Raw genomic sequence first — 64,554 nt, forward strand, 5'->3', positions numbered from 1 at the left:
AATGGATCCCCCAATTTTATTTCTTGGTTCAAACAGAAGGTACGGTCCAATCTGGCCCGTACTTAGCTTTTCACTCTAAGTTGTTTTTACTTAGTTTGTCCAATCGTACTTGAACTTGCAGGGCGTTAGCGATGCGACCTTGAGTGCCGAGTTGAGACAGGTGGCCGGTGGCTTTGGATATAAGGTCAAGTCATATTCTGGTTATGACGTGAATGGATATCGTTTTTGTACAAGCAGTCATGAGGATTGTCGACCCAATCGAAAGACCACAAATTCTGGGGTGTTTACTCCCGGCCTTGATGGGATTGAGTATTATGGAAGAATTGAAGAAATATACGAACTCAGCTACTATGGTTCGAAACCACTTAATCCCGTGATATTCAAATGTCATTGGTTTGACCCTCAAGCAATGAGACGGACGCATTCTAATGTTGGGCTAGTCGAAATTCGACAGGATTCAGTCATGACCATAGACGATGTCTATGTTGTTGCTCAACAGGCTATACAAGTTTATTATCTCCCATATGCGTGTGAAAGCAAAGAGCATCTTAAGGGTTGGTATATTGTGTACAAGACATCACCGCACGGTAGAGTACCTGTCCCTAACGATGATGATTACAACTTAGATCCAAACATATATGACGGAGAGTTCTTTCAAGAAGAGGGGCTACAAGGGCGATTCGAGATAGAATTAACCGAGGCAAACGAAATGGAAGTTGAAGCGGTTGATGATGCGGGGGAGGAGGAAGAGGTGCAGAGCGTTAAGGATTTACACATGCTAGAACGACTACAAGTAGACAATGCAAATGAAGACACCGAGTCTTCTGATCTTATTGGTTACGACATGATTGATAGTGATGATGAGGACTATGATCCAGCTAATCCCGACTACGATGAATATTTTTAGTCAATGTAAGACTATATTATTACGTATTGATGTTCTATTTTCTTCATGTATTTATCTAAGTATGTATTATATATTTATCTGTACTTATTACGTAATTATGGTTGTTGATCTAAAGTGGTAAACTTTTTTTTATGTCTTGAAAACTGTGTTTTATTTGTCTTCTACTTTGTCTCATATACATCCAATCATCCCTCTAAGATATCTTAAAGTTTGGATCAATCCCTTGGAATTAAAGAAGGTTTTTTGGCTGGCTGAGAGGTCCTGGCGGACTGTCCGCCAGGATGGCGGACAGTCCGCCAGGACAGCTCGGGATCAGCCAGCAGAACTGATCATTTTTCTTTCATCCAAAGTATCTCTTCGTGGGCCCATCGTCTTATGTCCGTGGGAGGCTGTCCAAAACCCCCTATACCTCTTGAATGAAGCTCCTCTATCTCTATTCATCCACATAACACAACTCGGTTTTCTTTATGTATTTATCTTGGATGAAGCTCCTCTATCTCTCTTCATCCACATAATTATTATATAATTATGTTCTATTTTCTTTATGTATTTATCTAAGTATGTGTTATATATTTATCTGTACTAATTAATTTTCTTTTAATTGCAGGGGATTCACCAGAGATGGTGGGCCGCGGGATGAAGAAGAGTGTAGCGGCCCTTCACAAGAGGTTTTCGGGGGGGAGCAGTGAGCCGACGTCCGGGGCGGCTGAGGGACCGTCTTACAGGAGGAGGAGGGGGAGTGGCAGGAGGGCGATGACACAGGCGCCGCCGGAGGAGGAGCATGCGCTCCCGGAGGAGGAGGTGCCGCCGGAGGAGGAGGAGCAGGCGCTCCCGGAGGAGGAGGAGCAGGCGCTCCCGGAGGGGAGGACGAGCAGGCGGACCAGGTGGTCCACCAGGAGGGGCCAGGGGACGACGAGCAGGCGGACGAGGAGAGCACGGAGGCCTCTGCTTCGTCAACCGTCTACCAGCGAGGTCCGGCGAGTCTCCCCCAGCGACCGATTCCTGAAGCAAAACGCCCGATCATAGCTCCCCAAGGGGATAAGTAAGTAAATTTACATGTTTTCAGTACATGCTTACGTTATAATTTCAATTTTGTGGTAGAAATTAAAATTTTTTATCAATCACCTGTGCAGGAACTGGATAGTTGTGGAGAGGCCCGTTGGTGCTCACAGACGCCATGTGAATGGCATCTTGGGTCTTCTGGTTAGGGATCACTTCCCTGGCCTGGTCACGTTGGCTGGAGAGCCGTGTCCGGCCTATACGTGGGAGCACTACCGGGCCGTCCCCGACATGCGGGATGTTGCCGGCAGACAGTGGCCTAACTTGGCTGAGCGAGTGAAGGGCGAGCTTTGGGTAAGTGATCAATATATCGCATTCGTTGCACATCCTTGATAATATGATTGAAATAATGATATCGTGTTTATTGCAGGATTTCTACAGACTACAGGCCGGGATGGACACGCAGGCGGATGTGGTTGCCGAGTATCGCTGCAAAAAGCTCGTTACCGACATGTTCTACGAGCAGCGCCTCCAGTCAATCATCAACTACCACGCCGTCGTCCTTGGACAGAAGGTAACCAAGGCGCAAGCAAGAACTATGACGTTGACTGAGGAGCAGTACTTGCAGGTAAATACCAAAATTTGATTTATTTGAACATTAAGTTGGCTTAATGTCCTCTACTAATATGTCTTCTACTTGATGTCATGTAGATGGTTCCTCATTGGTGTGCCCACTTTCCTGAGTGCTGGCAGCAGATAGTTGCTAAGTGGTTATCCGACGACTGGAACGCTGTGCACCAGGAGCGTCGTGAGCACCATCTGACTATGGCCGGTGTGCCACACCACCAAGGCAACCGTAACCTGACCGAGTACGCCCAAGCATGGGTACGCGACTTTACTTGTTTTGTGGTTATTCATCTATGCATGATTTCTCATCATCTTGTTTCTCGCAGTCGGCGGCACATGGAGGGCAGCAGTGCAACAAATTCATGGCGTATGCTCTATCCCACAAGGGTAAAGCGACATCCAGCGTCAGCTACAACGCGGAGGACGGGCCCGAGGCGTACAGCAACCCGAGCATCTATACTCGCCTCAATGAGTACACATCGATGGCGAGGGAGGTGCACGGGCCAGAGTACGATCCGACCCAGGAGGATCTTGACGCTGAAATTGTCATGAAGGTCGGAGGAGGAAAGAAGCATGGACGGTACTGGATTTGCGACGGCGCGATCGACTCCTCTTCTACTCCGACTCTATCTCAGATAAAAGCACGGCAAACGAGCTCGAGCGCAGGCATCCGACCTCGTCCGGACAGTTCGACGAGCCAAGTCCAGGCACTCCAGGTTGTTGCTTGTTCATACGTTTTTTTCTATTATATTACATAACTTCGCTTTTGTATTATTGTAATATTGGGGTAAAAATTTTGCAAGCTCAGCTGCAAGAAGAGAGGAGAGAACGTATGGAGTTGGAGGCAAGGATGAGGGCGGAGATGGAGGCCGAGCGGGAGGCTGACCGACAGAGGATGGCGAGCATGTTCGCGTACATTCAGAGTCTTGGCGCCGCGACGGGTCTACCTCCGCCACCTCCCTTCGTCACCCCACCTAGACCACCCACCGATCCGTTTTCTACTTCAGTGAGTATGCAATGTTCAATATGTCGTTTATTTTGTCGTTTCACTCATACATTTCATCTATATGTTGCAGAATCAGTCGGCGGCCTCCAATGATCCGTATATTTCTCCAAATCAGACCAACCAGAACAACTAGCCACCTTCGGCATAGATGATGGAGTTATTTGCATTTGAGACTTAGCTAGACTGAATGTACTTTGATTGTTCATTGTGTACTTTGTGATATACTTGGCTACAGTGAATGTGCCTACAAAGTTTGAGCCCCAGTGGATTAATTCTTGACGTCACTAGTTTTCGCGGTAACAATCAGGCCTGAGAGTGCCTGGCGGACAGTCCGCCAGGCCTGGCGGACTGTCCGCCAGGCACTCTCAGGCCTGATTGTTACTGCATAATTCTGTGTTTGTCTCCATCCGTTCTTTCGTTACTTCTCCTTCTAATCAAGCAAAGAGAAAATAGTGAGGTCATAAAAAAAAATATTTGCCGAGTGCTGCCTCCAGTGGCTCTCGGCAAAGAGGCAGGACGGCGCAGCTCTGGATGCCCTCTTTGCCGAGTGCTATTGACCGGGCTCTCGGCAAAGAAGGCGTCCAGGGTGGGCGTTGACGCGGTCCTTTGCCGAGAGTCTGACGGCGACACTCGGCAAAGGATCCGTCCACGGTGGCGCGCCGTGACGGCTACTTTTCTTTGCCGAGGGCCGCTTTTGGCTCTCGGTAAACATTTTGCCGAGAGCCCGAGGAGAAGCTCTCGGCAAAGTATCCTTTGCCGACCCCGGCTTCCCCGAGAGCCCTTTGCCGAGTGGGGCTCTCGGCAAAATGTTTGCCGAGTGCCTTTACGTCTTTGCCGAGTGCTCGGGGCACTCGGCAAATCAGCCGCGTCCGGTAGTGACAAGTGCCTAATTATGGTGGGCTAACAATGTAGTTAACCAATTTGAGCGCCAATTTGCATTGTAGGAAGCAAACTATTATAGTGATGCTTACCCATGCAAGATTCTTTCTCCCTGCATTGTACATGCCCTAATGGCGTCTCCAACAGGAGAACCATGTCATTGTTTTGTCCCAGGCACAACTAGCTAGCTAGTAGCTACCTAGTGTATAGCACATGTGTATATTTGATTCTCTCTTTTACAAGTGGATTGACTTTACGAACACGATAGATAAACAAAGTGCCTTGTCAATTGTCATCCACAAGTAGTTGTCTAAATCTTAGCTTATTTATGATGTTGCTTGTTCGTTGGTTCACGCAGTTTGGCTCGAATTGTGCTTTTGTAATCCTCGAGGTTTTGCACACAACGTGATCCATCAAGAACCTTGTCAAGGAGTCTTGGTAGATCTTTGTGGTACTCGAACGAAGTTCTGTTACTGTTCTTGCTCTGCTGATCACACTGCACAAGCCTGTCCGGCCGGTAGCCACAGGAATATGGTTCTACTTTTTTTTTACTATGTTTGAGTTTGGATTTGGTTTTAATATCTCACAATCATCATTCACCCCCTTTATTGCCGTTGTTATTCCATCTACTATCCTACATTTTCTTTTGTTAATTATTACTTAGTCTAAGGTCTCCTCATACAAATCATGGATATCTTGGTCATTTCCTCTATCAGCTTTTATAAAAATAAGGAGGAAATAACAGGTGTACCGAAGAGAAAAAACATCAGCGCTCAACGAGAGTAAATGTGGAGGAAGAGGGCCCCCAGCCAAAGACGACAGTAAGGACACTCAACCGGTAATGCACATATCCGTAATAGTTACAATCGTTTTCATACAAGGGTTCTCAAGGAATCTTCTGCGACATGATGTTTCACATACTGCTTTCTGTTCAAATTATTCAAACATTGAAGTGTTTGATTGGTGTGCCAACCACACTAGTTTTATGCTTTTAAAGAAAATGACAATGAATCATATTAGACAAGAATTTCCAAAACCACAAAGAAAATTGCAGTACCACCAAAAGTGTCCCAATGACCTCCGAAGAGTAGAAATGACATAATATATTTTGAGAAAAATAAAGGTTGTCCACATCCAAGCATCACATGCATGCCGCAATTATTCTCTCCACGCTTATGTATTCTGAGACAAGAACTTACTATCAATAAAGGAAATAATGTATTGGAAATGATGGACAAAAGACATCTTGTTTGATGGACAAAAAAAATGCGGAATGTAAGTGTATAGGAAACGAAACAAGCAAAACATATAAAGGATGTGATTGAAATGCATCATGTACTGATCATATATTTCCTAAAATGGTTTACAACCTAAGCAAATGCAAAATTAGCAACATTCATTTCTTATAAGTAGTCTCACTAGACAAAAACAACGTAAGATTAGCACAAAGTGTCCATCCGAACCAAATCTATTGAGATTCCTTCAGACTACTCTGTACACAGCGTATATAAGAAAACAATGGCAAAAAAAAAACCTTGACCAGGATGCAAGACGTTCACCACACAAGGCTTTATCAAGTAGCTGAACAGGAGTTCCAAAAAAAGAATTGGAGGCTTAATTTGCTAGTTGCACTTCTTTCGTCTTTGATATTTATCGCGGATGATATCGGGCCCGGGACTAATGTAGGCATTAGTCCCGGTTCCAACGGCTAGAGGGCGAGAGGGATCTTTAGTCCCGGTTGGAGCCTCAAACAGGCTTAAGTCCCATTTGGTGACACCAACGGGGACTACAAGGTGACCCTTTAGTCCCGGTTGGAGGCTCCACCCGGAACTATTTAGTCCTGATTGGTGTTACCATCCGAGACTAAAAAGCCCTTCGCGGTCTAATTTAAAAGAAAGACATCTCACCTAGAGTCACATGTGCTTGGGTGGCAAGGAAGTTTTACGCAAAGCGAGAGATCTTGGGTTTAGAGTCTCGCGGACCACCAGAATTGGTGGGGCTCACGAATTAATTTTTTAACATTGCAGACCATTTAGTTCCGGTTGCTACAATCGGGACTAAAAATCCAGGACCTTTTAGTTCCAATTGGGAAACCAACCGCCCAACCGGAACTACATCCCTATTCCGTACTAGTGTTGGTTTCAGAATATTAACTACAGGCAACCTCTTTTTTTTGGCACAAATGCTACAGGCAAGTAGTTATTACTAAATTGCTTCAACAGATTTGTAAGGCTTTTTAAATTAAACGATGAACAATTGATTCTAAATTCTGCCCCAGAATCAAAAGAAAAAACAAACAGCTTCATTCTTGAAGCGGATTGTCAGAATCTGAAGTTGTTTAACAACTAGTATTTAAAACTCAGTATATATGCAGTGTGAGAAGTACTACTCCCAAAATCCAATGTTATACTACTCGAATCCCCTTTGTGGTTTTGGAGAAATGATGTTGTATACCTGCCATTTGGAGTATTACATAAACTATTCTCTTTATTCATATTAAAAGTCAAATTCATAATCAGTTTTGAAGTATCTAACCTTTCCAAAACACGACCTCAAAAGCAGGATTGTGAAAAATTAAAAGCAAAAAATATAGAATTATGTTTCAAACAAACTCCCTAAGGGACCTTAATATACATCAGAAGAAAAAGTTTTCGGTCATAAATTCCATTTATTAAATAAGTAGTACACCATTGTTGCACAATTATGGTGCACTGTCAGGAAATGAATTGTCTCCATGATGTATAATGACAAGCATCAGGGACTATGATTTAGAACAGATTATCTAATCTGGAAAACATGCTGCAGTAGATTTGACAAATTAAAGCCATACTTACAGATAGTCTCCGTAGTGGTTTGCCAACAAAATTATCAGTTTGAGATGAAGCCAGATGGAAGTTGAGAGCATCCTTGGATATTGATCATCAATTGATCAGAAGATGGCATACCCTCCAACTCCAAGGAAGCGAGTGCTCCACAGTTTGTAATGCTCAACTTTGTCAATGCTCCACAGTCTTTAATGCTCAACTTAGTCAGTGCCTTGCAGGAATGAAGTCTTATCGATGTTAGAGCTGAGCACTTCAATATCTGAATTTCATTTAACTCGAGCTCTTCCTCCTCACAGGATTGGAAGTCAATCTGGCAATCATTTAGAGAGGACAAACCAACCAAGGACAAAGTCCTGAGGAATGGCATAATCTGAAATGGTGGAAGGATTTTCACTGCTGGACAGTCTTGGAGATGGAGGCTTTCTAAATTGGTGAGTGAAAGATTTTTAGCCAACCATAATGGAGTAGCACCTGCATAATTGACAACAGTAAGATGGGCAAGATTTTCATGCGGTTTAAGACCCTCCATTACTTTATCCTGGATAGTTGCTGGACTTGCGCTTGCACTCCCCCATGAGAGTGAAAGTGACCTCAAATGTTTCTTCTGTTTAATCCCTGCACGAGTCGCCTCCTCCTTGTTCGTGACATTCTCAAGATCAAGGATACTAAGTGACCCTTTGATCTCTTTTAAGTTCCCCAGCTGTGAAATATCAAAGCCATCTTTTTTTTGAACACGGAATTCTTTCAGTTCTTGTAGAAATTCAAGATCTCCAACTCTTGATATCTTTGAGTGCAATGATCCTGACCCGGGAACAAGCAGATAACGTAGGTTCACAAGATTATTCATACCCTCTGGTAAATCATCTAGACCATTCCAATGTCTGACGTCTAATGTTTGTAGGTGGTAAAGCTTACATATATGCTTAGGCAAAGGTTTGTGCTTGTCAGAAGTATATCTTAGTTCCAAATACCGCAGATGGATGAACTTTTTTATACTGGACAACAACATAACATCATTGAACTGCAACCGGAGAACCCGGACATAGTGTAGTTGCTCAAAAATAGTCACCAACTTGGCAGAGAAATTCTCATCATATAGCCCTACAAGAATTAAACTCTCCAAGCGTTTCAGGATATCCTTATCCTGGATGGAATCTAATTTCTCTTCGAAGTCCTCATTCCGTTCAATGCTTTGTTCGTTGTATGCCAGCTCAGTCCAGATTCCAAGATGGCAAGTGGAGGGGAAAACTTTTCTAAGATCTAAGCAATCAATAATTAGGCATTTCTTCACCATGACTTCTTGTGCAACATCATGCATTAAATCATGCACAACGAAGTACTGTTCATGTTTATGAAAGAAGCTCCAGTCTACCAGATCATCAAAACAATCACTTCCTTGATCCTCCAATTTCTTTCTCTCGTGCACAACAAAGCCCAAAGCAATCCATGTACGTATCAATTCCTCTTTGTCAAACTTGTACCCCTTTGGAAATATAGCACAGTAAGAGAAGAGCAGCTGAAGGTGGTAGGGAAGGTGATTGTAACTGAGCTTTAGTGCAGGTATAATGGCATCTTTCCTTTCATTAAACCTCCATTCATCGCTGTCTCGGATTCTTATCCAGTCCTCCACATTGACATTTCTTCTCAAAAGTGAGCCAACACTTTTTGCAGCTAATGGATTTCTGTTCAGTTTACTGGCTATATCTTCTGCAATCTTTAGTAGCTTTCTTTGGCCTTGAAAATTCTCATCGCCAAATATGCATCTTTTGAAGAAGGGGAAAAAGTCCTGTTCATCCAATCCATCCAAATTGATGTGATCGGCCTCTGTTCTGGTAGTTATCCTGGCAACCGATAAGCTCCGAGTGGTCACCAAAATCACGTTACCCTTGACTTGTGTAGCTCTGATAGGAGCCAACAGCTTGTCCCAACGACCCTCACTCTCTTCCCACATGTCATCCAACACAAGTAGAAACCTTTTGCTCAAAAATTTGTTCATATCATGTTGAAGCCCAGCAAGACTCTTGGTATTTTTGTGCCCACATTCAGGTATTTGTTCCAGAATCTTTTGTGTAAGCTTGACTTCATCAAAGTTAGCAGATACGTATATCCAGATCATGATGTCAAATTTAGCTTGTACTTCTGGGTCATTGTACACAAGTTGAGCAAGTGTTGTCTTTCCAACACCTCCGTCACCAACAATTGGAATAACAGATACTTGATCGCTTGATGCCCGGGTACTGATAACTTCTAAAATCTTGTTCTTCACGTTATCCCTGGAGAATACCTTAGTTTGAGTGGAGTATTGTGCATTTTCCCGCATGTCTGTGCTTGTTATTTTAATTGCTTGGATAACTGCAGCAAGTTTATCTGCATAGAGAGCCTCATAAACATTCCCACAAATGTTATGCAGTTTTTCCACTATAGCCCTTATACGTGCTATGTAAACCTTGTCATTCTTTGGATTCGAATGTCCGACGGCATGAGTAATAGTTTTCATCCAGCTTTTCTTCGGAATATTCTGTTTCACCTGTTCAATGCAAATGGAAGCACAAGAATTAAATCTCATGTCTTCCTAGCAAATGTTATTACAAACAGATGAGATTATTACACTATAACATGGTTACAGTTCTCCACTATTTGATATCCTTTAGAGATTATAACATGGTTACTCTTCCTAGCAAGAGTATCCTTTACAGTTCTCCACTATACCCAGGACCTCCTCCGTGATGATATATCATGGCCAGCAGTCATCCTTTCTCATCCCCACGACATGCATCCCCTCCATGAGGGCATCGTGTCGCCACCACCGTCCTGCACCACCCTCGTCCTCTCCTCTACTGAGCTAGCGCCATTATTGGTCCTCCTCATCCATGAAACATTGCTTCCGACTTGTCCATAAAAACTTCGGTGTCAGCTTCTTCGGCTTTTAACGGTTTATTAAGTTCAGCTTCTTCGGCTTTTAGAAACTTTGGTCTCCGTAAAACCAAAACCGATCGGTTCATGCCACAAGAAAAAACCAACACCATGTTTTGTTTCGGTTCAGTATTCGGCTTCCAACAAAGTTTTGGTGGGGAAAAAACTGGTTCCTTGTATAAGCACCACGGATTATCCAATTGTACGTGCTCTAATAAGTCTTCGTGTGCTGGTGCATGTAGGATTTCACATGTACCACACTAAAATGCAGTGAGGATATTGTGTTCTTTCTCACTCAAGGGCCCTCACCTTCAACCGGCCTTGGAGTATGGCGTGCAAAGCTTTGGGACCCTCACAAATTAGGTAGATGATTATTGTTTGAATCTCACAAATTAAAAGTCAATATCAGAAAACAAGTTTTCGTGGGGTTTCTTTAAAAAAATAATCGAGTCACCGTAGGTTTACATATACTTTTTTGTGTGTGTTTAACAGATTAAAAACTCACAAAACAATTAACTAGTTAAAATCAAGATGAATTTCTATCCTGCAATCCATAGCAGCCTTGGGGCCTCGAGCAGCACTTTACCATTGCCATTCCTCTTGCGTGCTGCAGCTCATCCATAGAAATTAGAAACCATATGCACCGGGAACCGAAGAAAATCCCAATACTGCTCGGTAACTCCTTCAAAGAGCTCAAGAATTAATGGCATGCAGTGCCAAGAATTTGCCATCATTATTGTGCTGCTTTCTTAGCAGTACAGAAGCACAAACAATTATATTGGAAAATCCCATCGATGCATGAGTCCACCCACAATATACTTTAGTTTTCTTAGAAAAAAGTTACCCTCCAAAAGTTGTGCAAGTTACCTTGTCCTTGATGTCGTAGTACTCCAGCTCGTCGAGGTACTTGGTGAGTTCGGTGGCCAGCTGCTGCACCTCTTGGATCGGCTCCTCCAAATTCGTGTTCTCAATTTTGACCCCAGCGGCGACTCCAACGGGCACGGCGCCGAGGACGAGATTTGTGCGCTGCAGCGCGTTCTTGAGTTTCTCGACCTCCTGATCGAGATCTTCCTTCTTCAGCAGCGCTTTGATGGCAGCTTTGGTGAGGCTGTCCAGCAGTTTGTTGATCACCCATGTCGCCGTAGAAGAAGCAAGAACGATAGGGTCGAACATCGTCGCGGTGGATCCGATGGATTATGGAGAGACGGGGAAGAGAGGACGTACGGGCTCGACTCTTGTATGGTTTTTATGCGGTGGTTGTGGTCGACTCATGTTTGATACGGTCGTGTTTGTATTTTAAACCTAGGGTGTGTGGGGGTGCGTGTGTATTTGTATAGCTATTTTATCCTTTCTACTTCTTTTTTAATGTAATGATATCCTGCGTATTCAAGAAAAAAATACAGCTCACTCCCAAATAAAAATATCTGTTGTGGGAATAAAGTCACCAGACAGGGGGTTGTTTGTGGCCCCTTTAGATTGGGTATAGAAAAGCATGCATGATTGAGCTTCGAAAAGCTGCGTACCATTCAATTGGGTTCATCTAGATCTTTGCTTGGCTTTATGTTTTTCCACACCTTCCAACAATGACAGGATCGCATGAGCCATGATCGTGGTGGAGAAGACAGATTATTGGATTATAACTTTATTTTTTGGGAGAAATTATAACTTTACTTTTAGACAATGTCCATTATATTTTTGTACTCCCTCCGTTCCAAATTGTAGACCGTTTTGATAAATCTAAATATGTAGATTTTACTATACATCCAGATAAACGCTATGTCTAGATACGTAACAAAAAATTATATTGCTAGATTTGCTAAAATGACCTATAATTTGGAACGGAGTGAGTATTCATTTTCTTTTCTTCAAAGGTGGTAAAATGTACGAGGGTTCTAATGCCACAAGCATAACAATTTGATGAGTGTGGATCAAATACACAAGTGTGCATTAAGCAAGGCCGGGAGGCGCTGTCCCCGGTTCAGCTTGGCAGTACATTAGCTACTGTACAACCTGAATGAATGAATGAATGAAGTAGCCATCACTTCTGAATCCAGGTCGTCGTGTCACCGTGTCTTTGAATCTTCTTCTTTGCAAATTAAGGCGACAGTACCAAGTGGTAGGTAGCTGACTGACCATGCACTTGCTTGCGACCGCCTCTGTCCAGCTACCATGGGCATGCATGCATGCAAACCAGTCAGATCTACATCGAACAGTGGGTTGGATTTGATTAATTAATTAATTTGGCATTTAGTTGCATGTATATACTAGCAGTATGTATTCCGTTGACTAACATATACAGTAGCTAGGTCAGCACGTACTATTAATTGTGAAAAAGATGCTAACCGAACGGCACGGTTTTGTTTGGATATTTCCACTTGTGAACATTGACACATCCTATAATTGATGCCAAAATTAAATAATCCTCCCCGCGATGATACAATAAATCAGTTTCCGGGAACAAGCTAGGGTTGTTCTATTTCAAACTGCAGTGCAATAATACACAAATCTTTGATTACTGAAACCTATTGTAGTAGGATGCTATGTATGTCAAAGTCACCAGCAATGGACGGTTCCTTTATTTGTTGAATGGTCCAATATCGCATTCCGTTGACTAGCTTAAAGAAGTACTGTATTATGTTCTGGAGATATATTAATAATTGTGAGAAAAGATGCTAACCGAACAGTTGACTAAACGTTGGATGGATATGAGCACCTCAATGAATGGATAGAATAATATCATTGTGAACAATTTTATTTTCTGCGAAACACAGTAAAATACACTATTTTTATTATAACCTAATAATAACACATGCTACCATCACAAACAAAATAAAAAAGAACCAACTAGGTTTTTGTATATAAAACAAATAAAAAAGTCCAATATCACGTTCAATAAATATAGAAACTGTATTTGCATATAAAGTATCAGTTTTTATCACAAATGGATATTTCGTGCCACAAATTATGATAATAAAAAAGGATGATACCATGATATAAGCCATTTGTACAGAACATTGAGAATAAACAATAAAAAAATAATTTGAATAAAGTTATTTTAAAGTAAAAGTCTAAATATTAATGTAAAAAGATCTGCGTGGACCACCTTGCTGGGCAAAGGGGGCGCAAGTCAAGGTCGTCGGGGCTGGGGCCACCACGACCACCTGTCCCATATTTAATTACCACGATTCAAGGGCTAGTACGGCGCCAACTACATTCACTGCGTGCTGCGCAGAAGTAGGTCCCGGCGTTTGAGCGTGCGGGAGCTTGATGGCTAATCATCGCTGGATTAGCTAGTTATTACCACACCCGTTGTTTTCCACAGTTGCAGTAGACTACAGTGCTAGCGTGCGTGAAACTGTATGAACCGGCGGTTAAGGTAAAACCGGTTTGGCCGTGGTGGGCCCCGCGGGGCGGCGGGCGAGGGGGGCCTGGCCTACTGGCGGCACGGCCACGTGGTGAGTCACCGGCCGTGAGGGCGACCACACCGTCGCAGTTATGGCGGGGCCGGGGCAGCCGCGTGCTCCGGTCCTGGGCTCGCCGGCCGGCCATGATGATGGGTACACCAGCGGCCGGCAGCGGACCGTGTGCTGGCGAGCACGTGAGGATATATTGAAGTAGTAATCCTGAATATGCACAAGAAACCAATGGCAGGCTCTGCCGCTCAATTAACACGAAAGAAAGAGTTTATGTACAAGAAAGTTAGTTAAAAGAGATGTCCACGGAGCATGCGAGTGGCTAACCACCCCATATGACACGGTTGAGCACAATCACGATGCAGTGCCAGAGATCATCCTTGTCTACCGGTAGCTCCGACTTCCGATGCCAGGCCACCCACAAGCCACCAACCACGGGTCCAAAGCACGAGGCCGCAGCCGGTCATCGTTGCCAAGCTCAGATAAGTCCGGTCACGACCTCCCACCTCGCGAGCAGGATGAGCGGCGTCGAGTTGCACGGCGACGAGGAGCGGCGGAGCCGGCCGTGCCGTGCGGTGGTTCAAACGCAGCGACAGCGAGTGGCATCCCAAACCGTCCCTGTCCACTGCTGATTTCCGCAACGATGAGGCGAGGGTGCTGCAGCAGGAGCATCGTCTTCGGACGCACTAGAGCCGCGGCCCGCGGATGGACAGGCTCGTGATTCTGATGAAACAATAGAGGCAAGTGCCGGACGCTCTCAGCAGCGGAGCTAGCGGACGGCAGCGCGCCTGACCTCGTCGGCCCGAAACATTTTTGGAAAGGCCCTCCGATTTGGATCGCGATTATTAATCGTGATCTGAATATATTCAAATTACCCCCTGGTAGTTTACACTTACCCCCCTAAATCGGATCGCGATTCATAATCGCGATCCGATTATTTTCATTTACCCCCTAGTTATTTACGCATACCCCCCGATCGCGGTCCGCTCCTCCTCCCGCCCTGCCGCCGCTTCTACTCAATTACGAAAACTATACCTTCTCAGGTTTGAATCTCTTCAGCAGCCGCTCTTGCACTCACTTTACTTTGAGATGTCTGTAGCCAACTTTGCACGCAAATCAAAGCTTCAACGGTGTGACTCCGAAGGAACCGTTGAAGCCGGAACAGCTGGCACATCCTTTGCCAAAAGGGAGAGTACGGGGTACTTATTCGAGCTTACTTTCCAGTAATCTAAAATGTCGAACTCTTTAGTTCTTACGTTCTCGATAGAGTGATTGTGTTCCTCGAGTCCACTCTTCACGACTAACTATATGACTAATTATATGGGCGTAGCACCTCACATGAAGAAATTTATTCTTTAACACAACTCCATTCCAGTCTTCGCACACACCCTTCAAGTGTTCAATTACCCAAACAAGAACTGAGAACATGGCAGGGATTACTATGGATTGAATCTTGCACCCATCCCTTTCTTTGCAAACTAAGCGTAATCTCGATCTGAGCTGGGGTTTATGACTGAATATAATCCAGAAAAAAATGAATAGATATGAAAAGAGTAATGGAACCAATGATACGGATAGAAGGGAAACTTTGTTAGCAGAGTTCTCTATGGGGAGATGCGGTGGTGAGTCCACATCCATGTCCATAGACCCAACAGCCATGAATGCAACAGCCTCCTTCAGTTCCCATGCTGCCTCGGCCGCGAGCGCAGCCTCCACCTCGAGGCCTCGAGCGAGGCCGTCGCGCAGCATCTTCTTCCCGGCCGCCGGCCGTCGCCCGCCGCAGCTGATCTTTTTTTTCTTTCAATGTATTATGGTCTCGGTGGTTTTCACGGGTCCACACCGCAAACCAGCGTACCACTGTTTCCATCGTATAGGTCCACACCGGTCCGGCTTCAACCCGCGCTGGGATCGGGACGACGGGTCCTTCTGGGTCAGTTGCGGGCTAGTATCCGATTTTGCTGAACCGACGAACAGGGCGAGCAGATTCTCTCCGCCCTGTGACCATAAAAAAGAGAAATTCCAATAGACGTGATTTTTCTATGGTTAAAACTAAAACATGAGATATGAACCCTTATGCGTCAACTTAATTATAAGGTTTTCAATCACGTGGTATTTTGACAATTAAAACGCCTGGCACAAGTATTTTATTTTGTTGCTTTCTCACTTTAAAACGTGTGTAAGAATATCTCCAAAAATCTTTCTAAAATGTACTCTTATTTGAGTAAAAATTGTTTTTGTATATTTTTTACTCTCCAACAGTTTTTCTACATCTTGTGCATAGCGTAGTCTTAGTTCATCTTTAGTTAGCGAAAAATTCGGAATAGAGAAAATCATATCCAATTGAAGAGCCCATTGGAGGGTAATTTTTTACCAAAATCTCTATTCCTAAATATATAAAGATAAAGAGTCTCTTTGAGATGCTCTAAGCAAGGCACAAAAATTCAAAACAAAGCGGTAAACTTTATCAAACAAAGAAAACAAAACAGTAAACTTGCCTGCTGTCACATGGCCTTTGCGGGGATATACATATACTGAGCGCAAATCTTGATCTGCAACCCAAACATGACAAACTTTTGCATATTCTTATTTTTTTTCAGGAACATGGGAATCCATGAACAACAACTAACCCATGAATGCAAAACGGCCTTATTGGAACAAAAATTACAGATTTTGTACAAAGTGACAACACCAACAGCAGACCCTCAATTATACACTCAGCATCGCGATGCAAGCACTGGGTTCGGAAGGCGCTAGGAAAAATGGGATTCCTGTAGCTAGTGCTTAAATCATCAGGCAGCTCAAGTTCTCGAGGATGGCACGGTTACAACAAGTTGATCGACAATATGCACAACAGATCCTGGTTGGTGGGTTCTCATGGTGCAAAAAGGCAGCAGTTGGCTTGAGCGGACCCGGAGAGATCAGCAGAAGCAGCTTCCTGCAGGCGCTCATGTTCCACAGTTCAAGGCATGTATTGGATCCATAGCACACTGGTTTCTTCTTGCCCAGTCTGAATATGGTTCCGTAAACTTTCCGTGGCGTAGATGCAATACCGGTTGCTCACATGAAACAATCATCGGCGTTGTCCACACAGTGCTCAAGCACCATACGTACTCTAAGCTGCAGAAGAGATCCGATGTTGCACATTAGGTTTATCAACACAGCAAGATTAATTTCCAGTACTTCTGTCAACCACCACGGGCTAGATAACATCGATGCTGATCATCACAGGTCGAATTTCTTAAGGAGAGAAGATGTACCTTGCAATCCAAGCAGGGGTCATTTATCATGCTTTTCACTTGTATGATCACTCCAGCATTTTGTAGTCTGACAACTCGACCAGATGAGGCTTCACATTTTGGGTAAATCAAGTTCAGAAGACACCACAGAGTGGCAACCCGCAACTGTTTATCCTTGCTTTGCAGAAAGTTCACTACAAAGGATGGCTTAACACGATCTGCTCGGTGAGGAAGAAGAACATTCATCACAGCTTCCTTGTTCATCTCGTTTCCAGCAGCAATGTTTGCAAGCACAAACATACCCTAAAGAGAGGAAATAGCAATATCAGTGACTTGTCGTGCAATGTTTGTTCCAATCTTCTATAAATGCTAAGCCATAAAGAAGCATATGTTCCAAACTATCAAAGAATGGGACACAAGAGTATGCAGTTCAACAGAATATATGTTTCTCTCTTCTCCTGTCTCTCCAAATTCAAAAATGTATATGAATTGACACACAGTTATATTAGAAATCTAGAAAATATAAGTAAATAAATAGAATAAAGCTTGAAGAATACTCACCTGAATGCACACTCCTGGGGCAGATGCATTGTTCAGTTGTCTTGCAATAGCATCCATAACCATTCCATCTTCGCCAATGACATAATTAGCAGAGTCGACATATCCATCAACAAGATTGTGAACAAGTGCCAAGGTCTGTTCCTGAACAAAATGTTCGGAGTCTGCATAACATTTCATAATTAGCAATGAAGATAGTCCAGCAGTTCCATAATAGCATATTTACGCATTAGACTTACCACATATGAGGCTTGAAAGAGTAGATAAAGTCAACTCCTTAACAATGAAGTCTTTATCCTTTGGACTCAGAAGGAACATAATATTTCTGAGAGCCCATACAGATTTTAGCCTCAATGTTGGATCCATGGACTTCGATAGATGAACAAGTTGTGAGACAACCCCAGAATGAAGAAGAACTGACTTCTTGGGTGTCAAATTAACGGCAATATTGCAAATGGCACCAAGGGCAGCAACCTGTGACAAGAACAGGTCAATAGGTGAGAGATAAATTTGGAAACTTCTAGAGTAATAATGGATTAAAGACCTAAACCATCATGTTTCACCACACGGCTAATTGGCGACAGAAAAGGTTGGTCGAACAATAAAGCTGAAAAATGGTACCAGGGTGTAGATTACCAAAAGAGGAAGTTTGGCGCTAGCTTTTAATAATTGTTCTGCAACTTTGCATTGATTACAGATTTTCTGTTGTGTCTTAATGGCTTAAAAGCTTGAAGTACAGATGTTTGAAAATATAGCTAATTGCCCTAATCAACACCAAATTTTGCACACTTTTGGTGACAGAAAGACCGCTCCACACATAAAGCAAGGAAACGGTGCCCAAGGTACAAATTACCAAATAAGAAGAACAGGAACTTGGAAGCAGCCACACTGAGCCTTTCCAGGACATATATATAACACAGGACAACACTATGGTAGATTTTGCAAGATTCACACTACCTGGACTGAAGTAGATGAGTCATATAAAAGCTGGACCAAGGGACCAATAACTGTATCACAGGATAATCGGCCTCCACTGAGTACCTGGAGATTAAATACATTAACTGAATCATCTGGGATGAACAATAAAGGTCAAGATGGACAGATGCATGAACCTTACCTTTGGTGACCTGGAGATATTCTTCAGACATGAACATGCTGCGACACGGATATCCACCCAATCATGCTTCAATCCCTCAAGGATTAAGGTTGATGCCTATTTAAGAGATTATGTTATTAGTCGTAAGTTATTGGTCAATGGACAACCATATTCATCCATTACATTCAAATTAAATGTTGGGAGCTGACATTGAAACAGTTGATTATGTTACCAACCTATCTGAAATTAGCAATAACAATAGAAGGACTCTATAGAGTACTGAACTAGAAATAACAACTTATGAAGCAAGGTTTTAAATAGCCGGCTATAGCTGCCGCTAAACCCGGCTATAGCTGCTAGGAAGGGCAGCCGCTATGGCTTTTAGCCCGCTAAAGCCGGCTATAGCCCACTAAACGCCATAATGGCAGCCCTGCCGCTAAACGCCTTAGCCGGCGATTTAAAACCGTGTTATGAAGTTGACATACCTCAACTGACATGAGCTGAGATCTCGATTCTTCCAGTTTTGAGCAAAGTTCAGATAATGCAAGCAATATGGTCACTGCTCGCCTTGATTCCAGTGAATTTGCTAGCAGATGGTTGCTGAGCTTCTCAACTGCATTCGTTGTAAGGGCTTGTTTCTGCAGTTCCAAGCTGTCTTTAATTAGGGTGGTTAACGCCAAGGGAGCTTCATCTCCTACTTGACCGGGTTCTTCAATTAGCTCAAGTAAGACCATAATCAACTTGGTCTTAATCTGTTTGTCCAGGAAATGACAGGGAGAAGCATGCCCAAGTGCTATCAAGCACAGACAAGCGAGTAGTCGTGTGCGTGGACTCCGATCATGTATTAACCCAACAACCGAACGGAAACCTTTTCCATGGTCCGTTGATGCAAATCTCGAAGCAACTTCTCTGTTGTTTCGAATGACTGCAGTAACAGAATCTAAGCAAGCATCCCGCAAATTCATAGAACCTCCAAAAAGGCTAACCAGTTTCTGTAGAACTCCAGCACTGCATAGTGACAATTGTTCTGAGCTGTTCTCACAAGAGTGAGATATAATAGTAGCAGCCAGCTCGGTGACATTCTCGTTCTCACTGTTCAAAAGGGAAAGAACAAAATCCATGTTTTTTCCATTATTAACATCAAACTTTGGAGCTAGTTTTGATTGATATATCATTCTGAGAGCACGAGCACTTGCATCCACAACCTGTAATCAAGATGATAATATCATATCAATATGTGCAGCATTATTGCTTAAAAACATATCATACGAAACAATATGCATAATCACTAATCCGAATTGGAACAATGGAACCTAAGCACAAAATATGAAACCTGTATTCAACAAAGAAGGTTGCTTGGGTCCAACTTTCTTACATTTTTCAATGTGCTATAGTGCTATAGCTTACAAGAAAATGATGTTGAATTTAAGTGATAATAAATAATTAACATTTCAAAGAGATAACAATGAAGTCATGAGACATAATGGAGAACTTTGAAGTTTTCTGTAGTAATGAATGAGTTATATTTCTGAACGAGAATTTTAAAGTGAAAAGATCAGGCGCATGCTAGTTGATCAGAAAGTGGCAGGTACGAAATTAGCTAAATTGGCTGAATAGAGCCATGTTTATTCTGAATATGCACCAAAACCGTTTTCAAATTACAAATATCACAAAACTATTTTGTCCCATGTAAACAAGAAAAGAGGAGAAAACCAACAACTGCCAAATCATTACGTCAGATAAATTGGCATGATCACACTTTAATAAGTATCCCTATATTATTAATGGCCAAAAGTGGGGGTTATGAAACAACATTGAGATGTGACAATAGAGAGCTACCAAAGTACTCATTTCATCTCCTTTTTCTTTTCTTACTCAACCACCGTGTTTTATTCCCTCCGAAATAGTTATTATGTACCACAAATAGCGACCCTTGGCCTCGTATAGTAGAATGATGAATAGCGTTCACCAAACTAAACAGTTAGTTCATTTGCAATTGCCTCCACAATTCATTCAACCTCATATATTGATGCAACGTCAGTTTATAGATCATGTGATGGACTATGTTTTGATTGGAGTTGTTTGGTTGTTTGGGGTGGCAAAATTCTGACTAATGCATTTGAGGCAAAATTCTGTCTAATGCCTTTTAGGTTTTCAAACTGCAATCCATGCGGACTGGGTGAGAAAGCTAGCAATCTGAAGTCTGAACCCTTACAAATTCTAAGTTCAACCACAAATCACAAGCTCCAATTTTTTTTACCATAAGCTATCAGAAGACAATTTCCCACATATCTTTAGATTGTGCTCAAAATGTGGAAGACAAATTCCAACCAATCAATTTAGAAATTCAACAGAATTCAACACACACACAAAAAAAAAGACAACTTTCCAGCACATCCTCCCCACCACCAAACCTAACCATTGACCCGCTACCAAATCTCCTGATTTCAAGCACAAATGAACAATAATTTCACTACTTCAACCAAAAGATGAGGATAGCATAAAAGTGAAGCGCAAAAAGAAGAGAAAAGGAAATGACAACCACCAGGGTAGCTCTCACCCTAACTAAACCAACAGATTCTCCAACAGTTCACCTCAAATAATTGGTCTCATTCCAAGGCTTTAGCACAAACCACCAATCATGATTTCCTAATGCAAAGTTCTTTTCCACCAACCCATAATTATTTGCCATCGAAATTACAACGATTTATTTCCGTATTCTAACTACCTCAAAACCCTTATACTACAGAATATGTTCACGGGGAAAAGAATGATGTCATTCACACCTCATCTCAAATCGGTGGTCGCTGATACCTAGGTAAAGTCGATTTTTTTCACCAATTCTCACATAACTGATGAAATTTCTGCCGTTTCTGGCTCAAATTGCAAATATAATTACTAACACATCCCCAAATCTCTACCAGGAAACAAGGCAAGAAGCAGTTAGGGTTGCTGCTAGTTTCCGTCAACTGTTCTGGACGCAACAGATCTTTTCCCAATTAAGCAAAAAATCCGCAGAACAAACTCTTTTTCAATCCTAAAACCAACCAGATTCCCGCAGACACAAGCAACGAGCAAGTGAAGGCAGCTGGCCCTACCTTCTCGTCGTGGTGCGCAAGGAGCCGGGTGAGGTGTCCCACGGCGCCGGCGGCCAGCACGGCCCGCGCGCCGTCGTCCACGCCGCAAGCGAAGCTCCCCGCCGCGGCCGCCGCCTGGACGAGCGCCGCGGGCGAGGCCCCGGGCTCCGCCAGCGCGGCCACGACCGCCGGCACGGCGCCCAGGCGGAGGTAGAGGAGCTTCTTGGTCCGGTTCCCGATGATCTGGTTCTTGATCTCGCGCAGCGCCCGCACGCGGTCGTGCTCCGCCTCCTCTCCGCCCGCGCCGGCGCCGGCGCCGGAACCGCCGCGGCCCGCGCCGGGGGCAGCGGGCCCCGAGGCCGCCAGCCTCGCCGTCAGCTCCTCCGGCCTCGTCCCCATGCAGGAGGCCGCGGGCGCCGACGCCGCTTCCGCCGCCTCCTCCGGCCGCGCGCCGCCGCTCGCCGTGGCCGGCATCTGGGAGGGTCGGGGGGGAGGTGGCCGAGAGGTGTTTTATGCAATAATTGATATTTTTTGGGTATTTTTAGCCAAATTTTTGTGCTTGGTTGGTGTTTATAAGAGGGGGATGGTGATGGAGAAATGGTGGGTGGGCCAGGGGCACGACCCAATGAGGTGTCGCCACGTGGAATTTAATAATGTGTTATTCCAATTTTTTATATGTTTTGAGCTGGTGGCTACTGTGAGCCTGTGTGTATGTGAGGTGGGACAGCTGGTGAAATCATTGGGACCAGATTTTGTAGAAATTTTGAAGTTGTCTTCTCATTTATTTTTTGCCAGATTTTTTTTTTCACGAAGGCGGCCGCCGAAATGAACTTGGGTTGGTGGTTCAGGGATGTGCTGACCTGTGCACCTATTTTTGTAGTTCCTTTGGTTTTGTTTGTTTGCACCATGGTGTTTTTGACCTGGTTTTGTTGTTTTTTCTTCTATAATTGTTTCATCTCATTTTACGCGTGGACTTCACCTTGTGATTTCCCTTTGGAAATGATGTTCTTTTTATGTGTTGGTCAGTTTATGGCGTGTTTTTATTGTTACTACTCGAACGGAACATGATTCTTGTAACTTTAGCTTCTTTGTAATTGGGTCATTTTTGTGAAGAAACGCAATTGGATCACTGATGCGTGGAACCGGACCCATACATCAATGATCAGGGCAGAAGGTTCGTCCCTTAAATGTTTCTATTCTCTTCCCTTTTTGTGCTGTATGTTTTTTTTTCCTTTTTATTGAGCACAAGCAGCATGGACCATAGCTCCATCTAATATGAGATTTTTATATCCCAGCTCCATGATAAAGCATGCCAATTTAGGCTAGACATGCATGGCTATGCATGCAAGACACATGAAGTAATAATCGTAAACCTAATAGAAACCTAATTGGTACTTTCAAGAGCATCCAACGGATTCATGATGTAACACCATTTCAAACATTGAAAAATCCTGCCAATAATGCAAGTGGAACTTCCGCCATATCATTTGATGGTAGGTTGAAATCACCAAACAAGCCTTCTACAAACTACTTTTTGGAGATAATGCTGATGATCCGATTTATAAGTCTTTGGAGCTGGCAACTTTGGATCGAGAGAAACACTTCGGCATACTGATTAGAGCTAGTGCCGAGATTGCGATCAGGTATGCTGCTTCCTTTGTTCTATTTTATTATGTATAAGAAACTATAAACATTGGCATGACTTGTTTTCCTACAATATCTCATGTGTATAGCCACCTGAACCAACATCTCACTCCGCTAAGATGAGCGGATCGGAAATGAGACCATGTGTGGTATTTATTAAGCGATAAATACTCTGATGTTGCTTCACACTATTGAGATGACCTTTTAGCTAGTCACTTGAAAGAGCTGATGCTGAGGTACCAATCATCATCTACTCCTTGCTTTGGTACACATGAATGGGGCTACTCTTTGTCCTAGATATAATTGAGAATTTCCAGATCACCCATTAATCGAGTTCATAATCATTAGCAAGAACATCTTTCATGTGACATAACACGATAGTTTCTCAAGAGAAGAGAGTAAACAAGAGGAGCACAAGCAGAAAAGAACAAACGATGAGCCCACCTTTGTCTGAACTTTGTTCAAATGAAATACCTGAAAGTTCCGAAGAGATAATTTCTGACGATTACATTCGACGCGAGCATCTAGGAAAGAAAAAGCAGAGAGCAGGATGGTGTCAGTATGCATGGATGCTTGCAGCAACACCGAGCTGCCAGCGATCTACCAGGCACTCAACACTGAGTCTTCTTAGTTTGTATTAAACGCCACCAATATTTTTGTTAGCTTTCATAATTCTATGGCTCGTATTCTTGCATTGTTGGATGTTTGTTCTAGTAACTATATCATCAAATTCCTTAACCTTGTGAACAACAGAACTATTCTTCAAGAAGCAAAATTTTAACCATGAGCGCGACTGCAACAACTGAACCTAAGTCTGAATTCTGGTTCAAGCGGAAGACTTGAAAGTCCAGAAGAAATAATTTGTGTCAATTATACTGGACAACCACACAGGTTTCAATTCTATGCTACTAGAGGAACAGAACGTAAGATGATGCATTAACATGCAAGCATCTAGGCAAACAAAAGGGAAACATATATCAGGCGTGTGTGCACGGATGTTTGCAGCAACACTGAGCTGCCAGCGATCTATCAGGCGCTCGAACATGGTGAGGGCTCCACCACCGTCGCTGCCGTGGTCGCGCAGGCACAGGCGCCGGTGACGGCCGTGGTACGGGAGGACAACGGCTCCGGCATCCTCGTGAAGCTAAGCACGTGGCTGCTCGGTAGACTCGTCTTGGATCGCCAGGGATCGCGCTAGGGGCTGAACCAAGGGTGCCGCTTTCGTGGTTTCAGCCGGGAGGATTGCGGCAAGTGCGGGCGGCGGGCGGGAAGATAAGCCGATCCAGGTCGGCAAATTCGGATCGCGATTAGTAATCATGATCCGAATAAGGGGGGTAAGGGGGGTATTTGAAAATATTAGAGGGATCATTTGCAAATATTTAGATCGCGATCCAATTTAGAGGGTAAAATGAAAATTTCTGAGGGTCTATACGTAAATATTAAGGTTACGATTTTTACCCATATTTTTCGGCCAGTGCCCCTTGTGACCTCCATTGCCTCCGCCGCCACGCAAGCCTCGGTCGCTCCTCCTTCGTTATCTCTGCCGGCATCCCGCGCCCCCAGCCCACACCCAACGCCCTTCTCTGCTGCAGATGTTGCCGCGGCGGAGCTAGCCGGCGGGGTCAAGGGCGCGTCTCGCGCAGTGGTGAGAGATGGCAAGGGATGGTACTAGCTACGGATTGGACGCAACACGGCGAGGCGACCTGTAGCCGACAACAGCGCTGGCGTCTTGGCGTTTTGGTGGATCCATTAACCTTACCAAGCGGAAGTCTGTGTTCTTCTCAACAGGCTGCTAAATGCCAATTCTTTTCACTTAATTCGATGTTTCAATCTGCAGTCGTTGCCTCTTTTTCATCTTTATAAGAACAATCTGCTGACTCAGGTCTGAACTTCGCAACGAAACAGTAGCCAATTCAGTTTAGTAAGAACAAAAAAGCGATTCATCGAAAAAAAGGAAAAAAAGTGGAAACATTAGAAAAAGGAGAGAGATTTAGTACTCCACAAATTGCATTGATTTAGTTTTTCATTTGAAAAGTCTCCACCGTTACTCCTATCAATCATACACTTCCCGGCCCTTTGCAATAAAATAAAACAAAATGAAGTATTTTTGTATTAGAAGTATCTTCCATATATGCCTCATGAGCAATTGAGAAGAGTATCCACCCCTTCTTAAATTCCTTCACCTTTCCTCAACTAGGTCCACCTTACAAGTCTTGAATTGGTTCAGTCTTCTCAACTTGGTTCACCATTCAAGAAGTGTAGTTCAAGTCTCTCGTTTACTGTACCAGGTCAATTTCAGAATGAGTGAAAAAAATATTGCGGTTACTTCAGGGTTTACTACTATCATAACTGTTTGATCTTGATGAATGAATTCAAGTATTCCCCTTACCAGTTCTTGAATTCGACCGAACTCATTGGCACTTAAAAGCATGGCGAGAACGGTGGCGCTCTTCTTTCCTTGGTGGTAGTAGCCGTCGCTCATCTCGCAAAACATGATTTTCTTTCTATTACAATTTGTTTGCTTCCAATATCACATATGCTTGCCACTGCGCAAGGGTGCAACAGTACCAATTGCCGAGCAAGCATTTCTCTCCTCTCTTCTTCTCATTTGTCTCCTCTCTTCTTGTCTTTTGCCTCTTCTCTTCATAGAGGTGAGGAATATGACAAAGCGCAGGGTATGTAACTGACTTGTTTTTTATTTATAGTACCTCACAATACTATGATGATTCAACTTGTTATTCGGAAGGGCTGAATGGTTGTCCTTGCATCAGAGCTGTTCACGATCCTTTCATTCTCCTGAGGGTTCATGCAAACTTGCTCTGCAGGTGTCCTACTTTCAGTTTTACACCGAAAGCCGGGAAAAAGGAAAAAAATCCTCTCAAAAAAAAAGGAAAAAAGCCTGAAGGCGTCGCGGGCCTTCGTGCTCTCAGCTGAGAAAGCCGGCCCGTATCATGGACCCCTCCAAGGATATTGGGCTCAGCCCACGTACTAAGGCCATAGCGGCCCACCTCGTGGTTCCCTTCTCCCACCTCTCAACCAAGGCTCCAGCGCCCTGCGGTGAGCCGGTGACCGACGCCGCCGCCGCCGCCGCTGAAACCCCAGTGCGGATCCTAACGGTGGGCTGGTGCTCGAGCGCCCGCCGACGGGGTCAGACGAGGCGAGGCGAGGCGAGGCGGAGCGGGCGAGCGAGCGCGATGGCGTCGCTGGGGCGGCTCAAGTCCGCCATCTTCGATAGGGAGGAGAGGAAGATGTAAGCCCCTCACGCGCGGCATTCGCCCCGTCTCTTCGCGTCTCTCTCTTCACCTTCGATTTATTTGTCGTTTTGGTGTCTTCTATTATTTGAGTTCTGCGGCTCGAATCGGCTATAAAAACCCTAGCTTTTTACCTCTAAATCCCTTGCTGCTATAACTGTTAACGAGCAATGCTTCACATGGTTTAGCACCTTTTAGTTCTTGACTGAGGATATGCAAATTAATTGCCTTGCCTGGAAGAAGTATGCCGCGCTCTACAAGGTTCTGCATGGTTTTACGATTTTTTAGTTCTTTGGGATATGGAAATAATCATGCCTGTGAACCCTGATTTACTTCTTGGCCGATGCTTGCTCGTAGAAGTAGCTAGAGAAGGCTAGTATGCTAATTGAAGGCAGTGACTGTGAACCCTGATTTATTTCTTGGCTCATGATTGCTCGTAGAAGTACCTAGAGTAGGCTAGTATGCTAATTGAAGGCAGTGACTGAACCCTGATTTTGTTAGTTTGCTTGGGGTTCTTACGCTGAATTGTCGCTTCGCAACTCTGAATAGTGGATTGATCGATGCAGGCAGTACCAGTCGCATATCCGGGGGCTCAATGCATACGAACGCCATAAGAAGTTCATGAAGGATTATGGTATAATCCATTGCTGTGTTTGTTTCCGGCAAAAGCATGCCATTATTACCTCTGCCCCCATTTTTTTCCTGATTGATTCGGGATTGTGTTGGTAAAAGTATTATCTACAGTTGAGCATAATGGTTTTGGATTGAAATATCATGGTAATGAAATCTTGGTTAGGCAAACCAGATTATACTTGGTGGCACTAATGTGGTTCAAAGAACAGGGAATACTTGTAACTTGCAAGTCCACAAAAAGACTTGCAGGTTTGCTATAATCACACACACAAACTTACTTAGTATGATGCTCCAAAATTGATCCTGCAAACTTTCTCACTCTTCTGTTATTGCTAATTAGTTCAAGTGCTGAATTCTGTATGGAGTTGAGCAACAAACATGCTAAGATCTGGTTACCTGTGTACTCCTCTGCCTTTGTAGTGGATCACAATCATACAGTGTGCTGGTTAGCCTGCTTTAATAGTAGCTTTAAGTCTGATACATTGTACGTTGTCACAATGCAAACATGTGAATAGATGATTGAGTTGCCCTTTCATTGTGGAAAGGAAACTGGGGCTCTGGCATATAGTGAGTTATTTATTTGCTTGGCCTTGGGTTCCAAAAGAAACTGAATGATGAACAGTCCCCTCTACTTAAGAAATAATTGGGGGCTACCTTCATCCATACATGGATTATATATTTCTATGTGCAACTTGTCACGTAGCTTAATATAGATAACATTCTAATATGGATTTTTTAACATAGGGTTTATGTCCTGGTCTCTAGTCCAGTATATTGATATCCAATCCTGGTGCAATGGTACTTCTTTTGCCCAATGTCAACACATTGATAGATCACAGAACGGTCCTTTCATTCTGAAAAGGAAACTGAGATAGTGGCATATAATGAGCTATTTATTTGCTTACTCTTTGTTTCCAAAAGCAAGGGGATGATGAACAGTCCCCTCTACTGTAGAAAGAATTGGGGGCTACCTTCATCCATACATTGATCATATACTTCTATGTATAACTTGCCACCCCGCTTAGCTGATCACAAAACACATTGAAGTATGCATTTGTTTCCTTCACATAGGAATTGGTATTTTCCAGTCTAGTGATATACTGATACCTGACTAAAAGTACATTTTTTAGTTGAAGTATAAATCGTTTGGGCAAAAGCCTAAAAAGTAGAGTCTTAATTCAGGTTGCTTGGATTTTGTCGGGTTTATTTAGCACTGGTTTGGCTGGCATACTACTACTTAAATACTTCCAGTCTCCCAGAATATTGGAGATCAGACACTCTACCTTACGGTTTTTTTAACCTTTACATAGATGATATCCATTCTTCCTTTCTGTATAATGTATCTATGTTGCCACTGATACATGTCCTGCCTTTCAACAGTTCAGTTTTATGGCCATGATAAAAATATGGATAATAGTTTACCCATCAAAACTGATAAAGATACACTGAGAGAAGGATACAGGTCAGAACCATGTGCTGTTAACGTGTGCCTGTGTTTTTTGGGAAACTCAGAAAAGCCTCAGTGCCTCACCTATCTTCTTCTTCTATTATGCGAAAGATTCATTCTTTCCGAGGACGATGACATGGATTCAACTTGGGAGAAGAGGCTGGTCAAACGTTACTATGACAAGCTTTTTAAAGAGTATCCTGTTTTGGTAAATTTTATATTGCACTGTTCTTCCTATGATGATATGTCAGTACATGGCATTCGTTTCAGATAATTTTGTGAAGTAACAGGTTCATTTATGCTGAAGCTAATATTACATGAAGTTTTTTAATAGTTTGGTAATATAAATAGGCATCGGGCACTTCACAAAATATAAATACTTACGTGAATGGATCTTACTCCTATAAAGGACATATATCTGTTGGTGTCCTCTGTATAACTGTATTAGTACGCTCGCCTGTGTTTAGACTTGAGCATTTCATGCTTTCTGTCAACCAGGATTGATCAGTGCCTGTACAAAAGGGAGCTGTATGTCATGTGCTCTGTACTATTATACTTTGTAATTTTTTTAAGACTTAACACAACTGTGCTTAGGGTCCTTAACTTGAGGCAGGTATTGCATAGCTGACATGACCCAGTACAAAAAAGGCAAGGTATGGTTCTTTAACCCTGCATCAATGAATATGATTTCGTGATGGAAACATGTAATTTCTCCTTTGCTCTTGAATGTTATAGAAGAATGCTTGTGGCATGACTTTAAGAGGGACATTCATCTAAAGTCAATAATGGCATCCTGCCAATTGTGATACTCTTGTGACCTTGATTTTACATTTCATAAATTAATGCTTGGGCAGGAATAACAAGATGATTGTTCTTCTTGGTTGGGGATTTGCATCAATGTGCATATGCAAGAACCATGCTTGCCAGCGCACCCATTTTTTTATATCAACTTATTAAGTTCTGGCAGGCATGCACAAATACTGATTATCCTTGTAGTTCAGAAGTGAACAAGTATTAATGATATGGCAGTCATGCATACTCGTGATGGGATGATGAATGGATGTCCAACTAGTTTATTCCCCCCTGAAATCAGTTGTAGTATTGAATTTGAATTGCATCTCATAAGGGTATCTTCTGCTGCAGATTGGATTGAGGTGGAGAACAGAAAAGGAAGTGATATCTGGCAAAGGTATTCTCCAGTAACCCTGTCTGTTAAATTCCATCTAAATGATTTCCCTGAAAAGTGTATTGTTTTGCTAGTAACAGGCCTTTCAAATGGAAATCTAGAACATAAAAAGGTATTAGAGAAAATGCAATTAAAGGTTACAGAGCTTAAAGCTTCATTTGTTTACACTATTAGGCGTACTTATCTTTTTTTTATTTTAGCTTTATGTCTTTCAGTGCAAGGTGGGGTGCTTGCACCAAACAACCACCAAACTCCAAAAGAAATCAGAACTGAGTTTCTAGTTTTTGAAAGTCATCATTGTAGTTTTCTCCTCATATTATAGTAAGATATCAGAGAATGCTGATTTTTCTTGAAAATTGTGTATTCTATTAAACAAGATCAGTTATTCCTTGATCTGAATCAATACAAAAATCTTCAGGAATGACCAGAATATGCTCTTTTGCAGGGCAATTTATCTGTGGCAATAGGCATTGTGATGAAAAACAAGGGCTAGGTAGTTATGAGGCATGTTCTTTGCTAATATCTAGCTGCTGATCCTATAATGTGTAAAACACATTTTGTAAGCTGTTTTCAGCTGTAGCGATAGCCCTTACCCCTTTTTTTTCCTTCTCGTCTTCAGGTGAATTTTTCTTATGTTGAAGCAGGGGAGCAGAAACAAGCACTAGTGAAGTTGGTAGCTTGCAAGAGGTTAGTCAATCCACTGTTCCATGATAGGATTTGTTTGAACCAGTTTTTCACTGGCACCGCTGTGCTTATCATGATATTTGTATTTCTTAAACTTTTCCTTGGACCACTGAATCTTGCTGTGTCTATTGTGCTTTCTTTTGTCCAAAGCAAGTGCCGAATTGATTATTTAGCCTGATTATAGTACATTATGAAAGATGTGCAGAAAAGCTTGCTTATAAGAGGCAAAGGGAGAAAGAGAAAGAGAAGGAAAAAGAACTCCCTGGCGAAAAGGAAATCGAACTGAAAGACAGGGACAAGAGAAAGAGGTACCTCTAGTTCTTGTCCACCCCCACTACCCCACTATTTTTTACCCTACCTACATTCTTTGAGTTGGTTGTTCAAACTGCAGAGAACATGAGGAAAGTGACAATACCTCAGATGATGAGGCCGAGAAAGATAGAAGAAAGAAAAAAGGTACATATGATTGCAGTTACCTTTATGTGTGGTCAAGCATTTTGCTGGGTTTGGAGGGCAGGGGCTTAATGAAGTTAAGTGCTTGTTTGGCTACCAGAGTAAAAATTCCTCAGGCAGAAACCTCAAAACGGGGTTTTATTAACATCCCTGTGGCCTAATCAACCACATGGGAGTATGTTCCCTTTGATCATTTTGGAGTTTTGGGTGTGAAAATCCCTCCACTGAAAATGAACAGTATACAATATTGGTCAGAAAAAAAGCTAGGAAAGTTAAAATTATAAAAAATGGCATGGCTCTGGTGTCTGGTAGCCAATCGTGGTAGCAAAGGTGCCATATATCTGGAGTGTACAAACTGACGTGCATTGTTAGGCACCTTGTCAAGTTAGGATTTGTTAGGCTTGGTTAAGAGATGGGTCAAATGCTAAAGGGGTAGACACCGCCAGGACGATAGCTGGGTGAATTCGGCTTGGAGACTAGACTATTGGGGGACTCGGTATTAATTCTTCTTCATTGATTGCTTGAAAGGAGATACGATGACGTCCTTATATTTTTTTTCCGAGGAGGCTTGACAATTAAGAAAAAATCTCCAGAATTAAGGACTAACCTGATCTAATATATTCTCTCTCAATCCCAATCGAAGCACACCCCTCCCAGGGTTTCAGTTAGTGGGATATGAGCACTTCATATCCCATTTGCAAACCTTCCTCTGATAACATTCCCCATATCCAAACATAGGATTAAGGCCCCGTTTGGATCCAAGTGCTAATGGATGAAAGTGCTAAACTTCAGCCCTAGCTCATCCAAATAGAAGTGCTAATGGGGTGGGCTAAACTTTAGCCAAGACTCAAAAACTTTAGCATGTGCATGAGTGCTAATATGTGCAAAAGTTTAGCACTCAACTTTAGCTCCTCCAAACATACCCTAAGTCTATCCTAGCAGTTCCCACAATCCTTTTCCCGAAATCCAAACAGCACCTTTTCGATTTTTGGCCTAAATGTTGAATTCACTTGATTCAGAGTAACTTTGTGTGTGGTTTCCACCTTGGAATGGTCCCAGATCATGGCTGACCCCAAGCTTTGCAAACAGGGCCTAATTGAAACATCAGATATTTGTGTTTATTCATATAGTCAAATGTTATGGCAGTGGGCTCACCAGAACCTGCGATAGCCTTGGGCTTTATCGATTATTCTGTGCTCCTGCATGCATATTGTTTTGTTTCTAGGGATTTAGGGATGCCATAAATTCCAGTGGCTTGGAACTTACTCCTGCCAAAATTCTGCAGATCGGAAGGGAGCTTCTTCAAGGAGTTCAGGAAACAATGATGAAGGTTTCGAGGAGTTCCTGGAAGGCATGTTCCCGTGATCTGATCATCTTTAGTGACTACAAAAGATCAGAAGGCTCTTCCATGCTCTTCAGAGGGGGAAAAATTAAAGCACGGATCTTGCAACAAACCCATTAGTAATGGAGTAGCAACTCGTTGCAATTTCGGAATTGATATGCTTTAATTTAAGTCAGTATAGGTGCGCTGTCCGTAATTATGTGTGCCAGTGTTGTTTCATTATCGCATCACTTATCTGGGTATTCACTTTCTGGGACAGATGCCTGTTATTCAAAGAAAAGAGAAGTATGACTACTTCTGGCTCTGCGTTAGTGTCACACTGAAGGACTTTTTCAGCAACGTTATTTTCTTTGTCTACATCATCAGTGTTTTGGCTGGATCGAGAGGTCTATGCTTTCTGTAGCTAGTTTTCTGTTGTAAGTCTTTCTGTCACTTGGCTGTTTCATGTGATAAAAGCTGCCTAGTTTCAATCAAAAGAAAAACAATGAAGATGGCTTGCGCAGGCCGCCGGCCAAGAGGAAGATCCGCCGGGCGAGACTGGTTAGGCTCACCAAAACTGGAACTGCATGCAGTTTGGAACTGGTTGTAACTGATGTTCTCTAGTAGTGTACTTTCTTGAATTCAAGACTTTGAATGCATATGAAAATTAAAAGAAATTCTAGTAAATTGGTGGTAAGATTACAAAAGGAAAGATAAAACAAATAGAAAAATAAGAAAGTGCTAGACTGTTAAGGCCACTAGAGCAGCAACCTACCACCTGATTTGTCATCTCTGTAGTAAGCATCATCTGATCTGAGAGATCCTGCAAGTTAGAGCTACAAGAGACACGACAGATCATAGCGCCAACACAAACACAATGGCCGCTAGTGCACCAACCGCGCCACCGCTGGTCATACTCAGCGCCCTTGTCCTCGGTGCCGGCGGGTCGCTGCCCATCCACGTCTACTTAGCTCTCCACCTAGTGCCAAGTCATGGCACGACCCGATAAAAGCCCTCTCAGGTAATATGGCCGTTGCAGCCGGTATTTTTTGACCTGCACTGATAGGCTGTTCTCTAGTAGTGTATACTGTTATCTTGGTAATAGTTAGATAAAATCGCACATTCTGGTAATAGTTAGATAAAATCGCACATTCTCATAATGTAGTTGTAAACATTAATTAATACTGAATGCCTAGATGGCATCAACGTGGATCGTATCAGAGTATGAGGCATATGAGAACTGCAATACCGATCAAGTATGATAAAAGATCGTCAAGGACTCCAACATACTTAGAAGCACAAGCAGATGACACACAACTCTCACCATGACGTAGTGACTAATAAATGCATTAACTCAGCTCGTGCATGGTTGTTTCCTAATGTTCATCAGGACCTCGATAAAGGCTCCGCAGCTGCCATCCTTCCAGTTGAGCTTCATGAATGACATGCACCACAACACAAAGGTGCGGTCAGGAATTGAAGACGAGCTCAAACGTTGTCCTCCACCGTACCGTTAGGCACACTGCTAGCTGCAAGCTCTATTATTTGATAGTCATTATTTTCTGCTGACACAAGTGCTCATATTTCATAATAATGTTTGCTTTATTTAAGAAGCTCGCGGCAGTGTTTATCTCTTAGGCTTCGTTGACGCGTGCACCTGTAGTGTTCGTGTTTTTGAGGTAGAGTTCATCATTGGGCACGAGACGATGGGCATGGTTACATGGCAAGAACTCTGAAGAAGGTGGTGCTGGGAGAGACGTGCCCTCTGTCGGCCCATCCTCTACAATGAATATTGCCGCCATACCCATCGACAAATGGAACTCATAGTGACAATGGATGTACCACACACCTGCACACATACAAGACAAAGCATTAGATCTTATTGGGGTGCTAGTTGAACACCCTAACTACAGCAACATGCCTCATACAATTTATTTACTAATAAATAAATATGCATGGCATAATCCTCTTAATAAAACTTGTGGATGCAGTTCTATTTGAGTGCCATTCAACCCTTGATATTTATACTTCAAGTTCAAGGTGGATAATTTGCTATGAACAATAAAATTGCTCCCTTTTCCCTTTTGAATTTATTTCTATATAATTTTGTCCTATATTTGTTACAACTCAAAGTTGAATAATGTAAACCTGAAATTGATATGAAACCCTATACCCACCTGGATTGTCCGCCACAAACCGGACGGCAGCCCAGCCGATCCTCGGAACAAGCACGGTATTCCTTACCGGCGGGTTAACCAGGTTGTACTTGGCCACATCCCTCTCCGCGTCGTAGTTACCGACGCCATGCGCGAGCACGAACATGTCGTGCCCGTGCAGGTGCATCGGGTTGGAGTCACTCTGCATCACCGCTGTGCTCTGGAACACAATGTCCACCACGGTGCCATGGCGGAAGCGCCGCGCCAAGCTACCCCTAGATGTCGGCTCTAGCCGCCCTTCCTTGGGTCCCCATGGAATCAAGGTACGGTCGGTGAAGTTGAATGTCGCTGGTGGCCTGTCGGGAAGCTCTTGTAGTGCGTCCATGTCGCCGGTGCGGTGGTAGTGTGCTTCTAGCAGTGGCATGGTCGTGGTGGGGAGCTGGAAGGAGAGGTTGTTCATGGTCGCCACGATGATGGACTCTTTGCTCCCACTTCTCTTGCAGGACTGGCCTCGCCGGCAGACAGAGCCCAGTCCAAGAGTGACGAACATGGACTCATCGGCACGGCTCGGCACCGGTGGCAGCCCCGTACGGTTCAGGCTGGTCAAGTTGCCATGGAAGTAGTAGGAGGGCATCGTGTCATGTTGGTCGGGCATTTCAGGTGCCACTGCTGGCTCATCAACACATGGAGCTTCATCTCCTACTCCTTCATGGCTCGAGCACGGAGGTGCTGTGCCATTGCCGGAGCTTTGGCTCGTGCTGTACTGCACAATACCCCTCGTGACGAACTTTGGGACCTGGGGGTCGGGCTTCGGCGACTGGCTGGCGAGGGCGGTGATGTAGTACCTGCCAGGCGGCGCGTCGGCAACCACGAGGGCGTCGACGGTCTCTCCGGGCGCGATCGTGATGACGTCCGTGGAGTAGGGGCTGACGTAGTTTGCGTCAGCGGCAACCACCGTGAACTTGTGCCCGGCGATCTTGAGGTAGTACTCGGAGAAGAGAACAGCGTTGATTACTCGCAGCAGGTAGGTCTTGCCGGGCTCAACGTCTAGCACGAAGCCCTCTTTCTTGGCCCCTTCATCAGAGTTAAAGATGGTGTGCTGCTTAATTAGTCGTATAAAAGAAATGTCATTTTATTTGTTTGCACGTCGGTCAACACGTATCCTCTAATGGTTACCGGAGCAGCTGTAGAGATCTCCTAACTTGCCGTTCATTGTGGCTCCACTAGGGTTATCATCGAAGTCACCGTCTACCATTCTTCTGTCCAACTCATCAAGATCCAGCTCCCACCACTCCCCTGCCACAACGAACAACACATCAGCTAGCTCGGGAATAAGCTGAATATAACTTTGCTATGTCTTAGGTAAAAGTCTACGTAACCTCCAACGTATCAGGGTCGACTACATCACGCTCTCGAATAATTCACAAACCTATAATGATGGGCACCTCCTTGTCAGGCTTGGGGAATGGATACGAGCTGGCCCCGGTTCTTGGCCGGATGATGAAGGCGCCGTGCAGGGTTGCCCTGAGGCAGGTGACATGAGCATGCCACCACAGGGTACCTTCTTGGTCGGCGACGTCGAACCGGTAGGTGAAGTTGTAGTTTGGCGGGATGGGGCATTGGGTGATCATCGGCACCCCGTCCGCCCAACAGTTGAGCCTCTGCTTCAGTCCATGCCTGAATCGGAAAGCATGAAAGAAACAACATAGAAAGATCAATAAATCATATTTGTCGTCGTTCATCCAAAAGTTTGAATGTGTGCCATGCATTTCAGCATGTAAAATATAGGCAGGCCTTTCCTTGTTTGGGGACAAACACAAGGGATCCATGGAGAGAAAGAATAGCTAGGTACTGATGATCTGATTACCAATGGATTGTGATGTTGTGAGGTGATTTGTTGACGACATGAACGGCCACAGAGTCTCCTTCGTTGACCTCTACCACTGGCCCTGGGAACTGCCCGTTCACCACGGTGACCAGGGTCTCCTTGCACAAGTGTCTAACATTCATCTGGCTCACCTAAACACATGTACATGCTCGAACAAGTTAAATCATCAAGCGTGCTTGCTTGTATCCATACATGCATGTAGATTCTTTCTTGTAGTTGTAGCCATGTATTCACAAGGACGCTGAGTCGCTGACTAGTAATACGAAGAAATCAAACAACAATGAACCATGGAGATCAGAAACATGGAAGAGAATCGATCAGTATCATATCATGCTTACAACGAACGTGTGCTCGACGACGGCAGCGGCTGCTCCCAGGGGGACCGTAGCAGAGAGAGCAAAGATGACAGCAGCGGCAACCGCTGTAGCTGCAACGGCGAGGCTGAGGCTCCGGGTCTTCATTGTTTGCAACTTGATCGATCGATCTGTCTGCTTTGCTCTACTATGTCTTCTCTGTGTAGCTGCATATATATAGGACGACGCGAGCAGGCAAGGTAAAGCACAGCCTGAACGTGTGGCTGCGTTGTCCAGTAAAAGATGAGGTTTATGAGTGACTGATCGAGGGTGTGATTCCTTGCATGAAAAAAAAACTGCGAAAAACACCTCACATGTCGCTTTAGTTTTGAGATCCCACCTAATACGCCATTGGCAAACCTGATGTTTGGTACAAGCAGAGGGTCACTGAAACCTCCCATGGAATGGATGATGACAGTGCACGCCAACCGTGCTTAGACGTGTACACGGCTCTACGACGACTACCATCTCGATAGCATCTTGGCAAGCATGCATGCCAGCGATGCTTGCAGAAGAGTGCATGTCCAATCTCAGTACGTAAGCATCTCAGATGTAAGGCCACCGTGCCGTCCTCCGCCAAGACGACCACCGTGCGTGCCGTCCCCGTCGCAGCAGGCAGTGAGCCTTGCTTGCCGGTCTGTTCTGTTGCAGTGTTGTCCTCTGATTGATCTTATTACGGTTGGTCAGCAATGGTGGCGCGCGACCCTTATTTATGGTACTGTCACCTCGCTACGTACGTTGAATTGGAACCATGCATCGATCTGCAGTGTCGTGGTAGCCAGATCGAGGCATCTACGGCACTGCTATGCTACCACATCGATCGGCCCAGGCTGTGCTGGTCGAATCACCACGTGCAATGCATGATTCCCTGAAACAAAGTAAAATGCACTCTAACGTATAGTTTGTTCACTCCCGGCCGAGTCATTTCCTATATAGTTTGTTAATTATTTAATTTCCCCAAGAAAATCACATGTAAAGCGTATGTCTCGATGCATGCATAGCAAAAAATTATGTACCTAACAAACTAAAACGACATATAATTTGAAATGAATGGAGCAGTAAAAATAGCATGTCATTTTTCTAGTAATAAACCTAAATTGTTAATGCACTCTAACGTATGTGACTCCACTACCTAAAAAATTATGTCATCTTTCTGAAGATGTACTGTCGCTGAAATTAATGGTGACCAAACATGCATTTATGCTTACAACAAAGATGTGCTCGACGATGGATGCACTTAATGTCAAATGCTATCTTATTACCTGGTACCACACGTCGTTCTAACTTAAACCGATAAAAAATATACTCCATCCGTTCTAAATTATATATTAATTAGATATATATAGTAAGCACGTGACTAACGTAATTACGCAGCTAACTTTCTTTTCTATATCCTGATACCGTGTGTTACTCGGTTCTCATATGCACACAGTAAATATGGAGCACGTACTTTCAACAGCTTGGGATGCAAGCTCGCTGAGAACAACGCCGCCGCAACCGAGCACCACCCTCACCTTTCCCTTCTTCGGTCTAATTTTTGCTACTCTGATCCCTTCTATTCTAAATTATAGGCTGTTTTAATTTTTCTAGACACATTGATTTTGTTATACATCTAGATATAACGTGTATGTCTTGATATGAAAGATATCTAGGCCCCTTACTGGGTTTTGGTGGAGGATGACAAAGCACATGTATATCTAATCATGTTATCGAGCATGTGTGTAGGGGCTAAGAATGATGAAGCAAAGCATATTACAAAAACATGACCCATCAAAAAGGGAAATAAAAAGCGGTGTTTCAAATTTACTTGAAGAATTATATTTTATTTTGAAATTGAGTATAGGAACGCCGTACTATCAAGAGAGACTTTGATCCACAGGTGTTGATGTGGTAGTTGTGCTCAAGAGAACCTACAAAAGCTAGGAGAATCGAACTTACCACTAAAAACAGCCTTCTTGTGAAAATCCATGTTTATCCGGACTCTCCGGTTCAATGTTCGGAATGTCCGGATATTGTGATCCGGAGTATCCGGACAGTCACCCGGAGTCTCCGGGTAAGTATTACTCATCCGAAGTTTCTCTAGAACCGGAGTCTCCGGACCCTATGTCCGGAGTATCCGGACATATATCCGGAGTATCCGGGTACCCTTCACCCAACAGCTAGTTTTCTGTGAGAGGGGGTATAAATACCCCCATGCCCCTTCATTTCTCTCTCTCTTACTCATTTAAACGAGAACACGCCAGCAAGCAAAAGGAGAGCTCTCTCACTTCCCCTCTTTCATTCTTGAGTGATTTTCTTAGCGGATTCAAGTGAGATTGTTGCAAGAGTAAAGATTCATGCTAGTAAGCTTTCATTCCATCTCAGCACAACACCCTTAGCCGTTGGATTCAAGTTTATTACTCTTGGAACTTCAAACTCCTAGACGGCTAGGCGTCACTTGTGAGTGTTCAAGCAAGTTGTGTGCACCACAAGAAGTTTGTGATCTTCATTCCTCTTAGAGCAACACATAGTAAGTAACCTTGAGTTTGAGCATTGGTCTCACCCTTGGAAGAGGAGCATAGGGGTTCTTGAGCACCATCCTGAAGCGTCCCCCCATCAGGGAAGACTTAAAAGTGTTGCTTTATCAGTCCCAGGAGGCTGATAACACTTTTATTACATCAGATGGTACATCACCGTACAACTCTACGCGGTAATGGGCAGTGAAGCGCCACTATCGCGAGGATTACAACCAGAACCCACACAACTACACTAGCTACGAACAGAGGATCATCAGAGTCTTGCGCCATGCGGAATCCAACGGTGGCCTCAACCACAGGCAAGACTGGGTGCAGGACGAAACCCTACTCGTTGTCTTCGGGGACGTAGTCTGGGTCTTCCACTGTAAAAATAGGAATGGGGTGAGTACGAACGTACTCAGCAAGTCCAATCACACCCACGGAGGGGGGTATACCAGAAATTAATGCAAAGGACAATCCAAGGGTACGGTTAGGGTTCATTTGCGGAAAACTCGGTTATATGCAAGGGTTCATTTTGAAAACATTTTCAAAACAAGTTTTCCAATACCAAGGAGCACACGATGTTGATCCACACAGGATCCAAGTTTTAGACTGCTACCGGACTCCCCGTCCGCCGTAGCACACGGCACAACTGCCGGACACTTTCCAAACAACTCACACCAGCCCAATCATTCCCAAGATAAACACTAGTTATGTGACCACACCGTAACTTGCCCAGTACCGTGGGCACGGCTATTCGAATAGATTTTAACTCTGCAGAGGTGTGCAACTTTACCCACAGGTGGGGTACCACAGCACGAACACCTTAGTGCCGGTGCAGATCCCATCAAAGCCATTACCCACCTTAGCTAGACCTGACTAGCCATCACGGGATCCGTCAAGGGGTCATTCGACCTACCTCCGAGGTTTAACCAGGGCATAAGTCACACAGAGCTTATCCCTTCTCCTTGATCACCCGTTGCTCTCAGCTCTCCTGATGACTATCAGGCTAACTAGTGGGATTTATGCTAAGCCGTTGCCCATACAACGGTCAAGTGGTTCGCACGACAAGAAGCTAGGTGAGATGTCACATCAACTCGGTCCTTAGGGGTGACAGGATGGATATCTCCCTTCCTCGCTCAACCACACAGGTACGAGCACACCAACGGCAATTCACACAGAAATGCCATCCATCCCGTCTAACTCGTCTTTCAAAACCACATTGTATCCCTTCCCACACACACACATTTTCTTTATAAAATCAGGTGGTCAAGGTAGGGTTGTCTCAAACCAGGGTGGCTATCCTACCATGTTTTCAGCACGCAAAACCATGCAATTTTATAAAACAGACCACTGGGTTGTGTTTATAAAAACTAGGACAGAAACATGCATCAAAGGGCGGGATTGAACTTGCCATCGTCAAATCCTTGCGGGAGGTCCTGATCGAAGCACTGTCCCTCGGGTTCGGGGTCGCAGTACTGGTCCTCGTTCGCTTGGTCACAGTCGGGACCTTCCTCGTTCACTCCGTGTCCTACGACGCAAACAAACAGGCACACAATCAAGCACAAGAACTAAAAGCTTTTATCGTCGAGCTTGAATCGGAAATAATTTAATTACGGAGTTGGGGGTAATATTTTTGGGTGATTTCTTAATGGCATGGCTAGAACTATATTAGAAACGGAGTGGTAAAGTTTCGGGTCAATCGGAGGTCGTTTCGCACATAAAATGACGAGCTAAAGGGGTTTCGGGTGGTCACACAGGGCTTTAGGAGTTTATTCGTAAGTATCTGGAAATAGCAGGGACCTTTTTGTAAATCCTAGAATTTCTCGGGGTATGCTAAAAAGTGTCAAATGTATCTAGGTTCAAGTATTGGAGGGTTTGTTTTGAAATAATAAAAAAGGTGAGGTCTTATTAGCAAAAGAAGTAGTTAAAGGAGAGAGGGGGGGGGGGTCCTTTGGGTAAAACAAGAAAGGGGAGGGGGCTCTGGGTAAAACCGCCCCTTTCTTCCTCCTCTTGCCAGTAGAGAACAGAGGAGGGAAGGGGGGGTACGGCGCCGGCCAATCCTCGGCGGCCGAGGCCCGGGCGGCTCGGGGTGGAGGGGGAAAAGAGGGAGGGGGTCACGGGAGACTGGTTCCCGGCCTCACCTCGGCTTGGGACGCGGTGAGGGAGCGGGTCCACGGGGAGGGGCGGCGGCGGTGCGGGAGCACGGCGGGGGCGGTGCTAGGGCGGTGGAGGCGAGGGGCTAGGCGGCGTGGCAGGTTGTGGGGGGTGCCGGGGTACCCCTCGGCCCCTTTTATAGGTGGCCGGGGCATCGGGGCGGCGAGCTCGGCCGGCGGCGGTCGCGGGCGGCCATTAATGGAGTTTGGCTTCCCGCGGCCGTCGTGACGCGGCTTGGTGGCGGGGCGCAGGCGCCGAGGCACGTGGGGGGGGGGGTGCTGTGCCGGCACAGCGGCGCGCGCGCGCGGCGGAGCGGGCAGCGACGGGCGGCGCGGCACGCGCGGCACAGCGCGCTCGGGGGAGTGGCGTGGCGCAGCGGGTGGCGCGGCGAAGCGCGGGCCCAAGCGGGGCGCGCGCGCAGGCACGGCGCGGGCGGCGAGGCCGGGGCAGCGCAGCGACGGGCGGCGCGTCGCCACGGCTCGGCCGTGCGCGCGGGGCGACGGGCGGCACGGCGGGCGGCGCGGCACGCGATGCACGCTCATGCGCGCACGTGGGCGCGGGCAGGCGGCGTGGCGCGGGCCAGGGGGGCGGCCGGTGCTTAGGAGCTGGGCGGCGCTCGGGAGCAGGGAAGAGGAGGGGGAAACAGGGAGGAGAGGAGGGAAGGAAGGAAAAGAGGAAGGGGAAAAGAAGAAGAGAAAAGGGGAAAAAGAAAAGAGAAAAGGGAAAAGAAATGGGAGAGAGAAGAAGAAAAGAAAAAAAAAGGGAAGGGGAGAAAGAATAGCGCGTGCCGGCGGGATTCGCGCGCGCGGCGCGTGCGCGCTGCGCGAGGAGAACGGCGGGGGGGACAGGAAAATGCGTCGGCGCCAATCGCGGCGGCGACCGCGGTTGGTCGGCCACGCGCGCGGTATTCGCGCGAGGAGAGAAAGAAAGGAGTCGCGCCGGCGCAAATCACGGCGGGTGGTCGCGAGTGATGCGGAACGGGGCAGCGATCCAATTAGGGTTGGGGTTTTGACGTCGAACCGTTTTTACGAATTACTCTAGCGCATGATTTAATTAAGTGAATTTTTCGGGGTGTCACAAACCTACCCCACTTAAATGAATCTCGTCCTCGAGATTCGGCCGGCTTCTGAACAGATGGGGAAATTCCTTCTTTAGAGCCTCCTCGCGTTCCCAGGTTGCTTCCTCTACTCCATGTCTGCTCCATTGAACTCTGCATATCCGTACTTCGGAGTTCCTTGTCCTCCTAGTGACAGTGTCCAGAATTTTGACCGGTACTTCCTGGTACCGCAGATCCGGTTGCAGATCTATTGTTTCTACCGGCACGTGTTCTCCCTCGGGTACCCTTAAACACCTCCTTAATTGCGAGACATGAAATACCGGGTGTATATCTGACATTTCTTCTGGTAACTCGAGTCGGTATGCCACTGCTCCGATTCTCTTCAGAACCCGATACGGTCCAATGTATCGAGGGGCTAATTTTCCTTGTACCTGAAATCTTCGTGTCCCTCGAATGGGCGAGACTTTGAGATAAACAAACTCTCCCGGATTGAAACTTATTTCCCGCCTCTTCTTGTCTGCATAGCTCTTTTGTCGGGACTGTGCTGCTTTCAATTTCTCGCGGATCTCCGCTACTTTTTCTTCTGCTTCTTTTATGAGTGCGGGTCCTACTAAGGCACGTTCTCCAACTTCTGACCACATCAGGGGAGTTTTGCACTTTCTTCCATAGAGAGCTTCGAACGGCGACATGCCCAAGCTGGCTTGGTAACTATTATTGTACGAGAATTCCGCATAGGGCAGACTTTGCTCCCAATCATTTCCATAGGTCAGGACACATGCTCTCAGCATATCTTCCATAATCTGGTTCACCCTTTCAGTTTGACCATCCGTCTGTGGGTGGTATGCGGAGCTAAAGTCTAGCTTAGTACCCATAGCTTTATGGAGGCTTTTCCAAAACCTAGACGTAAATTGGGTCCCTCTGTCTGAGACAATTCTGCTAGGCACTCCATGTAACTTTACTATGTTCTCCACATAAAGCTTTGCCAGCTTTTCTCCACCGTAAGTGGTTCGTACAGGTATGAAATGAGCCGACTTAGTGAGTCTGTCCACTATTACCCATATGGAATCGTGTCCCTTTTGTGTTCTAGGCAGGCCCACTACAAAGTCCATTCCTATCTCGTCCCATTTCCAAACCGGAATAGGCAAGGGTTGCAATAATCCTGCCGGCTTTTGATGTTCGGCCTTGATCCTTTGGCAAGTATCACAATGCGCCACAAATCGTGCAATATCCGCTTTCATTCCATTCCACCAGTATTTTTGCCTTATGTCCATATACATTCTGGTGGATCCTGGGTGGATGGAGTAAGCCGAGTTATGGGCTTCGTCCATGATTAATTGCCGGAAATCTCCATCCTGGGGTGCACAAATCCTATCCTCGTACCATAATGTTCCCTTATCGTCCACTCTGAAACCCGGTGCTTTGTTTTCTCCAGTTTGTTTGCAAATCTTTACTAACTCTTGATCCGATCGTTGGGCTTCTCTAATTCCATCTTCTAGTGTCGATTGGACGTTTAGCACCTGGCTGTAACCTCGAGGAGCGATGTGCACGTTTAATCGTGCCATTTCCTTGCATAGGTGGTCATCCTTGGGTCCATAGGTTTTTCGGCTTAAGGCATCGGCTACCACGTTCGCCTTTCCGGGGTGATACTGAATTTCCAAATTATAGTCCTTGACCAACTCCAACCATCTCCTTTGCCTTAGGTTTAAATCCGGTTGGGTGAATATATACTTCAGACTCTTATGGTCGGTGTAAACTTTACACTTATTTCCAATCAGGTAGTGCCTCCAAATCTTAAGGGCATGCACAACGGCTGCTAATTCCAAGTCATGGGTCGGATAATTCCGCTCGTGAGTCCTGAGTTGGCGGGAAGCATATGCGACGACTTTCCCGTCTTGCATCAGTACACACCCTAATCCTTGTCGGGATGCGTCACAATAAATGACAAAATCCTGATGAATGTCCGGTAGGGTTAGCACTGGGGCGGTTGTCAGCCTTTGTTTCAACTCTTGAAAACTTCTTTCACAAGGCTCCGTCCAGGCGAACTTCTTCTCCTTCTTGAGAAGTTCCGTCATGGGTCGGGCTATCTTGGAGAATCCCTCAATAAACCTCCGATAGTACCCGGCCAGTCCAAGAAAACTTCTGATTTCACTAACATTAGTCGGTCGCTGCCAATTGGAAGCTGCTTCGACCTTCTCTGGGTCCACTGCTACGCCTTCCGCGGTCAGAATGTGACCAAGGAAAGCTACTCTCTCCAGCCAAAATTCGCACTTGCTGAACTTGGCATATAACCTATGTGTTCTCAGTTTTTCCAGTACTACCCGCAGATGTTGCTCATGTTCCTGAATACTCTTGGAGTAGATAAGTATGTCGTCGATAAAGACTACGACAAACTTATCTAGCTCGTCCATGAATACCTTGTTCATGAGGTTCATAAAATAGGCAGGGGCATTGGTTAGTCCGAAGGACATTACAGTGAACTCAAACTGCCCGTAGCGGGTGACAAAAGCTGTCTTAGGGATGTCACTTTCCCTAATCTTGAGCTGAAAATATCCTGACCTTAGATCGATCTTGGAAAAATACTTGGCTCCTTTTAGCTGATCGAAGAGGTCATCAATCCTGGGAAGGGGGTACTTATTCTTAATGGTGACCTCGTTCAGTGCCCGGTAATCTACACACAACCTCATACTCCCATCTTTCTTCTTGACAAATAGGACTGGGGCTCCCCATGGTGACGAGCTTGGTCTGATGAAGCCAATTCGTTGCAGCTCTTCTAGTTGTTTCTTTAATTCTGTCAACTCGGATGCCGCCATCCTATAGGGTCTTTTGGCTATAGGGGAGGTTCCAGGGATAAGGTCAATGACGAACTCTATATCCCTATCCGGTGGCATACCGGGAAGTTCTTCGGGGAAGACATCTGGGTATTCGTTTACTACCGGAACTCCTTCTAAGGGCTTGGCTTCCATTCTAAACACCATTGGGTCAAACTTACTATCCCGGGTATGACAGATCACTTGTATTCCTTCGGGGTTTGTTAGGTGTACCACTTTATCAGCACAGCCTATGAGACCATTGTGTCGGCTTAACCAGTCCATTTCAAGGATTACGTCTATTCCCCCAGACTTAAGTACTACCAAGTCTGCTAGAAATTCTACCCCACTTAAATTGATTCTTACCCGTGGACAGCCTAATTGACAATTGATGTCGCCCCCAGGCGTCCGGGTTAATAGGGGTGTTTTTAGTAGTACTGTGGGCATTTTGTGTTTTTCCACAAAGCTTGAGGATATGAACGAGTGCGATGCTCCAGAATCAAATAGTACTGTTGCCAGAGCTGAGTTGACTAGGTACTCACCGAGCACTACGCCCTGAGCTTCTTGAGCCTCCTGCGCATCGATGTGATTGACGCGGGCTCGTCCAAATGATTGCTGGGGCTGCTTTGTCTGCTGGCTGTTGTCGTTGTTGCGGACAGGCACTCGGTTGGCACCGGTCAGAGCTGGTCTGGGTCCATTCACTGTGTTGGAGAAGGCCGATGTGGCCAGCTTATTCTTGGCATAAGGGCAATTGGCGATGTAATGCCCTATTTCACGGCAGTTGAAACAGGCCCTAACATTGTTGTTGTCAGGGGCGGCCTGGCTTGCATTGCTCTGCGGGGCCCTCGTGGTATTCTGGCTCCTAGGCTGGGCCTCAGAGGCTCGCGATCCCGTCACCTGGGACTGGGTCCTATATTGCATTGGGGCCTGGAATCTTGGGGTAGTGTAGTTGGAGTTCCTCGGCTTTTGGAAGCGGTCCTGTTGGCGGGCCTTACTTTCCAGGAATTTGCGTTTGTTATCCTTTCTCTCTTCAGCTTTGGCCCTTTCTGTGAGGATAGCCTTGTTCATCAGGGTGTTAAAGTCCGGATAGATCTGGGGAGTAAGCAAGGTCCGGAGTTCTGGGCTTAACCCTTTCTTGAACATGTCTTGCTTCTTATCGTCGTCGTTTACCTATTCCGGCGCGTACCGGGCCAATTCTATGAACCGGTGGGTGTATTCTTCCACCGTCATGCTTCCCTGTTGTAGTGCGCGGAATTCATCCGCCTTGCGCTTCATAGTGGCTGAAGGGATGTGGTAGCGGCGGAACTCCCTCACGAATTCTCCCCAGGTGATGGTGGAGGCATCTTCAGCTGCGGCACAATAGTTTTCCCACCAGGATAATGCTGTTCCGGTGAGTTGGTGGGCTGCTAGAAGGACTTTGTCCCGGTCCTGGCATTCGAATGGTTCGAGCTTCCTCTGAATCACTCGCAACCAGTCGTCTGCATCTAACGGGTTGCAAGATCCGGCAAAGGTGGGCGGCTTGGTCCTTAGGAAGGCCGTCAGCTTGTCGTTCATGTTCTGCCCTCGTGGTTGCCGGTTAACGAGGGCGTTGGCCAGTGTTTCCAGTATGAGGGTCTGGTTGTGAATTATTTGTGCCAGGTCTCCGAGGGGTGGGGGTGGTGGTAGTTGCTCTCCTCCTTGGTTTTCTCCTCGGTTCTGGCTTACTTCTTGTTCTGCCTGAGGAGGGTTTTGTCTAGCAGGCTGTGCTCCGGCACCAGCGGCTGCGGGGTTCCGGCTACGGGAGGCCCTCGTGACGCTCCGGGGAATCATCTGTTGATTGGGCAGAGTGGGGTTACTATTATGTGATGTTTAAGTTGTTTAATTCGTATATAAGGCAGAATCTACCTCCTGCCAGTAGTTATATAACAAGCAGCACACATAAACCAGCACACATCATCACAAACAACAAGCACAACAACTTTATTACTGTAACGGGGGATACAGCTTGGGGTAAGGCTAGGTCTCGTACTACTCGTCCGGGATCCGGAACAACTTAAACAAAAGCGGCTGGGGACACATCACTAGAGTGACGTTGGTCATTTTACTCGCGGGGCAGGCCTTCTTCTAGGGCAGGGAGCGCGAGTGATCCTCGTTCGCCGTCCTCGGGGTTTCCATCTGGCAAGGGTTGCACTGCAGCATCCCTTTCGACGGCGGCAGCAGAGCTTTCAGGGTTCTCGGGTGGGGCTTGTGTGTTTCCAAAAAGGGGTCCCCATCCTATGATGGGCGTCCCAAGTAAAACATGGTCTTCTCCAATTGCCGGGACTGGTGTCCCACTTCGGGTCCAATCTTGCATGCGCCGGTCTCGGGCTTGCCTGAGGCTCTCTTGGGCGACTGCTTCGCTACTGACCGCGGCTGCGGCTCTTGCCTCGGCGTGGGCGGCTCGGATCTGCTGTATCCTCACTGCGAGCTCAGCTTGCTCGGCTCGATGGGTCTGCTCCCTTAGAAGGTTGGCTTGCTCATCAAAGAGTTGGTCCAGGGCGGCTAGGTAAGTAGCCACTTGGTACAGGGGGCCTTCTTTGTGGCGACGTCGCTCCAGGTTTCTCATGCGTGCTTCCCAGACTGAGGTTCTGATGGCCGGCGGGAAGAACTTCGCTGGCGTGGGGGCGAGGTGTTCTTCAAAAATCCGGCATAAATAACGGAGTGCTTTTCTGATGGCCAAGGGGTAGGTGTCTTGGTGTCTAAATCCTGTGGCGGTCGCTCGCCAAGGCTGGATGTCGGGGTAGCGGTTGCTCCTGGCGATGACCAGGATCACCCTGCAGCGGAGGGTACCATGGTGCTCGTACTCTCGGCTGTAGTACCTTGGGCGTTCTGCAACGCCAAGGTCTTCCAGGGTGTTGATTAAGAGGCCGGGAAAGCCAGGTGCTGCTTGGCAATCGCCCTGGGTCCATCCTTCCTCAGCCATCTGAAACATGAACAGGGTAAACAAATTTTGTGCAGGTACAACGAGGGAGTAGATAACATTTATTATTGCAACATGGGGGGGGGGGGGTACAGTTTCCAGGGGCACGGGGTTATTAGGGTCGGGTTCTAGCTTGGAGTGCTAATCCTATTACGGGGATTCTTCCTCAGTCCTGATAGAGCGCTTCTTTATTGGAAGGAACCGATCCATCTCATTTTCGGTCTGAGTACCCTTGTCCCAATGGGTTTCCATGGGTTCTTCTTCTTCTTCCTCTATCCATCCACCTATTCCGTTGCGGTTCTCGTATTCTTGCACCTGGGCTTGGAGGGCAGCTAAGGAATACTCGGCGCTTGCGGCCCTTGTCCGTTGTCCCTCCAGCTCCTGTGTTATCTTTTCGATCCCATGGATTAGCTGCTTCAGTTGTGCCGCCTGTTCGCGGTAGAGTGCGTCCAAACCAGTGAGGTAGATGGACAAGTGGGAGACCGTGTCTTCCAGGTCTTCTTCTTCTCGTCCAAGTCCCTCATTCGGGCAATCCAAGTGCGCCCTCTTCCCTCAACGGGTGGGAAAAATCCCATAAGAGTCCGCTGAAGGTGGTGCCTGTAGAGCACACGCAGTCGTCGCAGGGCTTTACGAGCGGCCTTTCGATAGGTGTCGGGGAAGCGGAAACCAGTGGTGGAGATGAACCAAGGGTCCACATCAGGGTAGCGGGTGCTTTTCTCCACAAAAACCATTATGTCGCACCGAAGGGTGCCTCCGGCGATGTACTCACGATAGGCATACTCCGGTGGTTCCATAACCTCGACGCGTTCCAGGCTGAGCAATAGTAACTTGGGGAGGCCGGGCTCTGCGTGGCAGATTCCGCTAACCCATCCATTGCCAGCCATCTGGAACAAGGCAAGGACCAGTGGTGAGTGTTTGTGAAAAAAAATTCCTAAATCAGGACAAGTTCTAGGGCCTAAAAAGGGGTCTCGCTCCTAGGGTCACGTCCTACGGCCAGCCTACGGCTCTGATACCACCTGAAGCGTCCCCCCATCAGGGAAGACTTAAAAGTGTTGCTTTATCAGTCCCAGGAGGCTGATAACACTTTTATTACATCAGATGGTACATCACCGTACAACTCTACGCGGTAATGGGCAGTGAAGCGCCACTATCGCGAGGATTACAACCAGAACCCACACAACTACACTAGCTACGAACAGAGGATCATCAGAGTCTTGCGCCATGCGGAATCCAACGGTGGCCTCAACCACAGGCAAGACTGGGTGCAGGACGAAACCCTACTCGTTGTCTTCGGGGACGTAGTCTGGGTCTTCCACTGTAAAAATAGGAATGGGGTGAGTACGAACGTACTCAGCAAGTCCAATCACACCCACGGAGGGGGGTATACCAGAAATTAATGCAAAGGACAATCCAAGGGTACGGTTAGGGTTCATTTGCGGAAAACTCGGTTATATGCAAGGGTTCATTTTGAAAACATTTTCAAAACAAGTTTTCCAATACCAAGGAGCACACGATGTTGATCCACACAGGATCCAAGTTTTAGACTGCTACCGGACTCCCCGTCCGCCGTAGCACACGGCACAACTGCCGGACACTTTCCAAACAACTCACACCAGCCCAATCATTCCCAAGATAAACACTAGTTATGTGACCACACCGTAACTTGCCCAGTACCGTGGGCACGGCTATTCGAATAGATTTTAACTCTGCAGAGGTGTGCAACTTTACCCACAGGTGGGGTACCACAGCACGAACACCTTAGTGCCGGTGCAGATCCCATCAAAGCCATTACCCACCTTAGCTAGACCTGACTAGCCATCACGGGATCCGTCAAGGGGTCATTCGACCTACCTCCGAGGTTTAACCAGGGCATAAGTCACACAGAGCTTATCCCTTCTCCTTGATCACCCGTTGCTCTCAGCTCTCCTGATGACTATCAGGCTAACTAGTGGGATTTATGCTAAGCCGTTGCCCATACAACGGTCAAGTGGTTCGCACGACAAGAAGCTAGGTGAGATGTCACATCAACTCGGTCCTTAGGGGTGACAGGATGGATATCTCCCTTCCTCGCTCAACCACACAGGTACGAGCACACCAACGGCAATTCACACAGAAATGCCATCCATCCCGTCTAACTCGTCTTTCAAAACCACATTGTATCCCTTCCCACACACACACATTTTCTTTATAAAATCAGGTGGTCAAGGTAGGGTTATCTCAAACCAGGGTGGCTATCCTACCATGTTTTCAGCACGCAAAACCATGCAATTTTATAAAACAGGCCACTGGGTTGTGTTTATAAAAACTAGGACAGAAACATGCATCAAAGGGCGGGATTGAACTTGCCATCGTCAAATCCTTGCGGGAGGTCCTGATCGAAGCACTGTCCCTCGGGTTCGGGGTCGCAGTACTGGTCCTCGTTCGCTTGGTCACAGTCGGGACCTTCCTCGTTCACTCCGTGTCCTACGACGCAAACAAACAGGCACACAATCAAGCACAAGAACTAAAAGCTTTTATCGTCGAGCTTGAATCGGAAATAATTTAATTACGGAGTTGGGGGTAATATTTTTGGGTGATTTCTTAATGGCATGGCTAGAACTATATTAGAAACGGAGTGGTAAAGTTTCGGGTCAATCGGAGGTCGTTTCGCACATAAAATGACGAGCTAAAGGGGTTTCGGGTGGTCACACAGGGCTTTAGGAGTTTATTCGTAAGTATCTGGAAATAGCAGGGACCTTTTTGTAAATCCTAGAATTTCTCGGGGTATGCTAAAAAGTGTCAAATGTATCTAGGTTCAAGTATTGGAGGGTTTGTTTTGAAATAATAAAAAAGGTGAGGTCTTATTAGCAAAAGAAGTAGTTAAAGGAGAGAGGGGGGGGGGTCCTTTGGGTAAAACAAGAAAGGGGAGGGGGCTCTGGGTAAAACCGCCCCTTTCTTCCTCCTCTTGCCAGTAGAGAACAGAGGAGGGAAGGGGGGGTACGGCGCCGGCCAATCCTCGGCGGCCGAGGCCCGGGCGGCTCGGGGTGGAGGGGGAAAAGAGGGAGGGGGTCACGGGAGACTGGTTCCCGGCCTCACCTCGGCTTGGGACGCGGTGAGGGAGCGGGTCCACGGGGAGGGGCGGCGGCGGTGCGGGAGCACGGCGGGGGCGGTGCTAGGGCGGTGGAGGCGAGGGGCTAGGCGGCGTGGCAGGTTGTGGGGGGTGCCGGGGTACCCCTCGGCCCCTTTTATAGGTGGCCGGGGCATCGGGGCGGCGAGCTCGGCCGGCGGCGGTCGCGGGCGGCCATTAATGGAGTTTGGCTTCCCGCGGCCGTCGTGACGCGGCTTGGTGGCGGGGCGCAGGCGCCGAGGCACGTGGGGGGGGGGTGCTGTGCCGGCACAGCGGCGCGCGCGCGCGGCGGAGCGGGCAGCGACGGGCGGCGCAGCACGCGCGGCACAGCGCGCGCGGGGGCGTGGCGTGGCGCAGCGGGCGGCGCGGCACGCGCGGCACAGCGCGCTCGGGGGAGTGGCGTGGCGCAGCGGGTGGCGCGGCGAAGCGCGGGCCCAAGCGGGGCGCGCGCGCAGGCACGGCGCGGGCGGCGAGGCCGGGGCAGCGCAGCGACGGGCGGCGCGTCGCCACGGCTCGGCCGTGCGCGCGGGGCGACGGGCGGCACGGCGGGCGGCGCGGCACGCGATGCACGCTCATGCGCGCACGTGGGCGCGGGCAGGCGGCGTGGCGCGGGCCAGGGGGGCGGCCGGTGCTTAGGAGCTGGGCGGCGCTCGGGAGCAGGGAAGAGGAGGGGGAAACAGGGAGGAGAGGAGGGAAGGAAGGAAAAGAGGAAGGGGAAAAGAAGAAGAGAAAAGGGGAAAAAGAAAAGAGAAAAGGGAAAAGAAATGGGAGAGAGAAGAAGAAAAGAAAAAAAAAGGGAAGGGGAGAAAGAATAGCGCGTGCCGGCGGGATTCGCGCGCGCGGCGCGTGCGCGCTGCGCGAGGAGAACGGCGGGGGGGACAGGAAAATGCGTCGGCGCCAATCGCGGCGGCGACCGCGGTTGGTCGGCCACGCGCGCGGTATTCGCGCGAGGAGAGAAAGAAAGGAGTCGCGCCGGCGCAAATCACGGCGGGTGGTCGCGAGTGATGCGGAACGGGGCAGCGATCCAATTAGGGTTGGGGTTTTGACGTCGAACCGTTTTTACGAATTACTCTAGCGCATGATTTAATTAAGTGAATTTTTCGGGGCGTCACACATCCCTTGAATCCTTCCTCAACAGAGACGTAGCTCATTTGGGAGTGAACTTTGGGAAATAAATCTTGTCTCTCTTTTGTGCTCCTTACTAGTTTCATTAGATATTTGCTTGTGAGACTAACTTTCTAGGGCTTGAGGTCAATCTACAATTATATTAGTCTCTAGAGCAATACAACTGGTTAGGAACACTCCTAAGGTACTATTAACTTGCATAAATTTACTCAATCTAAATTGCAGCATCAATATCTTGTTAGTGCATACATTGTTTTATACCCGGACTCTCTGGACAATATTTCCGGAAACTCCGGATACAAAACCCGGAGTATCCGGACATATATCCGGAGTATTCGGACACCTGTGCTACTGACAGTGTGTAAAGTGTTTTAAGTTTCAGATTAGCCCATTCACCCCCTCTAGGCATCTTGAGATCCTTTCAATTGGTATCAGAGCAAGGTTCTCCATCTTTGAAGTTTAACCGCTTTGAGAATCAAGATGTCAAGTGATACTTCATCAAAGGCTCCTATTAATCCAATCGATGAAGTTGACAAGGAGAAGTCATTTGAGAAACCTGAGGACAAGAAAAAGAATAGTCAACACGAAGAAGAAGATGAGTTGGAAACAACCGATGATGAGATGTCATTCCAAGAGTGGAAGGCATGGAAAAAGAAGAAAAAACTGCAAAGAAAGAAAGGAAAATTCAGCACCAAGATTATAATCGAGTCAAGTGATGCCTCGGACATCGATTATAAGAAAAGATCCTCAAGCTCATCAAAAGTGAAGAAAAGAGCCAACTATCGTCAAGTGGGTCATGACTACACTTTTCAAATTCCAAGTGAACACAATGCCTCAATTCACATGGAAAAACCACCTCACTTTGATGGCACGGGCTATAATAAATGGAAGACAAAATTGTTTGGTTACTTGAGTGCTATTCATAAGGATCTTTGGAAGATTGTGGAAGTTGGTTGTGATATTCTGGATGATGATGAAACTCCTACACCGCTTCAAGCCTATATTTTGCAATGCAACTACCAAGCCTTGAACATCCTCCACTCCTCCGTAAGTGCCGAAGAGTTTGATAAGATTGAAGATACTCTCACCGCCAAGGATATTTGTGATACATTCCAAGTGAACCATCAAGGATCAAGAAAAGTTCGTGAGTCTAGAATCAAAACATTAGAAGATGAACTAAATCTCTTCTCCATGAAGAAAGATGAAACCATCAAAGAAATGTACAATCGAATGAAGAAGATCACCAATCAAATCAAGTCACTTGGTGGAGATAAATGGGATGATCGTGAGATAGTGGACAAGCTCTTGACCGTCTACATGGCTAGGGATGCCACGCTACCTAGCTTGATAAGAGCTGAAAGGGGTTTTAAACACTTAACCACCGAGAATGTTCTTAGAAAAATAGAAGCTCACCATGATCAATTAAAGAGGGTCAAGATCAATCAAGATTTGGCCGATCTCTAAGAGCAAGCGGCAAAGAACAATGGGTTGGCTCTTCAGGCTAAGTTGAAGGGTAAGGAAAAGGCTACCCAATCCTCAAAAGATGATGACTCTAGTGATAATGAAGATAATGAGCTTGATGATGAACAAATGGCTTTCTTCATCAAGAACTTTAGAAGGGTTTTAAGGAAAAGCAACTTCCGAAACCTTGGCAAGAACAAATATGAGTCAAGAAGAAGATCAAGCAAGCCTTATTTTGGTTGCAAGAAAATTGGGCACTTCATTGCGGATTGTTCGGAAGAAAAGAAAAAGAACAAGGACGTCAAGGAAAGCTCATTCAAGAGGGACAAACCAAGATACAAAACACGTGCAGGTGAAGCTCATCTTGGTCACGAATGGGATTCAAATGAAGAGAGCAACTCCGGTAATGAAGATATTGCAACTATGGCATTCAAGACCTCCTCATCGCATCAACCAAGTTTGTTTGAAGATCTCACCGATGATGAGGATCAAGGTCCAATCATGTGCTTGATGGCAAAAAACTCAAAGGTAACATCCCCAAACTCATCGGATGATGAAATAGATGAGAAAGATAAAATTGCTAGTCTCATTAAACAATATGGCAAGAGTTCGGCAAATAGAATGATAAAACTAATAATGAAACTAGATGACCTAGATGAGACTCTTGAATCACAAGAAGAATTGTTTAGACTTGAGAGAGAAAAATCCGAAGCTCTTTAAAAGCACCTTACCAATGAAAGGAAGGAAAACAAGAGATTTGAGGAGTCCCTAAAAGCTAAGGATAGCATACTTCTTGAGGTAGAAGAGTCATTTACTAGTAAAAAGAGGAAAATGAATGACTTAACTAAAGAACTTTCCTTAGTTGAAGACACTCATGCTAACTTGAAGACAGACAATGAAAAACTTCAAGAAAGCTTAACAAGCTTGCAAGCCATTCACATGGCACTTGAAGTTAAAGTTAATACTCTCTTGGAAAGCTCCTCTAACGCTTGTAAGTCATCAAAGTCATCTAGTCCTTCAAATAGTAACGGTTGTGCACGATGCTTTAATATTTATATTCAAATTTGTGCTACTAACCATGCCGAAATGCAAGCCATGAAGAAAGAGATTACTAGACTTACTCAATTAGTGCAAGAAGAAGCACCATCTCACAAGCAAGTACTCAAGACAAATCCCTCACCAAGAGTAGGTGAATTTGAGAAGCATACCAACGGATTTGGATCAAAGTACTTGAGCAAATATGGATTTGAGAAAGGTAAGGGATTTAAAAAGAATGAAGATGGTGCATCTCAAACCATCTCATATGTCAAGAACAACAAGAAGGACGACTTAAGAGCAAAAGGAGGTCCAGTGAACATGACTACTCCAATCTACGAGGGAATTGGTGAAACACAAGGGACAAGTCATATCAAGTTTATCAAGAGAGGCACAACATGTGATGAAGGTGCCAAAATTGTCGCATCTTCATTAAAGCAAGACAAGTTCTAAGCTCCTAAGACACAAAAGTCATCCTCTCAAATATCCTTTTATGCGGATTATGTATTAGCTAGGAACCATCGTGGTAAAGTGGTTGCTATATTTGTGGGTCACCGCTCATGGAACACTAAGGTGAAAACCCATGTGGGGGTACCCAAAGTTCTTGTGACTAACACTCAAGGACCCAAATATTGTTGGGTACCTAAAAAGAAGGAATAATCTTATTTTGTAGGAATACTTCTCCGGTGGATCTACATGGGTGATTGATAGCGAATGTACAAATCATATGACTCGAGAAGGAAGTATGTTTGAAACTTTGAAAGAATCCGATGGTGATCATTACATTACATTTGCCGGAAATTAAAAGGGAAAAGTGCTTGGCACCGGTAACATTGATCTAAACTCGAAATTCTCACTTTCAAAGGTTCTCTTAGTTGAATCACTTGGGTATAATTTGTTGTCCATATCACAACTTTGTGCGTCGGGCTTCAATTGTTTATTTTACTAATGAAGGTGTGACCGTCATTAGGAGAAGCGATGGCTCCGTTTCCTTCAAAAATGTACTCAAGGGAAAGTTCTATCTAGTGGATTTTTCACAAAAAAAAGCTCAACTTGATATATGCTTGGTGGCAAAGTCTAGCTTGGGTTGGTTATGGCATCGCCGACTAGCCCATGTTGGGATGAGAAACTTCAACAAACTCTTAAAGGGGGGTCACATTCTAGGACTAACCAATGTCTCTTTTGAGAAAGATCGTATTTGTAGTGCTTGTCAAGCCGGAAAACAAGTTTGTGTTTCTCATCCATCAAAAAGCATTGTCACCACCGTCAAGCCATTGAAACTACTACACATGGACTTATTTTGTCCGGTGGCTTAATGAGTATTGGTGGTAACAAATATGGTCTTATCATTGTTGATGATTATTCTCGTTTCACTTGGGTATTCTTTTTGCATGACAAAAGTGTAGTGTAAGATACACTCAAGAAATTTGCAAAGAGAGCTCAAAATGAATTCGACACCAAGATCAAGAAAGTGAGAAGTGACAATGCACCAAATTCAAGAACACCAATATTGAAAAATTCCTAGATGAAGAGGGCATTGGTCATGAGTTATCCATTTCATATACTCCACAACAAAATAGAATTATCGAAAGGAAAAATAAAACTCTCATTGAAGCCGCAAGGACAATGCTTGATGAATATAATGTCTCGGATCAATTTTGGGCGGAAGCAATCAACACGGCATGTCATGCTATTAATCGCCTTTACCTACACAAGATCTTGAACAAGATAGCTTACGAGCTCCTACTTGGTAAAAAGCCGAACGTATCTTACTTTGAAGTTTTTAGAAGTAAGTGCTTTATTCTTAACAAGAAGTCCAAAAACTCTAAATTTGCACCTAAAGTTGATAAAGATTTTTTTCTTGGGTATGCCTCAAATGCTCATGGCTATCGTGTCTTCAACAAAACCTCCAGTTGTGTTGAAGTTGCGTGTGACGTGACATTTGATGAATCTAATGGCTCTCAAGGGGAGCAAGTTGATGGTGTTGTAGGTATGGAGGAATCACCAAGCAAGACAATCAAGAAACTAGCCACTGATGAAATAAAGCCTCAAGAACGAGGAGATCAAGATGATGATGATGATGATGATGATGATGATGATGATGATGATATGTTGATGTTGAGAGGGTTATCTACATCCACCTCCGCCGCGCAACCTGAAAACTCCGGTCATACGTCCAGAGACTCCGGATCCCCTATCCGGACTATCCGGACTATCCGGACTGTGGACAGGACTATCTGGATTACAGAAGTTGAACCCTCAACTCTACATCAAGATCAATCTCAGGCTCTAGAAGAAGTTGAGCCAATACAACATGAAGCTCAAGTTCCTTATCCAAGAATCCATCAAATTATCCAAAAAGATCATCCCGTAGATAACATCCTTGAAAGTATAAGCAAAGGGGTAACTACTCATTCTCGTTTGGCAACTTTTTGTGAAGATTACTCGTTTGTTTTTTCCTTGGAACCACTTAAGATAGAAGAAGCTCTGGATGATCCGGATTGGGTGATGGCTATTGAAGAAGAATTGAACAACTTTACACAGAATGAAGTCTGGTCCTTAGTAGAAAGACCCAAGCAAAATATTATTGGAACAAAGTCGGTTTTTCGAAACAAACAAGATGAACATGGCGTGGTGACAGGGAAGAAAGCAAGGTTGGTTGCTCAAGGCTTCACACAAATTGAAGGTTTGGATTTTGGTGAGACTTATGCCCCCGTAGTTAGGCTTGACTGTAACGCCCTGAAAATCCACCAAATTAAAACACGCGCTAGGGTGCTTCGTTTAGAAATCACTCGACGTCAAAACCCTAACCCTAACCAGATCACTGTCCCGTCCTGCACCGCTCGGTAGCTTGTCGATGCGCGCGACCGCTTTCCTCGATTAGCGCCAGCGCGATTCAGCGCGCGAATGCCGCACACGCGTGGCCGACCAGCCGCGGCCGCCGCCGCGATTGGCGCCGACGCGTTTCCTTCCCCCCCCCCTCGCTGATCTCCTCGCGCAGCGTGCGCGCGTCGCGCACGCGAATCCCGCCACACGCAAACGACGCACGCGCGCGGCCGACCGACCGCGGTCGCCTCCGCGATCGGCGCCGGCGCGCCCCTCCCTTTCTCCCTCTCTCTCTCCTTTCTCTTTCTCCTTTTCTCTCCCTCTATTTCTTTTCTTTTCTTTCCCTTTTCCCTCTCCTTCTTTTCTTTCTCCCTTTCTTCTTTTCCCTCCCTTCTTCTTCTCCTTCTCCTCTCCCCTGCTCCCGAGCGCCGCCCCTCCTGCTTGGCACTGAGCCTCGGCCCCTCCTCCCTCGTGCACCCACGCGCGCATGCCCGTGCGCGCCGCGCACCCCTGCCGCACCACCGCGCCAGCCCCTGCCCGGCCGCGCCGCGACGCACAGCCGTGCACTGCGCCGCGCCGCGCCACGCCCCCCTGGCCGTGCGCCGTGCCGTGCCGAGCCACGCCCCTGGCCTGCGCGACGCCGTGTCGCGCCACCCGCGCCCGCGCGCGCGTGCGCCGCGTGCCGCGCCGCCCGCCGTGCAGCGCGTCGCCTGCGCGCGCCCTGTTTTCCCCGCGTGGCGCGCCGCCCGCCGTGCCGCACGCCGCCTGCACGCGCACGCCGAGCTGCGACGACGCGCCGCCCGCCGTGCCGTGTCCCGCCCCGCCGCACGCGCCGCCGCCTCACCGTCCTGTGCTTGCACGCACGCCGCGTCACGACGCGGGCAAGCAGACGAACGCCTTTAATGGCGCCCCGCCGAGCCCGGAGGCCGGTCACCGCGCGGCCCCGCCTCCCCACCACCTTCCCCTGCCTATAAATAGGCTCCCACCCCACTCCTTCCTTCCCCACAGCCTTCACTGCCACCGCCCGCTCCTTCCCTGGCTCACAGTGCCGCCGCCGCGAACACCTCCGCCGCCACCCACGGCCCGCCGTCGCCCCGCCTCCACGCACCACCCCGGCCCGAGGTGAGGACGGGAACGAGTTTCCCGTGACCCCCTCTCTCTTTTTCTCCTCTCACCCGAGCCGCCCCGGGCCCTAGGTGGCCGGATTTGGCCGCCGGCGCCCCCCCCACTCCTCCTCTGTTCCTGTTAGCGAGGGGAGGAAGAAAGGGGGGCCGTTTTGCCCAAAACCCCCTCTGTTTTCCTGCTTTCCCCAAGAAACCCCCCTCTCTCTAGGAGCACCCCTATACACTCCTTTTTTTTTACAAAAGAAACCCCGCTCTTTTTATTATCTCAACCCGAGCCCTTCGTCACGTAAACCTAGATACACCTGACACTCTTTAGTATATCCTGAATATTTCTAAGATTCACAAATAAGCCCTTACCCCCTCTAGATAATTACGAACAAGTCCCTGGACCCCCGTTTAAGCCCTAAACCCTCTTTAGCGCGTCATTTTATGCGCGAAACGACCTCCGATCGACCCGAAACTTTACCACACCCTTTCTAGCCTAGTTCTAGCCCTGCCATTAAGAAACCACCCAAAAATATTACCCCTACCTCCGTAGCTAAATTATTTCCGATTCAAGCTTAACGATAAAAGCTTTTAGTTCTTGTGCTTGATTGTATGTCTGTTTGTTTGCGTCGTAGGACACGGAGTGAACGAGGAAGGTCCCGACTGTGACCAAGCAAACGAGGATCAGTACTGCAACCCCGAACCCGAGGGACATTGTTTCGATCAGGACCTCCCGCAAGGACTGGGCGATGGCAAGTTCAATCCCGCCCTTTGATGCATGTTTCTGTCCTAGTTTTTATAAACACAACCCAGCGGCCTATTTTATAAAGTTGCATGGTTTTGCGAGTTGAAAACATGGTAGGATAGCCACCCTTGCTTGAGACAACCATACTTTGACCACCTGATTTTATAAAGAAAATGTGTGTGTGTGGGAAGGGATAAAATGTGGTTTTGAAAGACGAGTCGGACGGGATGGATGGCATTTCTGTGTGAATTGCCGTCGGTGTGCTCGTACCTGTGTGGTAGGGCAAGGAAGGGAGATATCCATCCTGTCACCCCTAAGGACCGAGTTGATGTGACATCTCACCTAGCTTCCTGTCGTGCAAACCACTTGACCGTTGTATGGGCAACGGCTTAGCATAAATCCCACTAGTTAGTCTGATAGCCATCAGGAGAGCTGAGAGCAACGGGTGATCAAGGAGAAGGGATAAGCTCTGTGTGACTTATGCCCCGGTTAAACCTCGGAGATAGGTCGAATGACCCCTTGATGGATCCCGTGATGGCTAGTCAGGTCTAGCTAAGGTGGGTAATGGCTTTGATGGGATCTGCACCGGCACTAAGGTGTTCGTGCTGTGGTACCCCACCTGTGGGTAAAGTTGCACACCTCTGCAGAGTTAAAATCTATTCGAATAGCCGTGCCCACGGTATTGGGCAAGTTATGGTGTGGTCACGTAACTAGTGTTTCTCTTTGGGAATGGTTGGGCTGGTGTGAGTTGTTTGGAAAGTGTCCGGCAGTTTTGCCGTGTGCTACGGCGGACGGGGAGTCCGGTAGCAGTTTAAAACTTGGATCCTGTGTGGATCGATACCGTGTGCTCTTTGGTATTAGAAAACTCGTTTTGAAAGTTGTTTTTGAACAAACCTTGCACACAACTGAGTTTTCCGTAAATGAACTATAACCTTATCCTTGGATTATCCTGTGCATTAAATTCTGTTATACCCCCCTCCGTGGGTGTGATTGGACTTGCTGAGTACGTTTGTACTCACCCCTTCTTACTTTTACAGTGGAAGACCCAGACTACGTCCCCGAAGACAACGAGTAGGGTTTCGTCCTGCACCCAGTCTTGCCTGTGGTTGAGGCCACCGTTGGATTCCGCATGGCGCAAGACTCTGATGATTCTCTTTTCGTAGCTAGTGTAGTAGTGTGGGTTCTGGTTGTAATCCTCGCGATAGTGGCGCTTCACTGCCCATTACCGCGTAGAGTTGTACGGTGATGTACCATCTGATGTAATAAAAGTGTTATCAGCCTCCTAGGACTGATAAATCAACACTTTTAGTCTTCCCTGATGGGGGGACGCTTCAGGTGGTATCAGAGCCGTAGGCTGGCCGTAGGACGTGACCCTAGGAACGAGACCCCTTTTCAGACCCTAGAACTTATCCCGGTTTAGAAACTTTCTGCACAAACACTCACCACTGGTCTTTGCCTTGTTCCAGATGGCTGACAACGGATGGGTCAACGGAATCTGCCACGCAGAGCCTGGCCTTCCTATGTTATTGTTGCTCAGCCTGGAACGCGTTGGGGTTATGGAACCGCCGGAGTATGCCTACCGAGAATACACCTCCGGAGGCACCCTCCGGTGCGACATGATGGTTTTTGTGGAGAGGAGCGCCCGCTACCCTGAAGTGGACCCTTGGTTCATCTCCACAAAGGGCTTCCGATTCCCCGACACCTACCGAAAGGCCGCCCGTAAAGCCCTGCGCCGACTGCGAGTGCTCTATAGGCACCACCTTCAGCGGACTCCTATGGGATTTTTCCCACCCACTGGAGGTAGAGGACGCACCTGGATTGCCCGAATGAGAGGACTCGGACGTGAAGAAGAAGATCTAGAAGATACGGTCTCCCACCTATCCATTTACCTTACGGGCTTGGATGCACTCTGCGACGAGCAGGCGGCACAATTGAAGAAGTTAATCCATGGGATTGAGAAGATAACCCAGGAGCTGGAGGAACAGCGGACAAGAGCTGCAAACGCCGAGTATTCCTTAGCCGCCCTCCAAGCCCAGATGCAAGAGTACGAGAGCCGCAACGGAATAGGTGGATGGATAGAGGAAGAAGAAGAAGAACCCATGGAAACCCATTGGGATAAGGGTACTCAGACCGAAAATGAGATGGATCGGTTCCTTCCAATAAAGAAGCGCTCTATCAGGACCGAGGAAGAATCCCCATGATAGGATTAGCACCCTGAGCTAGAACCCTACCCTAATGACCACGTATCCATGAAAACTGTATCACCCTTGTTCTAATAATAAATATCATCCACTCCCTTTAGCACCTGTACCAGATTGTTTACCCTGTTGCTTTTTCAGATGGCTGAGGAAGGATGGACCCAGAGCGATTGCCAAGCTGCACCTGGATTCCCCAGCCTCTTGATCGACACTCTGGAAGGCCTTGGCGTTACAGAGCGACCAAGGTACTACAGCCGAGAGTACGAGCACCATGGTACCCTCCGCTGCAGGGTGATCCTGGTCATCGCCAGGAGCAACCGCTACCCCGACATCCAACCTTGGCGAGCGACCGCCACAGGGTTTAGACACCAAGACACCTACCCCTTGGCCATCAAAAAAGCACTCCGTTATTTGTGCCGGATTTTTGAAGAACACCTCGCCCCCACGCCGGCGAAGTTCTTCCCGCCGGCCATCAGAACCCCAGTTTGGGAAGCACGCATGAGAAACCTGGAACGACGCCGCCACGAAGAAGGCCCCCTGTACCAAGTGGCTACTTACCTAGCCGCCCTGGACCAACTCTTTGATGAGCAAGCCAACCTTCTGAGGGAGCAGACCCATCGAGCCGAGCAAGCAGAACTCGCAGTGAGGCTGCAGCAGATCCGAGCCGCCCATGCTGAGGCAAGAGCCGCAACCGCGGTTAGCAGCGAAACAGTAGCCCAAGAGAGCCTCAGGCAAGCACGAGACCGGCGTATGCAAGATTGGACCCGAAGTGGAACGCCAGTCCCGGCAATTGGGGAAAACCATGTTTTACTCGGGACACCCATCATAGGATGGGGGACACTCTTCAGAAACACACAAGCCCCACCCGAGAACCCTGAGAGTTCCGCTGCTGCCGCCGAAGAAGATGCTGCCGCGCAACCCTCGACCAATGGAAATCCACAGGACGGCGAGCAAGGATCACTCACGCTTCCCGCCCCAGAAGAAGGCACGCCCCGCGAGTAGAATGACCGGCGCCACCCTAGCAATGTACACCCCAGCCCCTTTTGTTTAAGTCGTGCCCTTGGACATGACCCTGGACGAGTAGTACGAGACCTAGTCTCACCCTAAGCTGTACCCCCTGGCAGTAATAAAGTTGTCTGTGCTCTTGCTTGCGATGTTGTGTGCTGTTTTGTGCTGCTTGTTTATATAATTACTGGCAGGAGGTAGATTCTGCCATATATACGAATTAAACAACTTAAACATCACATAATAGTAACCCCACTCTACCCAATCGACAGATGGTTCCCCGAAGCGTCACGAGGGCCTCCCGTGGCCGGAACCCCGCAGCCGCTGATGCCAGAGCACAGCCTGCTGGACGAAATCCCCCTCAGGCAGAACAAGAAATAAGCCAGAACCAAGGGGAAAATCAAGAAGGAGAGCAACTGCCACCACCCCCACCCCTCGGAGACTTGGCACAAATAATTCACAATCAGACCCTCATACTGGAGACTTTGGCGAATGCCCTCATTAACCGGCAGCCACGAGGGCAGAATATGAACGACAAGCTGACGGCCTTTCTAAGGACCAAGCCACCTACCTTCGCCGGATCTTGCAACCCGTTGGATGCAGACGATTGGTTGCGAGTGATTCAGAGGAAGCTCGAACCATTCGAATGCCAGGACCGGGACAAAGTCCTTCTGGCAGCCCACCAGCTCACCAGAACAGCATTATCCTGGTGGGAAAACTATTGTGCCGCAGCCGAAGATGCCTCTACCATCACCTGGGGAGAATTCGTAAGGGAGTTCCGCCGCTACCACATCCCTTCGGCCACCATGAAACGCAAGGCGGATGAATTCCGCGCACTACAACAAGGAAGCATGACGGTGGAAGAATACACCCACCGGTTCATAGAATTGGCCCGGTACGCGCCGGAAGAAGTGAACGACGACGATAAGAAGCAAGATATGTTCAAGAAGGGGTTAAGCCCAGAACTCCGGACCTTGCTTACTCCCCAGATCTATCCGGACTTTAACACCCTGATGAACAAGGCTATCCTCACAGAAAGGGCCAAGGCTGAAGAAAGAAAGGACAACAAACGCAAGTTCCTGGAAAGTAAGGCCCGCCAGCAGGACCGTTCCCAAAAGCCGAGGAGCTTCGGCTACACGGCACCAAGATCTCAGGCCCCAATGCAATATAGGACTCAGTCCCAAGTGACAGGAACACGAGCCTCTGAAGCTCAGCCCAAGAGTCAGAATACCATGAGGGCCCCGCAGGGCAACACAAGCCTGGCCGCCTCCGACAACAACAATGTTAGGGCCTGTTTCAACTGCCGTGAAATAGGGCATTACATTGCCAATTGCCCTTATGCCAAGAACAAGCCGGCCACATCAGCCTTCTCCAACACAGTGAATGGACCCAGACCAGCCCTAACTGGTGCCAACCGTGTGCCCGTCCGCAACAATGACAACAGTCAGCAGACGAAGCAGCCCCTGCAGTCGTTTGGACGAGCCCGCGTCAATCACCTCGATGCGCAGGAGGCTCAAGAAGCTCAGGGCGTAGTGCTCGGTGAGTACCTAGTCAACTCAGCTCTGGCGATAGTATTATTTGATTCTGGAGCATCACACTCGTTTATATCCTCGAACTATGTGGAGAAACACAAAATACCTACAGTACTACTAAAAACACCCCTATTAACCCGGACGCCTGGAGGCGACATTGATTGTCAATTAGGTTGTCCACGGGTAAAGATCAATTTAAGTGGGGTAGACTTTCTAGCAGATTTGGTAGTACTTAAGCCTGGGGGAATAGACGTGATCCTTGGGATGGATTGGTTAAGCCGACACAATGGTCTCATAGGCTGCACTGACAAAGTGGTACACCTAACAAACCCCAAAGGAATACAAGTGATCTGCCATACCCGGGATAGTAAGTTCGACCCAATGGTGTTTAGCCTGGAAGCCAAGC

The 64,554-nt window shown here is 46.6% G+C and overlaps 4 protein-coding genes across 5 annotated transcripts; 1 reads left to right on the forward strand and 3 right to left on the reverse strand.

Annotated features, from left to right (window-relative positions):
- Positions 1–5,239: 5,239 nt before the first annotated feature.
- On the reverse strand, positions 5,240–11,478 carry LOC112903157 (putative disease resistance protein RGA3). Its single transcript, XM_025972371.1, has 3 exons — positions 11,024–11,478; positions 7,253–9,770; positions 5,240–5,600 (listed from the first exon to the last, which is right to left on the reverse strand). The coding sequence occupies exons 1-2, from the start codon at positions 11,327–11,329 to the stop codon at positions 7,287–7,289; spliced, it is 2,790 nt and encodes a 929-aa protein (XP_025828156.1). The 5' UTR covers positions 11,330–11,478; the 3' UTR covers positions 5,240–5,600; positions 7,253–7,286.
- A 4,620-nt stretch (positions 11,479–16,098) lies between these two features.
- On the reverse strand, positions 16,099–22,089 carry LOC112902562 (armadillo repeat-containing protein 8). Its single transcript, XM_025971681.1, has 8 exons — positions 21,558–22,089; positions 18,945–19,664; positions 18,481–18,576; positions 18,321–18,404; positions 17,603–17,837; positions 17,367–17,527; positions 16,827–17,108; positions 16,099–16,686 (listed from the first exon to the last, which is right to left on the reverse strand). Exons 1-8 carry the CDS (start codon positions 22,008–22,010, stop codon positions 16,627–16,629), a joined length of 2,091 nt encoding a protein of 696 aa, XP_025827466.1. The 5' UTR covers positions 22,011–22,089; the 3' UTR covers positions 16,099–16,626.
- A 4,119-nt stretch (positions 22,090–26,208) lies between these two features.
- On the forward strand, positions 26,209–32,533 carry LOC112903369 (protein FRA10AC1). 2 transcript variants are annotated; one of them, XM_025972613.1, is made up of 11 exons: positions 26,209–26,430; positions 26,998–27,065; positions 28,445–28,526; positions 28,623–28,706; positions 29,125–29,164; positions 29,655–29,700; positions 30,143–30,201; positions 30,317–30,384; positions 30,579–30,689; positions 30,773–30,837; positions 32,120–32,533. In XM_025972613.1, the coding sequence occupies exons 1-11, from the start codon at positions 26,375–26,377 to the stop codon at positions 32,197–32,199; spliced, it is 759 nt and encodes a 252-aa protein (XP_025828398.1). In that variant the 5' UTR covers positions 26,209–26,374; the 3' UTR covers positions 32,200–32,533. The 2 variants fall into 2 exon arrangements, with proteins under 2 accessions (XP_025828398.1, XP_025828399.1); XM_025972614.1 differs by having other exon boundaries at positions 26,212–26,430; positions 27,002–27,065.
- Positions 32,534–33,389: 856 nt separating this feature from the next.
- LOC112902767 (laccase-15-like) lies at positions 33,390–36,686 on the reverse strand. Its single transcript, XM_025971938.1, has 6 exons — positions 36,538–36,686; positions 36,179–36,330; positions 35,741–35,988; positions 35,488–35,607; positions 34,333–35,385; positions 33,390–34,004 (listed from the first exon to the last, which is right to left on the reverse strand). The coding sequence occupies exons 1-6, from the start codon at positions 36,658–36,660 to the stop codon at positions 33,790–33,792; spliced, it is 1,911 nt and encodes a 636-aa protein (XP_025827723.1). The 5' UTR covers positions 36,661–36,686; the 3' UTR covers positions 33,390–33,789.
- Positions 36,687–64,554: the final 27,868 nt, after the last annotated feature.

This window comes from Panicum hallii, chromosome 8 (genome assembly GCF_002211085.1).
Source record: "Panicum hallii strain FIL2 chromosome 8, PHallii_v3.1, whole genome shotgun sequence".
NCBI lineage: Eukaryota > Viridiplantae > Streptophyta > Magnoliopsida > Poales > Poaceae > Panicum > Panicum hallii.

Bases quoted from the DNA above. Each gene is read 5' to 3' on its own strand.
- LOC112903157 (XM_025972371.1), bottom strand. From the start codon at position 11,329: ATGTTCGACCCTATCGTTCTTGCTTCTTCTACGGCGACATGGGTGATC. The intron at 9,771-11,023 runs GTAACTTGCACA...TGCATTGAACAG, and splicing joins ACTACGACATCAAGGACAAG to GTGAAACAGAATATTCCGAA.
- LOC112903369 (XM_025972613.1), top strand. From the start codon at position 26,375: ATGGCGTCGCTGGGGCGGCTCAAGTCCGCCATCTTCGATAGGGAGGAG. The intron at 26,431-26,997 runs GTAAGCCCCTCA...TGATCGATGCAG, and splicing joins GATAGGGAGGAGAGGAAGAT to GCAGTACCAGTCGCATATCC. The intron at 28,527-28,622 runs GTCAGAACCATG...ATTATGCGAAAG, and splicing joins ACACTGAGAGAAGGATACAG to ATTCATTCTTTCCGAGGACG.
- LOC112902767 (XM_025971938.1), bottom strand. From the start codon at position 36,660: ATGAAGACCCGGAGCCTCAGCCTCGCCGTTGCAGCTACAGCGGTTGCC. The intron at 35,989-36,178 runs GTAATCAGATCA...TTTCCGATTCAG, and splicing joins CACAACATCACAATCCATTG to GCATGGACTGAAGCAGAGGC. The intron at 35,386-35,487 runs GTAACCATTAGA...ACTCTGATGAAG, and splicing joins AGATCTCTACAGCTGCTCCG to GGGCCAAGAAAGAGGGCTTC.
- LOC112902562 (XM_025971681.1), bottom strand. From the start codon at position 22,010: ATGCCGGCCACGGCGAGCGGCGGCGCGCGGCCGGAGGAGGCGGCGGAA. The intron at 19,665-21,557 runs GTAGGGCCAGCT...TCTTGATTACAG, and splicing joins TTGCGCACCACGACGAGAAG to GTTGTGGATGCAAGTGCTCG. The intron at 17,109-17,366 runs GTGAGTATTCTT...TCCTCTCTTTAG, and splicing joins CCCCAGGAGTGTGCATTCAG to GGTATGTTTGTGCTTGCAAA.